The 72,089-nt window shown below is 34.5% G+C and overlaps 1 protein-coding gene across 1 annotated transcript; it reads right to left on the bottom strand.

Moving 5' to 3' along the window:
* Positions 1 to 30,199: 30,199 nt before the first annotated feature.
* Positions 30,200 to 50,730, bottom strand: ple (tyrosine hydroxylase ple). Its single transcript, XM_067788097.1, has 7 exons — positions 50,148 to 50,730; positions 40,591 to 40,702; positions 39,278 to 39,406; positions 39,003 to 39,080; positions 37,100 to 37,919; positions 33,674 to 33,800; positions 30,200 to 31,832 (listed from the first exon to the last, which is right to left on the bottom strand). Exons 1-7 carry the CDS (start codon positions 50,214 to 50,216, stop codon positions 31,434 to 31,436), a joined length of 1,734 nt encoding a protein of 577 aa, XP_067644198.1. The 5' UTR covers positions 50,217 to 50,730; the 3' UTR covers positions 30,200 to 31,433.
* Between the last annotated feature and the right edge of the window lie 21,359 nt (positions 50,731 to 72,089).

The following is a 72,089-nucleotide window of genomic DNA, read 5'->3' as shown; positions in this document are numbered from 1 at the left end:
TATGCAAATATACATAGAATCTTCCCAAGTTTCGCGAACTCATAACACCCTTCCACGCTTTCTTCGAAGCTTGCTCTGGAATGCCTTTTGGTTCTCCCAAACTTAAATTTGAATATAACCACCTCACATTGTAGGGCTCCCCTTCGGGGGTAGGCATCCGATTTTGATTGATGCGCCATAATTCCGTTTAACGTCCTTTAGTTTTTTTCCAACATTTTCTAGTGGGATCACAGAAGGTTGGTTAATATATGTAGGTTGGAACACCCAAAAAGCTGCCACATTGAAATACCCTTTTAAAAAAAGAGTATCTTTCTTTCTACTAAATAAATAAAATCTGTTAAGCGACACCAAGCCCTGACATTATTAGAACACCTGTTGAGAAATTAGCAACTACTTTTACAGTCCCAGAACATTAACCTACCAACTATCCAGTTTTCTTGAACTAAAGCTGCAACTGCACGTTTTTCTCATATAATTTTTCAAAAGCAGTTAAAACACAACAGGTGTGCTAGAATAAAAGCTCCGTTACTACTGTCACCCTCAACGCCCAGTCTCAGCCAAAGCTACACATGTGCATTTTTATTTTTTCTTGTTATGCCTTTGGCTCCATACATTTCTAAGTATGATCGTACCACTATTTTTATACCTTTCAGGAAAACGAAATGGTATATTAATTTCGTCACGAAACCGAAAATTGTAAGTCCTTAAAGGAAAATAGATAGACCCACCATTAAGTATACCAAAATAATCAGGTTGAAGAGCTGAGTTGATTTAGCCATGTCCGTCTGTCCGTCTGTCTGTTTGTATGCAAACTAGTCCCTCAATTTTTGAGATATCTTGATAAAATTTGGTGAGCGGGTGTATTTGGTTGTCCGATTAGACATTTGTCGGAACCGACCGGATCGGACCACTATAGCATATATCCTCCATACAACCGATTTTTCAGAAAAAGAGGATTTTTGTAATATCTTACCCAATTTAACAGATTGAAGCTTCAAACTTCACCATATACTTTCGTATATTGCACATATTCTTACCTGAAAAAATTTATGAGATCGGTCGTATATATAGTATATATCCCCCACAACCGATTGTTCAGATAAGGAACTTTTCGTAATTACTGCCCTATTTTAAGAACTATAGGCTTCAAATTTCAACGAATGCTTACGTATATAGCATATATTGTTGTCTGAAAAAATCATAAAGATCGGTGGTATATATAGTATATATATGGTGGTATATATAGTATATATATATAGTATATATATATATATTTTCGCAAACTTTAGCCCCATTTTAACAGCTAGAAGCTTAAAATTTCACCGAATACTTACGCATATAGCATATATTGTTGTCTGAAAAAATCACAGAGATCGGTTGTATATATAGTATATATCTCATACAACCGATTGTTCAGATAAGAAACTTTTCGCAATTTCTATCCCATTTTAACAGCTATAAGCTTCAAATTTCACCGATTGCTTACGTATATAGCATATATTGTTGTCTGAAAAAATCATAGAGATCGGTGGTATATATATTATATACCCCATATAAATTGTATTTTTTTGCCCCTTTTTTACGGCTAGAAGCTTCAAAATTCATCAAATTTCATCAAATAGTTACGTTTACGTCATATATTGTTGAAATACGTGATCCGTAGTCATAGTTTTCACACGCAGACCACAAGAAACCTGAAACTTTGCATCCTCACATAAAGTACCTACCTATTTTTTATTTTATATTTATCTTAAAAATCGTTTAGGTATGTAGATCTGTTCATTATATATTTCTTATCTTATACATCCGATTATTGGAGATTACGAACGGCATAAAATTATTGTTCAGTCCCATTCATGAAATGTATGAAGTCTTCGGCACAGCCGAAGACAGTCCCGTCCTTACTTGTTTAAATTGCCATCTGTTGTTTGTTGTTCTTGTTTCCCCTCCATAGATTAACTAGTATTTTTGTTAAATGTAATGAATAGTATTGCATATATTAATATCAAATTGAAACATTTATTTGTTGTTGTTGTGGGCATGCATATATAGATAGTACATATGTACATTAGAATGCCTCACTTTTGATATAATAAAAATTGTCCTAACTTTCCATGGGATCATTGCTTTGCAAGTGGCTTTCAAGTGATTTTCAGACATATGAAGCTTTTCTAAATTAATTCTACAGAAGAGCAGATGAACTGGCCAAAGAGGAAGCTGGGAATTCAAGTGGTTGGCAAATGTAATACATATTTGCATAAATTCACCGCTTCTCCAACCTTGTTATCTACCTCACCTACGCGATGCGAAACCTATTACAAACAATGTATAGACCCACATATTTTGCAGGTGACTCACCTACGGAAGGAGTTTGTACACCGAGAAGTGGTACTACCAAAAATTTTTGAAGACGGTATATCAATTCGTTTCGATATCTTACAGCTCTGCCGCTCCTAGTAGCTGGATCTTTGACCTCGTGAACGGAGGACATGACCATAGAACGTGCTCAACTGTTTCTTCTTGCGGTTAGCAAATCCTATATATGATGTTACGGGAGAGGCCTAACTTATAGGCATGTGACACTAGAAGGCAATGTCCACTAAGTTTGTCTATCGTGCGCCCTAAGGCTCTCTCTTTAAAAATAGAAGCAGCTTTGTGAGTGTAATGTTGTAGGATTTGCACATGGTCTCAGAAATTTTGCAGCGTTCGCTGCTACTCACGCCTTTCCTGATAAGATCATATCCAACTCCTGTCCCCTTTTGATTCCTTCCAAACAATTTGAGACGTTTACCGTCGACTGATCGAGTACTGCACCCTCCTTTGCGAACTAATCAGCCTTTTCGTTACCTTCTATCCATTTAGCGCAGAGAACCCAGTGTAAATGTATGGTCCGGTCTGAGCGAGGTCTCTTCAATGCATATTTGCATCTCCGGACACTTCTTGATAAAGTACTGTGTGAGATTGTTGCCTTGATCGCCGCATCATCATCATATATATTGACGCGACTGGATATTAAGTACACTTCCTCAAGAATTTCTGCTGTTTTTTTCTCATGGCAGTTATCTACCAGACTGTATTATCTACTTGTTTCTAGATCTACGTAGTAAAGAGCAGACCCGACTTCTGCCGTTAATTTAAAGCCATCGGTATACACGTGTATAATACGAGTATGTTCTGCCCGCCAAACAACAATTATCAGAAATCGCCAATCTGCGTACGCATGGCTCTGAAAAGGGCGAAAAAATTAATAGTTGCCAAAAACCTCTCAAGGCTTTCATTAGATAAATTAATTTCGTATGGGGGAAAGCGTTTCGAGAAGAATTAGATATATGTCCTTGGTTATAAGGTTACATAGCAATATTTTTGATATACATAGTATGAGCGCGTTATTCGAACAGACCACAACGAGAAACCATTCAATAAATCAGAGCTTGGAACAGCCTTGCGTAGCATGAATATGATGAAGACCCCAGTTCCTGATAGAATACTTGCGGAGGCAGTTAGGATCATTGTAACATTTACAGCAAATGCGTTGTAATCTCCCGCCCACGTGGTAAACAGAATGTGGTAGACCGAACGGTTATCATTCCGAATAGCAAAAAGGGCCCGAGCTCTCTCTACCTTAAAGTGAACTGAACATGCTGGAAAACGGGAACAATGATTAGGAACCTTCTGAAATATTCCACGATAGCATTAAAAGACAAGAAAAAAAAAAGGCTGCTCTACAAAATATATTGAGGTATTGCTACAGAGAAAACTCTCCTTCTCAGAGCACTTGCGAGGGTGTCACGCAGAGGATGTCACGTCTAGGTTATCCCACTGTTTTCGTTAAAGCTGCCTAGTGGTTTAGACAAATGATCATATAAAACACGTATTCCACATTTCTTGTGAATATGATCACTTTACTGAACCAGGGGGTAAAAGACATATTTGATGACGCATAGCCGGGCAATATCATCCTTTAGACCAGTTGAGGAAGTCACATATGAAATACGATTGAGGGGTACTTGAAAAACGAACTTCCCACCAATGAAGAATATGAACCTTTGGGTCTGTGGATTGTAGTGGCCCCTTAAGACATACTTGTCTTATAGTGTATATATTCTCAGGCTCTTAGCCCTCTCTTGGTATATGCTTATTTTCCCGAATAGGAGGTAAGGTTTTAGTGGGTAGCCTTTCAAAAGAAATAGGAATCCTACAAGCAGATTCTTAAAATAGCAGTTAGTATTGATCCGATCCGATCAATTCCGAAAAAGATTCGAGTCAAACATAAAATATACTCGCTCACCAAATTTCTTCATTAAATCTCAAAAATTGCTGACTTAATTTGCGTTTAAACAGGCAAACGGACAGGCAGACATAGATAAGTCAAATCAGTTCGTCAATACCTATTGGTGGGTTTATATCCTCTCTTTTGAGGACTTATAATTGAAGAGATTCGTACCAAAATATAATACACCATTTCACTTTCAACAAAGGTATATAAACAGGGAAATTTTTAATGAGACACCTTAATGTATATACATACATACATATATCTAACAATTTATGACAGATGGCAGTTCGTAGCACATCCACCAAATGGCCAAAGTTCGTGGGCAGTTAGGATATAAAAACTTCAATAAAAGCCCGTACAAGACTCGAAAAATGTTTCTTGCTATTTCTTACCTCAAAACATCATCAATGAACTGGGAAGTTTTGTTGTACTGAAAATATAGTAAAGTTGTGAAATTGTAATGGAAATTGACGTTATTTATCATATAGTATACGTATATCATATATATGTGTATATAAAAATGTACATATCTCTGCTCGATTACGTGCAATGATGAAATGAAATATACTATCTAGTTCTTAATGGTTTCTACACATTTCAATTGATTGAAACAAAATCTGAATTTACAACTGCAAATGATTTTTGTTGCTAGAAAGAGTAGTCACACTAATTGCAGGAGTAATTTTCAACGGTGAATTAATTTTATCTGTTACTAAGGTGAGTGAAATTTACATACTTGAAAAGTATATGTATGTAACTAAGTGTATAAAGTTTTATTTTACATCTGTTGCTTGAATGAAGTGTTGGTTATTGCCTGGAATATTTTTATGGTCAATTAAGCTAAGCACACATGGCTAATAAGTAACGATTTAAACCGAGTAATATACATATGTAGATATTGAATACGATTATTAAAGATGTATAGATTAAGTGGAAGAAGAGAAGGTATATATTGTTATTGTAGAAGGGCATGTATATCGCTTTATCCTTTTCCGCCCAGTTATTGAAATTCGACTAACATTGGTCACTAAATATAATACATACAACAATAATACATCATAAAGTAAAGGGTTTTATCCTTTCTTCCTTTTTCTTTCATTGTTTATTCCTTTCCTTTTCGTTCCATTCCATTCCTTTCCGTTCCTTTTCTTTCCTTTCCTATACTATCATTTCCTTTCATCTCCTTTCTTTTTTCCCTTCCTTTCGTTTCTTTCCCTTCTCTTTCCTTTCCATTGATTTCCTTTTATTTCCTTTCCCCTAGTCTCCGTTAATTTCCTTTTCTTTTCTTCTCTTTTCTATCCTTTCCTTTCCTATCTTATCGCCGCTAGGTGGCGCACGGATCGAGATATTCACAAAAATCGTAATTGTGGCCCGATTTGGCTCATATTTGGAACACATAATACATGCAAAAATAGAAATCGACCTGTGAAAAAAAATCGCCGCTAGGTGGCGCATGGATCGAGATATTCACAAAAATCGTATTTGTGGCCCGATTTGGCTCATATTTGGAACACATAATACATGCAAGAATAGAAATCGACCTGTGAAAAAAAATCGCCGCTAGGTGGCACACGGATCGAGATATTCACAAAAATCGTATTTGTGGTCCGATTTGGCTCACATTTGGAACACATTATACATGCAAGAACAGAAATCGACCAGTGAAAAAAAATCGCCGCTAGGTGCCGCATGGATCGAGATATTCACAAAAATCTTATTTGTGGCCCGATTTGGCTCATATTTGGAACACATTATACATGCAAGAATAGAAATCGACCTGTGAAAAAAATCGCCGCTAGGTGCCGCATGGATCGAGATATTCACAAAAATCGTATTTGTGGCCCGATTTGGCTCATATTTGGAACGCATTATACATGCAAAAATAGAAATCGACGTGTGAAAAAAATCGCCGCTAGGTGGCGCATGGATCGAGATATTCACAAAAATCGTATTTGTGGCCCGATTTGGCTCATATTTGGAACACATAATACATGCAAGAATAAAAAGCGACTTATGAAAAAAATCGCCGCTAGGTGGCGCAAGAATCGATATATTCACAAAAATCGTATTTGTGGCCCGATTTGGCTCGTATTTGGAACACATTATACATGCAAGAATAGAAATCGACCTGTAAAAAAAAATCGCCGCTAGGTGCCGCATGGATCGAGATATTCACAAAAATCTTATTTGTGGCCCGATTTGGCTCATATTTGGAACACATTATACATGCAAGAATAGAAATCGACCTGTGAAAAAAATCGCCGCTAGGTGCCGCATGGATCGAGATATTCACAAAAATCGTATTTGTGGCCCGATTTGGCTCATATTTGGAACGCATTATACATGCAAAAATAGAAATCGACGTGTGAAAAAAATCGCCGCTAGGTGGCGCATGGATCGAGATATTCACAAAAATCGTATTTGTGACCCGATTTGGCTTATATTTGGAACACATTATACATGCAAGAATAGAAATGGACCTGTGAAAAAAATCGCCGCTAGGTGGCGCTTGGATCGATATATTCACAAAAATCATATTTGTGGTCCGATTTGGCTCACATTTGGAACACATTATACATGCAAGAACAGAAATCGACCAGTGAAAAAAATCGCCGCTAGGTGGCGCATGGATCGAGATATTCACAAAAATCGTATTTGTGGCCCGATTTGGCTTATATTTGGAACACATTATACATGCAAGAATAGAAATGGACCTGTGAAAAAATCGCCGCTAGGTGGCGCTTGGATCGATATATTCACAAAAATCATATTTGTGGTCCGATTTGGCTCACATTTCGAACACATTATACATGCAAGAACAGAAATCGACCTGTGAAAAAAATCGCCGCTACGTGGCGCATGGATCGAGATATTCACAAAAATCGTAATTGTGGCCCGATTTGGCTCATATTTGGAACACATAATACATGCAAGAATAAAAGCGACTTATGAAAAAAATCGCAGCTAGGTGGCGCAAGGATCGATATATTCACAAAAATCGTATTTGTGGTCCGATTTGGCTCATGCTTGGAACACATAATACATACAAGAATAGAAAGCGACCGATCAAAAAAATCGCCGCTAGGTGGCGCAAGGATCAAGATATTCACAAAAATCATATTTGTGGTCCGATTTGATTTGGTCCATTTTTGGAACACATAATACATACATGAATAGAAAGCGACCTATGGCGCCTGATTTGGCTCATATTTGGAACAAATATTGCATACAGTCCGGTAGAAGTGACATCAAAATATTTTGGAGTTGGGGGAGGGACAAGCATACGTGGCGCAGGGTCGAGTAAAGTCTTTGGAAGGATTATGTATTGAGGACTTAGATTGTAACAAATTGTCAGGAAAGAGTCCTTGTAATAATGAGTAACTAAATGGAGTAAATAGAATGAGAAATAATAGGCAATTAAATAAAGACTAAAAACTTGAAAATAAAATAATTAAAAAATAAATTTTAAGTTAAACGGTTTTATTGAAAACAATACATACATGAAGTAATAATAATACGAAAAGCTAGAAAATAATTAGGTAGGTCCTAGGTACTAGTCATCACACTCTTTATCAATCTATGGCGTTGATCAGGCAATTAAATAAAAGCGTTGGAGTATTGTTTTCGAAACCGTTTAACTTAAAAATTTTTTTTTAATTATGTTGTTCTACTTTATCTTATTTTATTTTTATTTTACTCTATTTCGTTAAATTTTGTTTATTTGATTCTATTTTACTTTGTTTTATTTTATTTTTTATTATTTTATTTTAACTTAATTTGTATTTATTGTCATACATTTTTTTAAATTTTACTTAATTTAATTTAAATCTATTTAATTTTGCTATTTTATTTTGTTTTATATTATTTTATTTCATTTTATATATTATTTTAATTTAATTTTTTTATTCCATTTTATTTTAGTTTACTTTATTTTATTTTATTTTCATATAGTTTTTTTTATTTGGTTTATTTAATTTAATTTTATTTTATTTGATTTTATTTTATTTATATATACATATATATCATATATACATATGTATATCACCATAAAGTATAATAATTTATATTCGTATCTATTATTTTTGTATCTTATCACAATTCACCATAACAGACCATAGTTTATCTTATCCCATCGCAAGACATCGCGCCTCACCTCCCTCATCACGTCTGACAAGTTTCGGTGATGTGAGATGAACATTTCTTAACCTTACCACACCACACCTCAGTACACCTGATCGCATCTGATCACACCTTCTTCCACCTTCCACCTTATTATACTCAGTTGAGCAGAGCTCACTGAGTATATTAAGTTTGATTGGATAACGGTTGGTTGTACATATATAAAGGAATCGAGATAGATATAGACTTCCATATATCAAAATAATCAGGATCGAAAAAAATTTGATTGAGCCATGTCCGTCCGTCCGTCCGTCCGTTAACACGATAACTTGAGTAAATTTTGAGGTATCTTGATGAAATTTGGTATGTAGGTTCCTGAGCACTCATCTCATATCGCTATTTAAAATGAACGATATCGGACTATAACCACGCCCACTTTTTCGATATCGAAAATTTCGAAAAAACGAAAAAGTGCGATAATTCATTACAAAAGACAGCTAAAGTGACGAAACTTGGTAGATGAGTTGAACTTATGACGCAGAATAGAAAATTAGTAAAATTTTAGACAATGGGCGTGGCAGCGCCCACTTTTAAAAGAAGGTAATTTAAAAGTTTTGCAAGCTGTAATTTGGCAGTCGTTGAAGATATCATGATGAAATTTGGCAGGAACGTTACTCCTATTACTATATGTACATTTAAGAAAAATTAGCAAAATCGGAGAAGGATCACGCCCACTTTTAAAAAAAAATTTTTTTTTAAGTAAAATTTTAACAAAAAATTTAATATCTTTACAGTATATAAGTAAATTATGTCAACATTCAACTCCAGTAAAGATATGGTGCAACAAAATACAAAAATAAAAGAAAATTTTAAAATGGGCGTGGTTCCGCCCTTTTTCATTTAATTTGTCTAGGATACTTTTAACGCCATAAGTCGAACAAAAATTAACCAATCCTTTTGAAATTTGGTAGGGGCATAGATTTTATGACGTTAACTGCTTTCTGTGAAAATGGGCGAAATCGGTTGATGCCACGCCCATTTTTTATACACAGTCTTTCGTCTGTCCTTCCGTATGGCCGTTAACACGATAACTTGAGCAAAAATCGACATATCTTTAATGAACTTAGTTCACGTGCTTACTTGAACTCACTTTATCTTGGTATGAAAAATGAACGAAATCCGACTATGACCACGCCCACTTTTTTGATATCGAAAATTACGAAAAATGAAAAAAATGCCATAATTCTATACCAAATACGAAAAAAGGGATGAAACATGGTAAGGTAATTAGATTGTTTTATTGACGCGAAATATAACTTTAGAAAAAACTTTATAAAATGGTTGTGACACCTACCATATTAAGTAGAAGAAAATGAAAAAGTTCTGCAGGGCGAAATAAAAAACCCTTAAAACCTTGGCAGGTATTACATATATAAATAAATTGGCGGTATTCAACAGATGATGTTCTGGGTCACCCTGGTCCACATTTTGGTCGATATCTGGAAAACGCCTTCACACCACTCCCTTTTAAAACTCTCATTAATACCTTTAATTGGATACCCATATCGTACAAACTCATTCTAGAGTCACCCCTGGTCCACCTTTATGGCGATATCTCGAAAAGGCGTCCGCCTGTAGAACTAAGCCCCACGCCCTTTTAAAATACTCATTAGCACCTTTCATTTGATACCCATATCGTACAAACATATTCTAAAGTCACCCCTGGTCCACCTTTATGGCGATATCTCGAAAATGCGAACACCTATAGAACGAAGGCCCACTCCCTTTTAAAAATACTCATTAGCACCTTTCATTTGATACCCATATCGTACAAACAAAGTCTAGAGTCACCCCTGGTCCACCTTTATTGCGATACCTCGAAAAGGCATCCACCTATAGAACTAAGGCCCACTCCCTTTTAAAATACTCATTAACTCCTTTCGTTTGATACCCATATTGCACGAACGAATTCTAGAGTCACCCCTGGTCCACCTTTATGGCGATATTTCGAAACGGCGTCCACCTATAGAACTAAGGCCCACTCTCTTTTAAAATACTAATTAACACCTTTCGTTTGATGCCCATATTATACAAACAAATTCTAGGGCCACCCCTGCTCCACCTTTATGGCGATATCTCGAAACGGCGTCCACCTATGGAACTAAGGATTTCTCTTGTTTCTTATCCATCAATCTGCTACCATTTGCTCGCGAAATCAATCGTGAATACTCAGTTTGTGTACAAGGGACCCGCTGGTCCTGCTGGTTTTCTCAGCACAACAAAATGAGAGTAAGCAAGGCAAACACAGGTAGCGTTGGTAGTGTTCGTGACAATAGTCTCATAGAGTAAACACGTGTTTGGCATCTGTGTTAGTAGAATTTTTAAGTTGATAGTCAATCACTTATTTAACTTATTTATTTTATTGAATGGCCGGTACTGATCCTTTAGAAAACCTATCGAAAATTATACCTTTTATACCTGGTGTGTCCAATTGGCGCCGGTTGGCAGAGCGAAGAAGCGACTGGCGCGCCTTGTTGGACGGCCATAACCGTTTAGACGGTTAAGCGCCAATTAAGTAAGTAAGTAAGTAATTACACCTTTTTATGTCACAACATTAGCACGTTTTTTCCCACTCATTTTAATTTTTTGTGCTTCACCAAAGTACATAACTTCAAATGTTTTCCAAACGACGATAGTTTAGAGTCCAATGCTGATTAGGCAACTAAACTTTTAGGGTAGCTTCTAAGGATGTTGTAAAATTGCTTTGAGGTAGTTTTTTTTTTTGCCTAAAGTGTTATATGTGCAGTAATGATTACGATTCTGTGAAAGTTGCATGATTCTGTGGTGCACCCATTTTCACCAATTAATACATTTTAAGTTACGTTGTTTTATTGTGCCTTTATAAGATACATAAAAAAAACCTAACAAAACCGGATTAAAGTCCCTAATAGATTTTTTTCCTCGAGACTCCGAAAATCGAAAGCAAAATAAAAGCGTGTATTACGAGTTACGTGCTTCTTTTCTACCATGGGACAAAAAGGCGTTTTATTTTCTGGAAAAAATTTTACACTTGGCGGTTTAGCAAAATGCATACATTTGTTGGTATTTGAGTTCTTTAGCTTATGCAGAGGAAAATACTTTGTGTAATAAACACAAAACCTTCTGGTATGCTGTATGGAGGACTAAAAAATTTAAATGTAGCGTAATTGTAGACGTAATGTGTGGCAGTGATATACTGTACGGGGAAAATCATAATGCAATTGAGGCGTAACGTGTGACAATGGTGGTGTGGAAGGAACAATAGTTATCGGGATGCATTGGAATGATAAGTGCAATACTAAGCTTAATAGCTTCACAGCTTCTGCAGCCTGTAACTGTTAACATCACCTACTCTAGGAAAATCCTATTACAAGTATGAAGGCATCGTTATGGTTATGGGTTGGATGACATAGAATATTCAAAGTCATCATATTAAATGGTTCCCGAGATGGAAGAGCTAAAACTTTAATGGTGGTTGTTACCGGAACGTGCGGATCTCTATGCAGCAAAGGATGGATAGCAGGCCCCAAAGTCTTTGTAGGATGTCTTTAATGCTACATAGACGAAGAAGAAGAATTATCGGTTTTTATCCATTTATACGCAGTTTTTATTGGCATATTTTTGACGAAGTAAAGACGAGTATTCTATTTGAACGTTTTATTAATTTAAATAGAAAAACACATTTTTGAAGTCTACGTTAGGTTGTCATACTATTTATTGTGTGATAACCATCCTAAATTGTAGGCTGAAGGTAGGGAAGGCAACGATTAATCATATGATTAAAATAATCGATTAGTTTACATCAAATAGCATTTTAAACACATCGTTGTTTTTTATTTCGTTAATGCAATTTGTCAAAGAAAATTTAAAAAATAGTTTTTCATTATAATTTTTTTTCTTTTTTTTTATGTTCATCAAAGAACCATGTATCGATGTTCATGGATGTTCATCGATATTGATGAACGATACATCGACATTTTGGTTGTATCTTTTGCGTCCCTATTTTTATCATAAAATAACCAGAGAAAAAATTCCAAAATCTTAAAGCCGCGAATACATTTTCATGTTTGACAAAACACGGATTGGCACATCACTAATTCAAAAGTTATACATGACTCCTTGCAAAAACCCTGTATATACACATGTATATTTCATTTATCTAATAAAATGAACGAAATCGGACTTCAACCACGCCCACTTTTTCAGTATCGAAAATTTCGAAAAACAGAAAAAGTGCGATAATTCATTACCAAAGCCGGACAAAGCGATGAAATTTTGTAGATGGGTTGACCTTATGACGCAGAATAGAAAATTAGTAAAATTTTGCACAATGGGCGTGGCACCCCCACTTTTAAAATAAGGAAATTTACGTTACTCATATTACTATTTGTGTGCTAAATAAAAATTAGCAAAATTGGATGGCGAACACGCCCACCTTAATAAAATTTTTTTAAATCAAATTTTAACAAAAAATTTGATATCTTTACAGTATATAAGTAAATTATGCCAACATTCAACTCCAGTAATGTTATGGTGAAACAAAATACGAAAATAAAAGAAAATTTCAAAATGGGCGTGGCTCCGCCCATTTTCATTTAATTCGTCTAGAATACTTTTAATGCCATAAGTCGAAGAAAAATTTACCAATCCTTGTGAAATTTTGTAGGGGTATAGATTCTATGACAATAACTGTTTTATGTGAAAATGGGCGAAATCGGTTGAAGCCACGCACAGTTTTTATACACGCCTGTCCTTCCGATCGGCCGTTAACATGATAACTTGAGCAAAAATCGATATATCTCTACTAACTTTTTATTGGTAAAAAAATGGCCGAAATCGGACTATAACCACGCCCACTTTTTCGATATCGAAAATTACGAAAAATGAAAAAAATGCTATAATTCTGTACCAAATATGAAAAAAGAGATGAAACATGGTAATTGTATTGGTTTATTGACGCAAAATATAACTTCAGCAAAAACTTTGTAAAATGGGTGTGACACCTACCATATTAAGTAGAATATAATGAAAAAGTTATGCAGGGCGAAATCAAAGGCCCTTGGAATCTTGGCAGGAATACTGTTCGTGGTATTGCATATATAAATAAATTAGCGGTACGCGACATTTGATGTTCTGGGTCACCCTGGTCCACATTTTGGTCGATATCTCGAAAACGCCTTCACATATACAACTAAGGGCCACTCCCTTTTAGAATCCTCATTAGTACCTTTAATTTGATACCCATAACGTACAAACACATTCTATAGTCACCCCTGGTCCACCTTTATGGCGGTATCCAGAAATGGCGTCCACCTATAGAACTATGGCCCACTCCCTTTTAAAATGCTCTTTAATACCTTCCATTTGATACTCATGTCATACAAATACATTCCTGGGTTACCCTATGTTCATTTTCATAAATGGTGATTTTCCCTTATTTTGTCTCCAAAGTTCTCAGCTGAGTATGTAATGTTCTGTTACACCCGAACTTAGCATTCCTTACTTGTTTTATATTGTACCTGAGTATTTCATTTTATTTGAAAAGTATATTTTTATAAGTATAAGTTAATCAAATGCCTCAACACGTTTGAAAATTTGAAATGAAATGGTACATCACCCCTGAATTTTCTAAAACTCGTCAGGTCAGAGGAAAGTAAAACCAATTTTGATGAGCTTTGCGAAGATGAGCGTCTCCAAGATTTGTAAAGTTTGTGCATATATTTTTTTGATTGACATCATTGTAATCCAACTGTGATCGTGATTCATTCCAATGAATGGAATTGTTTTAAATTTCAGTGTTTTGCAGCCTTCCAATTTAAAAATTTTAAATGACACTGATCTACTGAAAAAAAAAACTCTAGAATTTGTTGAGATATTTAAAAAAAGACATATCTGAATCAATTGCACGATAAATTTTTAGTTTTAGGTCCAATTTCAGAGACGAAATAGATAAATTTTCGTGTATTAGAGAAGGTCTCTATTTATTAATAATAAAAAATTATTTTATGTATGGCCGCTTTCCTGAATTATGCCCTGCATTAATCTCATTTCTTACAATTGCTGTGACTTCAGCTAGTACTGAGCGATCATTTTCAAAACTAAAATTGATATAAAGCATATTTAAGAAACTCTATGAGACTTACGTAACTACTCTATTCTGTCTATTGAAACTTCTTTGGCCCGATATTTAACTTTGATGATGTTATAGACACTTTTGCGGAACAGAAAACTAAAAAAAAAAAGATTTTTCTTAATAAATATCTTTTTGAAGTAAAATTGTTATTTTTATTTCTTTGTTAATGCATGCTGGTTTCCTCACGATGTTTTTCCCTCAACGAAAAACTAGCGATTAATGCATTGAGATATTATGTTCTATGGATGAATGTGAAGTCTTCAAGACGCGATGGGCTATCATGGACTACAGGCCATTCTCTCTTGCCTTAGAGAGGAGGCCTATGGCCATTAGTCCAACATATGCAAAATTTAATTGAATACGCTGAAAATCTCGAAGTTTATTAAAATGAAACTGAAAACAACGTGACGACTTTAATTGAGGTGGTCCCATCAAAAGGATTTGCCACGGGCCCCAGATGGTATAGTTACGCCGCTGACCAGTTTATAGGAAAAATTAAAAGCAGCAGCAAACACATTGGAAGAGAAGCTCGCCCCAAATCTTCTCGGAGGTAAGTCGCAACAAGTATTTATTTATTTTAATTTTTATATTTCATAACAATCATAAATATTACATAAACTATGAATGATTAAATAAAATTAAGATTTCATATATTACATTTCAGCTTTAAACTGCTATCAACTTAAGTTTGTAATGTTATTGTCAATATCTATTCTTCTACATACATAGTTGAAAATTTTAATACATACTTAAACATTTGCAGTTCTCGTCATTTAAAATGAGCACAAAATAAATCATTAGAGCGACAAAAGCGCAAAAAGGAAAAAAAAATTGCTAAATCAAGTAAGTCAAGACGGATATGACACAGTATTTAATCTATTTATAAATTACTTGGGGAACTCCCTGGAAAGCGAATGTTTGTAACTAATTGCCAACAAAAAAAAGTTTATTTATATTGTTTTTAATAGAACATTTTATTTTATTGTTTAACACACCAAACACATTTACAAATACTTTTATTGATTATTTGACAGATACAACGTATTGTGTGATTAATTAGTTTTATTTTATATTGTTTTTGTAATATATGTACACACATATATGCACATTCATTTATATAATTACTTTTTTATAACTAGCAATTGTTACAATAATATAAAAATATTTATAAATAGAACAATTACGGTAAGTTTATGAATCGTTTATTCACACATATCTAAATTGAGCCAGACGGTAGTTGTGAGGCAAAGTTCATATTCTTTTCTTTTTTTTTATATTACTTAATTAATTGTCACAAAAAGCTTTAAAGCTGAAAACTGGAGCTGGTCTAGTCTTTAATGTAAGTTTTAAACGATGAACACAAAATAATGTACATACATATGTACATATGAATGGCTAAGAATATTGAGAAAGTTGTGAAAGATTACAGTGGCACAAAAAATAAAAAAGAGGTCCCTGTAACTGACTTTCCGAGTCGACCGAAACACCAACAAAAAAAATTTTCAATGACTTTTTAAAAACTGTTATGATTGCCAACAGTCTATTTTATTTTTTAGCGTTTTTGTTTACGGTATGGGGGAATTCAGGATGTAAGCGTAAGATAAGCGCAAGCATAAGCGTAATGTTTGGATATGGTATGCTACAAGGGTTAAACGGAATGTACGCGTAGGACAAGTGAGAGTGAACGCTACAAAATTTGTTATCGGCATATTATCGAAAAGTTATCGACTTTTTATCAAAAAGTTATCACTTTTATTTCTAAAAGTTATCGATATATTATCGATTTGTTTTTGAAAATGTATCGATTATTTATCGAAAATTTAGTGATTAGGTTTTGAAAAGTAATGGATATAGTATTGAAAAGTTATGGATATACTATCAAAAAATATCGATTTTTAATCGGGGTTTCACCTGTTTGTGACACGCGTGTTTTTCTTATCTCGACGTGTTATCGAAGTGTAATAAATTTGTTATCAACGTGCTATCGATTTTATTTAATAATTTAGGAAAAATTTAAACAACGTGACATCAGGACGGACAAAGCGACAGCTACGATTATACCTTGAAAATCTCTTCAAAGTACCGATAAAGCTACAAATTGTAAATTTAATGAGTTTGATAATTTCTCATATAAATTTATTATATTTTTATTATGATGGAAAAACTGAAAGGAATTAAACATACTGACCGATAATATAGATATTTCGTACCTTCCAAATACCTCTTCAGATGTCTTTGTATTTTTTTATATTAGAAATTATATCCTCCCCGGCACGGTGTTCTGGAAGGTGGATTAGGTTTCATTATTTATGGTCCGATTTTTAGATAATATTTCTTACCCTGATTATCACGTCGGTTAGCAGAATCGAGAATGTTAAATATATCTATAAAGGTGTAGACGTGTGAAAAATGCTGTGGAGGTACAAATATATGTTTTAGTACGCATAAATACATATGTCAAGTTGCTTGCTAAATACTGCGATTCATTAGGTATACAGTAAAAAAGGTGTAACAAAATTAATTTATATATATGTATACTTGAAATATGCAGGATTTGTTTTGTTTTCCAATATATTACATTGTGCAACAACCGGATTGGTATTGGACCAAACCCACTTTTTTGTAGTGATTGAGTCTTATGTAGACAAAGAATTATCTCCGTTTTTCGAAGTTAGCCTCCAAAAAATAGATATCAGCTTTCGAAGTTCAAAATTCTACATTTCCAAATTTTATTTTTTTTTTTGCTAACGCGTTCAGCAAATTGCAAAAGTAAAAATGTGGTCGTGGGCTGCCTTTTTCTTTTATTTGAATGGCTGAATTCTTACAGTACGAGCAATTCCAGTGCAGACATGAAAGTAATAGCCACTATCATGGGACTATCTGACTTTTCACCTCGTATAACAGCTGTTATACTGAATTTCTCAGAAAGAGAATTCAACCCTTCAAATAAGGGAAAAGAGCGGACCACGACCACATTTTTACTTTTTTAATTTGCTGAACGCGTTAACAAGAAAATAAATAAAATTTCGAAATGTAGAATTTCGAACTTCGGAAGTTGATATCTATTTTATGGATGCTAACTTCGAAAAATGGAGATAGTACTTTTTATACTTAAGCCTCAATCTCCTCAAAAAAGTTGGTTTGGGCCAACACCCAAAAAAAAGATGATTTTGTCGCATAGTGTTATTATTATATTTTGTTTTTTATATATTTTAAAAATAAGTACTAAATATGCTTCGAAGAAAAGTCAACCACAGCTGCTTGTAATCTTATGCGATAATTTGGATCCTGCAGATTATTAATTTTCCGTCTTTTCCAAAATTTTAAGAATTCGTGATGTATACTTTCGCCAGCTTGTATTATTATAGATATTCTCTATTTCCTTACAATCTCGCAAAACTTGCAGCAAATAAGGACAAGGAAAATTTGCTGTGGCTGTTTGTTGCCCGTTCGCGAGAAGAGTAACAGTTTGAAGTTGGACACAAATTTCATGGAAATATTATTGATTTTTATGAGAACAATTAATATTTTCAAAGTTTCGTAGGTATCTTTGATGCGCGGTACAATACCTAACATAATCAACTTGTGTACATTCGTACACTTGATATTCTTGCTCTTCTCCAGTGATGAACCTTCTTCATGTAGATTTTCAGAAACGCAATTTTCTAGAATAATGGATATACAAATTTTAAAGAACCCTTGTCTTTCAGGAATACTCTTTTTTGAGTTGGGCAAAGATTCATAGTTTTTGGAATTTTTACGACTGGATCTTGACTCTTCTGAACCCCCGTGATGCTTGAGTGCTGAGATCCGTACATTCCATTGTCGCGATTAATTTTTATCGATAACTCAAGTGTTTTACCAACAGTTAATTTTTTTGTTCATGTCTATTACTGCCTTATGAAACAGTTGCATATGAAATTGTTTTCTCTAGATGACCTGGTTTCCTTGGATAGACATATATCTCCATAGTTAGGCATGATCTTAAACGGTCTTCTATCATTATCCCGTGCATGGTCTTGAAGAATTTGACGACAGTTTACACAGATACTTGAAGGGAACTGGGGGTTGGATAGATCGAAACCCGCGTTTATAAATTTTTTAATAAGTAATTCATGATTCTCACTGATGCGAAAATCTTGCAATTTCTTCGAACCGAGATTTATTTTACAACCACAAGGAGCACAAAATGTCTTCCTGTTTTCATTATGTTCTCACATATGATCACAAGGGTCTGGCATTTTCGAAAAGATAATTCGCACAGTTTGAGGGGCAACTTGATGATCTGATCGGCTTCACAACTAGGGATGTACTAAACAAACAAAACATTCAAAACGAAAAACGTAAACAAAACAAAGTATCCTAAGTGAGCGTTTGTTGACGTTTCGGAGTGTTATCGAATGCTTTTCTTTCATACGCGTTGTCAATTTCATTATTATTAAGTATTTTCCATTAAAATATATGAGAAAATTACTCTAGATTATACTCTCGATTCTGCTAACCGACGTGATAATCAGGGTAAGAAATGTTATCTAAAAAAGCGGACCATAAATAATGAATATCTCAAGCACATGAACCGTTACGATTTTGGGATCAAATTTTTCTATTTTCTGGCCACCTACTGCATAGTTCTGCTATTTCAGTTTTTTTTCCTTTTGGCAAGGAAACCTAATCCACCTTCCAGAACACCGTGCCGAGTGAGTACATCCGTCTGTTTGCATGTAGCTTAACTGCAGTTTTGCCCGTTTGTTGTTTTAATTTTTTTTATTTTTTAATATGAGAAGGTATTGTGAATATATCTCAAACTCATAAAATTTAAGAATATAAAAAATGAAAAGACGATTAAATCAAATATGATAAAACTTCAATATGAAATCGATAGCATATCTCCTAATAAGTGTTGTAGGAGAAGCACGGTACCATCACATCACAAGCCGATTGCAAACCGCTATTTTCGCTGTGAATAATAAGCCAAATAGCCCAAAGTTATTTGTTTCTTGTCAAATTACCTCAATTGTGGTTTAACTTCAACCCCTGTATGAGCTCTGGTTAATCCTAAAACAATAGTTTTCTAGTAGGCCTGTATTGAACTCTTCATGAGTACGTGGTGCTCGCGCCTTTTTTTACTTTAAGGTATTCCGGCAAAAATTACTTCATATTATAGGTCAGCATTTCGGGTTTATGAGTCTTGGCCAAATTATTATTTTTTTATTTTAGTTATTTATTTATAATAAACAAAAAATGTTATTCATTGATTTGTAATGGTTTAAGTATTATTTTTTTGAAATTTTTGTTAATGGAAAACTATACATACATACATATATGTAAATGCATATCCTAATATGTTAATAGCTATTCCCTAAATTTTGGACGTTAATCATTATATGAGACAATTCATGACACTAGTTAGCTTTTGAGAAAATATTATATGCTACATACAATTCTTGTCTTTGTAGTGGTTCTGCTCAAATATTCAATTATATACGTATTTGAGTATATTGTTTATCTATATAAATTAATACATATGTGACATATTTATTTGCAAAAGATGCATCTTTAAATACTGGCTTAACCATGTTTATTTATAATTGTTAAAGCTTTATAATAATATTTATCCTATTAATATTGTTTACATAGATATGATATATATGATAAATTTTAGTATTAGTAATATACTTGGTGCTACAACTTAGAATTAATAAATTGTTATGCAAGAGTAAATTTATTCAAATTTTGTTTCAAAGGTGTCATCATTAATATCTGGCCGTTAATCAGCAGCACAATCGTTGTTTTCTTCATTACTTCATCAGGGAAGAATATTGTGTTATATATCTTGTCATATATAGTTCTTAAATATGTATTTTTTTTTTTTTTTTTTTTCTTTTTTTTTTAGTACCATCCTCTCTACTGAATTTTGTAGAAAATACTTTAAATATCATATATATTAAGTTTTGCACGTACAACTGTTTTTTTAAATACTTTTGCTTAATGATAAATATATTGTTACTTTCTTCATTGTATGACTAAATACAGTACTTTTGATGCATACATTCCAAAAAAATTTACGCAAATTTTAGAGTGCGAATGTTTACAGAAGGGGTATACTTGTTCTATGAAATGATGAAATGAAAAAAAAATTTGAATAAATGTATGTTTAAATTTTTTTTTTTTTTTGATTTCATGTTTTCACAGAACAAAAATCCTGCAAAAGTTTTCTGTTATTATCTAAGTTTGAATAAAGTTGAATTTGGTTAGTCTTTATAGAGCTAATATATTCAAGAAAATTATTTATAATGGAAGTTCACTATAGATATTTTCACGTAAGTAATACTATATTCCAGCATTTATGTTCATATATCGTCGCCCGCTAGCCAGAAGCATCAATGCGGAATTTTTCCGATTTTGTGTTAGATGCCTCTTTGGATTACCCTTTAGATTCTCTAAGTTCTACTGAAATCTAGAGCTTCCTACGTACATGGAAACCCCAATAATTTTCAATGCCATTTTCACGAATGTATAATTCAATCACACAAAGTTGAGCCAGAAAAATGAATGTGGCACATTGTATGACTCATTCGTTTATATGGCTAAACAATTTTTACAATTTTTGAAAAATATAAGAACAGCACATATTCATATGTTCGATCGTTCGGGTATACGCGCCTGGTATTCTTCAAAAAAAAATTATACCGATGAAGAATTTTTAATAGCTTAATATCCGAAAAAATAGTTGTTTAATTGAAGGGAAACCGGTTTATTCGAAGCCGTTTCCTCTTCCCGAATCAAAACTAAAATACTTGGAAAAATTGTGTAAAAAACTGGTTACACCAAAATAATATCATTCTTTTTATAAAAATCTTGAGGGCAACGCTTTTCCCGAACCCAACATTTCAGAAGATTTTGATTCTAATGATAATAAGGACTAATTCCATGTTTGCAATAATATCTTAAATAAAAACACATTATGTATATGAAATTGAATTGAATGTGTAACTTTTTTCATTTACATACATGTAAAGTTATGCAATTAATAACGTTTATTATTCAATTCAAAGTTGAGTATTCAAAAATAAGTACAATTAAAGTTATGGTTTAAAGTGGATTACAATTAAAGTAGGTTGGTACAGCGAATAATTATAGTAACGACGGCTGCTTTGGTCGACGGCTGATTACGACTGACTTGTCCGCTCGCTATTAGATTTTCTCCGAGCTAATTTACTCAGGCTGTGCGCTCGTTATTCGCCTTGAGTGTTTTACGTTTGCGCTTCCATATGTGTTGGTATATGCGTGCTGTCACAGTGCCTCCTCACCCGACTTACATTCGGCCACCCTGATTAGTCATCTGCCTCAGATGACAAAAGCTCTTCGTTGTTGACTGTATACTTCCAAAGTTTCATATTATCGCAACTCGTGGACGTATTACAGGGCCCCTCTACATCTGCCGCCTTTCTAACGTTGAACCGGCCATTTCGTTTAACTTGTGTGATTTCGTACGGGCCGAGATATTCGCTAGCCAGCTTTCGTCCGGCTACAAACTGCGTGCGTCGTATTGCTACTAAATCGCCGATCTTGTACCCGTATTCCTTCTTTCGTTTGCTATCAAACTGCTTTTTGTATTGGTTCTGAGCGCGCTCGATTTCGTGCCTCGCCTCTTGCCGCAAATTGTGCCGCCCTTCGTCGTATGCATCATATAGCTCCTGCTCGAGTAAAAGTTGTATCTGATCACTGCATGTGTGGTTCATTTTGACACCAAACATAAGTTCAAACGGCGGCCGCTTTGTAGACGCATGAGTATGTGAATTAATAGCTTGCTGTACTTTTGGAACTAACTTGAACCATTTTGCAGGTTCTTCTGCCGAGAGCTTTGCAATAATCGACATAACCGTTCGATTCACTCTTTCGATCTGTCCGTTTCCACGTGGGACCCCGGTAGTGCTCCAGATGTGATCAATACCCCTCTCCTTTACGTGCTCGGAAAACATATGTGCCGTGAACGCGGCTCCTCTATCGGTAACTATGCGTGCGGGGTTTCCAAAAACCGCAGACCATGACTCCAGCTTCTGAACCGCTTCTTCGCAACCTGTGCTCTTTGTGGGGTACAGCCACACAAATTTGGTAAACGCGTCGACGATTGCTAAGATATATTTATACTGCTTTGAGGTAGCGTCCATTGGTCCCAGATGGTCAATATGCAACGTATGCAATGGTTGGTCACCTTTATCAATTACGTGCAGATAACCCTCTTTTTTACCCAACTTCTTATTATAAATGATACATTTCACACAATTGTTGATTACCTGCGTAACTTTTTGTTCCAGGTGTGGTATCCAATAATTTTGTTGTATTGCATGCATAGTTTTTTGCACCGCAAAGTGACCAACATTATGAGCATCGACAATAATTTCTTTTTCCATCTGCTTTGGAACCACCAAAAGATCGTTACCCTCAATATTTTTATATAACAGCCCACCTTTTATTTTAAAAGCTCCGTATGGTCGGCTATCCATTAGATCTGCGATTGCTTTAGTCATTGTATCCTCTTGCTGTGCTTTTTTAATACGAGCCGCCAACTCCGACGCTACTATCATAACCTGCTGTGGGTATCGACTGAGGCAATCAACGTGCTTTAACCTTTCGCCTGCTCGGTGTTCTACACTAAAGTCGAAGTCTTGCAAATAAACCACCCACGAGGCAACTTCTCGGGGTACATCCTTTTTACTTAACGTTTGTTTGAACGCCGCGCAATCAGTCACTAGCTTAAAATGAATACCCAACAGGTAGTGACGAAACTTTTTAAAAGCGAGGTATACCGCCTTCGCTTCCAAAACATAACTGTGCTGTCGCGCTTCTGCCCCCGTCGACTTTTTGCTCCAGAAGTACACTGGGTATAGCTGGCCGCTATACCATTGCAATAGTGTTGCACCGAAACCATCCTTCGACGCATCTGTATGTACCTCAGTCTTTGCATTTCTGTTGTACAACCTTAGTACTGGCTCTTTAGTCAAACAATTTTTCAGCGTTTGTACAGCTTCGACTTCAGCTGGACCGATAGCAAACACAGAGTCTTTACGTAGTAGATTTGTTAATGGTCTGGCGATGTGTGAGTATCCTTTAATGAACTTTCGAAAAAATCCCGTTAGGCCTAAAAACGACTGCACGGCCTTAACATTTTTTGGGATTTCAAACTTACTAACCGCATCCGTTTTCTCTTTGCCTGGCCACACGCATCCATCTTTAACCAAGTGACCCAGGAAACTTACAGATGCCTGCATAAAATGGCATTTTGGCCATTTGATTTTCAAACCGTGTTCTGCTGCCGTTGCAAAAACCAGCTTTGTCTTACGAAGACAATCATCAGCTGTTTCTGCGTGAATGATAATATCGTCCATATATAAGTCTAATACGTTATTATTTATTAGATTCTGGAAGACGTAGTTAACGAAACGTATAAAAACGGCGGGAGAGTTGCAGAAGCCAAACGGAGCCCTATTAAATTCGTAAAGCCCCCTTGTTGTTGTGAAAGCGGTATATTTTTTGCTACTCTCTTCAATGGGGACGTGGAAAAACCCATTTTCCAACTCCAAAACCGTAAAAAATTTCGACTTCTGCAACTTTTCGAGTACGTCCTCAATTATAGGGACCGGAAAACAATCTTTTAGTACAGCCGAGTTTAGTTTTCGAAAATCCACACAAATGCGGCACGTACCGTCCTTTTTCTTCACGATAACCATGCGGCTGGCGAAGTTGGACGTAGACTGTCTTATGATTCCAGCTCTAAGCCACTCATCAATTTGCTTGTTGACTGCTTCAACTTCGTGGAATGGTATGCGACTTGGAGCGTGCCTGAACGGGGCAACGTTACCATCCGGAATGATCTTCAATACAACTGGACATTCCTCAACATAATCGATTGGCTTGTAGTTGGCAATCAAGGAGCGAATTTCGGCTTCGTACTGCGGAGGAACATCAACATGAGAATTTGTGTCGGTTACATTATAAATACTTATCTGATTAAGATCCTCATAAGTTTCCCCCACGTTTAGTGGAGAAAACTTATATCCATCTGCCGTCGCCGCCAAGTTGAACTTCGAAATAAAATCGTAACCCAGTAGCGCATCATACATAACGTCTTTGTCAGATACTACAATGAATTTTTGCTGCGTCAGTAAGTCGTCAACACCTACTTCAGCAACGAAACACCCAATTGGTTTTGTAGATTTAGTACCGAGGCCGCGAAGCTGTTGCATATATGTTTGCAGCACACCTCCACCAACTTTTTCGAATGTACTTTTTTTCATAATAGTTATATCTGCGCCCGTGTCTACTAACCCGCTTACTTCGACGTTGTTAATCTTTATGTTTTTACAGCGTTTCGAATTATGAACCAGGTTTACAGCAGCAGCTACAGTTGGACAGTCTTTCGACATATGCCCACTTTTATTGCAACGAAAACACTTTGTTTCTGCTTGGCAATTTTTCCGCATATGATCCGTAGCGCCACAGTTAAAGCAATGTGTTTTCTTTTCGCTTGAAATGTGCGAACGCTTCTCGTTTACGTGTACTTGCCCTTTATGCTCTTTGTTGCTTTTTTCCCGCAAAACTATTTTCTCGTAAACTTCGTATTGATCTTGCAATTCCTTATATGACTTACAGCTCCAAAGGTTGTATTTAAATTCGTCTTTTAATTGCAGTCCACCAACTATATAACGAATCACGGACTGCGTGTCTATATTACTACGTGTAGCCAATTTCTTCATCTGCAGCACATATTCGTGGAAACTCTCATTCTTTTGTTTTTCCGTTCTCGTAGCTCTGCGTGAACATCAGCACTACACATTTTTGACTTGTCAAATTCGTCTTCCAACATTGTGCGCATTGCACCATATTCGTAAACAGCTACCGATTCAAGAAAAAGTTTCGCAGTTTTCGTCATTTTCGCCCTTGCTTGCACGTACTTCTGTACATTGTTCAAACCGTATGCAGCTGCGTTTAATTCAAAGTTAGTAAACCAGTGTTTCACTGGCATATTTCCTCCATCAAATTCGGGTATAATTTTGCCAAAACTTTCTGCCGTAATTTTGGTTTCGGCCTGCTTTGTTTCGTCTGCTTGGATTTTCAATGTAAGCAATTGCACCAGCTGTTGTAGCAATTCATTATTCTTACCTTCCACTGTTTTGTTTTGTTCTGCCATTGCCGCTGCTTCTTTTACTGCTTTCTGCTGCTCTGCTTCGGCCATGACTTTCTTGGAAGCTGTCTGAGCGTATTCTCTCCACCTCGTTGCCTGCTTTGTTGAGCGTGTGTTGTAACGCCGTCTCACTTCCTCTACCTGCTTTGTCTGCTTTTTGACTTTGGTGGTGTTTTTTGAATCGCCTGCGCTTTGGCGACTAGCACGAGTCATATGCGTTGAACGGAATTTTTTTGACCGATCAACGACCCTTTTTTTTTTTTTTTTTTTTTTTTTTTTTTTTGCGACTGAACTGCAACTGTAGAAGTACTGTTTTGCCAACTTCACTTTATTGCACTGCTTGCCTATTGTTCTTCAATTCGGCTGCAACTTACAAAAGTTTGATTCAATTTGTATTAAGGTTCGGCAGGTTGAGCCCCCAAATGTAAAGTTATGCAATTAATAACGTTTATTATTCAATTCAAAGTTGAGTATTCAAAAATAAGTACAATTAAAGTTATGGTTTAAAGTGGATTACAATTAAAGTAGGTTGGTACAGCGAATAATTATAGTAACGACGGCTGCTTTGGTCGACGGCTGATTACGACTGACTTGTCCGCTCGCTATTAGATTTTCTCCGAGCTAATTTACCCAGGCTGTGCGCTCGTTATTCGCCTTGAGTGTTTTACGTTTGCGCTTCCATATGTGTTGGTATATGCGTGCTGTCACAGTGCCTCCTCACCCGACTTACATACATACTTTCAATAAGTCAAAGCCGCGCATGTTTTGCCAAGTACTTTGATGCTCCGAATCCCATACCGCCAACGGAATTGGCCTGTCTGGTCTTGGCTTGACCATAACGTTATTTGAAAATCAATCCGTAGTGATTTTTTAACTTGGTCCGACAACTTTTAATTTTTTTATATAGATATGTTAACATAAACTATATCAGCTTTTTAAATTTTTGTTTTGCCAGAAAAATAAATATGCTAAATTTCGGAGAATAGAAGGGATACGAGCAGAACAATTATCTCAGTTAAAACAGCATAGTGTGAGTATAATACATAAGTACATTTTTACACTACACACTAATTCTTCTAATATTGAGAGAGCAATACACTTTGAAACTCGATTTACCAATATTTCCATTTTGGCACATTCGTGCTTCTGGCAAGCGGGCGATATCTAATAAAAAAAAAATTATATGTAGCCCCTAAAAATATGGAAAGGCTTATTAATGAACGGATATAAAACATGCCTCATTTGGATCCATTTTGAAATTTGTTTCTTTAAAATGAATTATCTAATTCGGCTTAATGTTACGGTAAATACGTTTTTCTTTCAAGAGTGATAGTCTCGTTCATGGGAACTATGAAGCCTTTAATCTTCTAGGTATGCTTTATCTGAGCTAATATTCTTAAAACTATACTTAAAATACTTCGGTATAAACTTAGTTTTTAATTGTTCTTCCGTACCATTGACGATTCTTTTAGCAATTCTTCATGTTGGTGTTCAAGTCTTATATCGTTGTCTTAGTATTTTTTTCTTTTTTAATTTTTCGGAAGAGACATTACTTAATCGTTCTAATTTTTTTCTTTTTGCTTAAATAGGAAAGTGAAATTTTTCGCGTCAGTTTATATTGTTAAAGTATAAATTAACAGAATATCTTAAAATAAAGCTGTTTCAGACTATGCAGCTCTCTTTACTTTTCCCTATTATAATTTTATTTCTTTTAGTGAGGACTTGGCACATATTCTATCAAACAATTTTCATAAATTTAAACTAAGTATGTCTTATTTTTGGCCCGATGTTATTATTATTATTAGACCTCGTTGCATTGTGTTCTTCATTTAGATTTACTAGTCCGGTATTAATAGATATGAAAACACTAGAGCCCTCAATATTTACAATTTAGCCAAGTCTGACTGTTCAAAAACTTGTCTAGATTTTTTTTGGGTATAATATTGAAATTTTGTTTGTGTCATTTATTAAAAATTTTATTAATTTAATAAAAGATTATAAGTCCTTTTTTATTTGAAGCTATGCAAACCAATCTCAAAAATTTGTTCGACAATTTTACGAAAACTTCGAATTTTTTCTTTAGAGTTTTCTGAGCTTATTTGAGCTTGCAGTTTTGTAGCCGAAAGAAGAGTAGTCTAACAAAGTACAAGTTAAATTCGCATTGCTTATTTTACTAAATTTTTAATTTATTTTTTGACACATGTATCTATCATACATAAATCTACGCAGAGCACAAAACTATTGAACATCTCATCATTTGCACTACGCCTTCGACAGCCAGCCAGCTAGCCAGCCAAAAGATATAGACGTACCGCTCAGTATCAATGGTAAAGCAACGCTTATGACAGTGGCATTTTTGTATGATTTAGACGCGAAAAATTAATAACTCACTGAAAAATGAATATATTTCATTTAAACCATGTGTATATGCTTGTATGCCTTACCCCCCTTCAGTGTGGATAGGCGAAGGGGGTGTGGGTTTGGGGGGTTGGACTTTCAGGCGTATGCGAATTTCACCACGATTTTCAGCTGTGCAAATTAAGCAGCTGAAAAACGAGGAATTCTCTTGTTATGATGCGAGGTGGAATTCTGTTGTTTTCGCCAGTTTTTTCAGCGAAAATTCCACTAATTCTCTTAAATCTTGCTATTTTCAACAAATAAATAAAGATACGAATTTTCACTTAGGAATTACTTAAATTACTAATCAAAGTGGCAATTGCCTTTTTATAGGCAGTACTAAAAAATTGAAAATAAAAAGGTGATAAAAAAATTTTAAGGACTACCTTTATATAAATGGACCAAAAAATAGAAGGCAATTTTTTCTTTAATACAGACATAGTCTTGTTGAATTTTGTCTAAAAAACTTTAACAATAGCTTTTGTAAAAGAATTTTGGGATTTAAAACTATAAAGATAGAGTGCGTGTTTAAATTTTAAATAATCACTTAGTTAATTCCAAGTACATGGTTTGCTTTATATTGAAAGATTTCGCTCCACCTTTATAATTTTAAATCCTAAAATTCTTACAAGAGCTATTGTTAAAGTTTTTTAGTCAAAATTCAACAAGACTATATCTGTATTAAAGGAAAAATGTCCTTCTATTTTTTGGTTCATTTATATAAAGGTAGTCCATAAAATTTTTATATCATCTTTTTAGTAATCCTAAATTTTTGTTGATTCTTTGGAAAATCTTTTTGTTAATTTTTTAGTTCATCTTTAACCAATTTCCGTCACAGTTCTGTTACTAAGTTTTATATCGATAAGTAACTTTTGTCAGATTTATATAGATTAATTATATATTTCTGGTGCTTTTTTTATGATCTAGTCCTTCTCCTGTCACATTGCTTTTAGTTACTTTTGTCATACTGGTTTCTTCTATCGCAATTCTTTTACTTACTTCTTTCTCACTTTACTTACTTGTTTCCGTAACACTTCTTTCATGATGTATAGTGAAACGATTTTCCGTCATCCCTTGTCAAATTTGGTTTCGAGAAAAACCGGTTTCGGTGTTGTGCCATCGTCGGTTTCGGTTTTCATTCTGATCTGTTGTTGTCGATTTTCTTGCATTTATAGTTCGTAGGTACATGAGCAGGTATTGTCAAAATGGATGTTTGTGTATATTTATGTGTGCTCTGTACTCTGTGTTCATTCAGAACCGAGGGTGGTTCTTACTGATGGATTTGTGTGGCTAACTGAGGTAGGTAAAAGTCAGTAATTCTAGTCTTTTAAACTACTTTGTGGGTTTGTTGCTTTGGTGCGTTTATTGTTTCGTATTTATTTGTTATTGTGTGTTTGTCTGTTGTACCTGTGTTATTACTTTGTTTCTGGTAAACAAGTTTTAATGGCTCAAATATTGTGTCAGAAATTGTGTCCATTCATTGTTCTACCGTCGAACGTTTTCTCTTTGTAAATTTTCGAGTATGTTCAGACGTCAGCGTTTTGCTTGTATGTGAGGCCTTCACGGACTGTTTTATTGATGTTTACTGGGGAACATTCATTTTCGACCATGTAATTCGCGAAGTTGGACTCTGGTATAATGTTTGGATTCCGTGTTTTATTGTTATAATCAGAACACATTAGATCTCAGAACCTCGTTCTTATTTGCCGTCCTGTTTATCCTATGTAACTGTGTTGGCATCGGCAGATAAGCTTGTATACGCCGTGGCTGTTAAACGCATCCTCTTAGTTAGTGTTAGTTCTTAGTTTTCGCCCTGGATTGTTGGATGTTTTGAACTCCAATTTCAGTCGAATTTCTGTTTCAGTAACATTTCTGTTTCTAGCTACCGTCTACATTTCTCGTGTTAACATTTTTCACTTTTTGATCTTTTTCTTCACACTTCTTTTGTTCTCTTCCATTGCATTTATTTTACTAACTTCGTTCTCACTTCTATTAGCAAATTCTGTCACACTTCTAATACCACAGTCTCACAATAAACAACACATTAATATTTATGCTTTTATTCAATTATATATATATATATTTAAAATCTTTGCGCTCTTACAACATAGCAAAAAACTAAATTCTACATACCTACAAAATAGTTACATTTATATAATATAATAAAAAAATAATAAATTATTTAAAAAAGCTCTCACAATATTTTGCAAAAACAAATATTTTCACATACAATAACACAAAATTTACAAGCTTTTCACATCAAATTAGTTTTGTTCTTATTTTTTTTTAAGTACATAAACAAATAAAGTAAACTAAAAAAATTTCAAAATATAAAAATAGTAATAATACATTTAGAAAAATAATAAATTACATGTATATGTGTTTATTAAGATGTGTGTGTTTTGTGTTGTTGGTTATGTGAATATGTGATTTTGCACTTAAATACTAATATTTGCTTTTTGGTCCAATACACAGTTGCAGTGATACACATATACAAATAAAAAAATAAATAATAAATATATCGTATATAGGGTGAGGACGTGAAGGTGAGGACTATAGGGTAAATGGGTGTGAATTTCTAGAGTATTAAGTGCATATAAGCTATTCATAATTATATACGTGATGTTGAGATGTGTAATATAAAAACTATATTGTACATTCATATTACATAAATAGATATGCATTATTTTAATATTTTGTTTTTACTTTTTTTGTCAAATGTTTGAAAATTTGCTAAAATTTAAGAATTACTAAAAATTGGTTTAGTTTAAAAAATTGTGAATTTCGAAAAAATATTATTAAGCTAGTTGAGAGTATATCACAAACAAATTTTTGAATATGAGAATTAATTTTTTTATTTTTTAAAAAAATTTGTTTAGTTAAAAAAAAACATATATATTTTTTTAAGGAATAGTAACTTTAAAGCGGCATGTCAATTTAATTTAAGAGGCGCAGCGTTACTTATAACAACAAAAACAACAAATAAAAATGTTGATCATAGCTGCCTAGCGACTCAACCGCTTAGTTACAGATACCAACAAAAAGGAATAAACTACAGTAACTACAACAAAAAAAACATGCATACATAAATACGTGCTTTGAGTGAGTGTATTGAGTTGATTTCACATGCATAGCTCTAGCGCGCATCACACACACACATACACACACACGCGCGGCCCACCTCTCACAAACAAATCTCAATGTGTGTACATGCGCGCTTACTTATATTTACATACATACAAGTTTATATATGGTAAATATATTATTTAGATGCATGAATGTGCTTAGAAAGGACGCTTCAATTTTGCAATTGCATTCGTCAAATGCAGTATCTCTGTATTCATTTGTTGTACGAGCGTATCCAATTTATCGACAGAGTCTAAAATTTCAACGCGTTCTGTATGTGGATTGAAGCGCACTTCAAATGCACGTGACATAGTTGATACCCAACGACGGAATTTATCTTTGGCATCTTCGAAACTTTCGGCAACATAATAGATTGGCTGGTATTCTTGATCCTGATAAGGTTGTACGGCAGTGGAGGCGGGTTCGAATGCACGATGTTCGCACTTGTCGCTAATGGCATGTAAAAGTTCGCCATATGATGAGAGGAGACCGGCACCGTAAGCTTTCACTTGACCTTGTTCCTTGCAGAGACCGAATTCAACAGTGAACCAGTAGACCTGGAAGACAAGAAGAAAAATGAAAAGAAAAAAAACGTTAAAAATTGGCATATATATGAGTGTGTGTAGCGCGTTAAAGTGAGCGCATATAATTGAGGTTTGGTGCGCGAAAAAGGTGGGGGTAAGCGCTGGCGCACGATAGCGCACGATGAAAAAAGGCGTCGACTTAAATAACGGATAAAATTGTAGAAAGAATATAGCGTATAGTGATGCAGTATAACGCGCTACATGGCCAACTATAAAAAAAAATTGAATAAAGCGCACGCGCTGTAATAAAACGCCCTTGATTGTTAAGAAAATTTACAACACAGAACTTGACACTGACACTTCAAATTCGACATTCAATCAACACCAAAGTATTTTCAGCAGTATTGCACACTCAAGGCTAAGCGCCCTTGTATGGAAACAAAATTATGCAAATGCAGAACTTGACACTGACCATTGGCCTTTGGCGCGCACGCGCATACAACAACGGTGTATGTGGGCGCAACACTTAAGCGCATGCGTAAATAGCAAGTGCATGCGTCAAAGCCACAGCGTCATTCGCAACGCTCGAGTGTATAAGCGCGCACATTTTTCAATTTGGCAGCTAACAATGCCTTTGACCTCAATCGCCGCATAGCCTTAATTTTAAATTTAACATTGAATTAAATAAAAATGTAAATAAATAAATTTTAATGCTAATGTACTTGTTTGGTAATAAATGCTGTTTTGATCGCATGCACAAAATCTGCAAAGCGCACATTCCAGCGTTCTTTACTTCTTTTGTTAAGAATTTTTCGACTGTCAAAGTTGTTTTTAATTTGTGTGTGTATGTGTGTATATCGGTTGATTATATTCGGTTTTTGTCATTTACTGTGCACGCGCGCACACGCCTTTTATAACAAGGTAGCGCGCCGAAAAACAAACACGGCCACTACAGTTTAAGCAAACGCAGTGCCTCACTGCACCACAGCGCTGCATTACAATTGCACCATTGCACATTCTAATCAAGATTAAAGTAACAAAATAATTGCAGTAAAGCACTTGTCGCCGCGCGCGTAAACTTCTAGCTGATGTGTGAATAAAATGTCCATGAGTGGTGTGTGCGCGGTGCTGCCGTGCCAAGCACACGAACTTGAATCGAAGCAACAACTAGTTTTATAATATATATATATATATATATACATATATGTATACTGATAAGCACTTCAACTTGGCTGAGAAAACTTGCTTAAGGTAGTCGCAAAATTGTTGTACTAGTGCCAAATTGCGGCTTGTGGGGCAATGGCAGTCACTGACAATGGCAGTGCAAATGGTAGCGATGACGGTATGTGTTAAGGCCATTTAGCACGATAAGTGGCGCGCCGCGCATTATTCATGCTTTTAAATGGCAACCGGCAGCTGGCGCACTTAGATAAAGCGTGTTTTACTGTGCAGTGCGCCATAAAAGGCGCACTCACGCTTGTTTGTGTATTGATGTATTGGCGCAACTAAAGCGTTTAACACTGCAGGGGGCCCGCTGTGTGGTAGAGAATACGCGCGCCCACTAAAATTCTAAATTGACTATTGAAGCGAACGTTTAAACAAATTAAATAGTGAATATATTTTAATGTTTGTTTTTGTTAATTGCGCTAGTTAATTGCTGACTTTTATATTGTCAGATTTATTTAGCCGCTATTAGCTTACAATGCCACTTGACTTTTAAGAACAAATTTTTAATACACGATTTGTGTGCTATTGATTTGTTTGTGCGCAGTTGACAGATTTGCCCGTCAAGGCTAATAGAGACAGTGCTAACAAGCGCAGGCGACGCGCCATACAACAGATAAGCGTATTTCATATTATTGCGACATACTTACAGTGGACAATTTTTCGATTTCTTCATCGGAGGCACCCAATGAAGCTAAACCAATTTCCTGTGAGAACTGTGCGAAGCTGGGATCAGCCAAAAGTGGCATATGGCCGAGCAATTCGTGAATGCAATCGCTGTAAATAAGTAGATGGAAAAAAGTTGTTTTAGGTTTTTGATGTGAAAAGAAATAAAGCTGTTGGTAATGAGGCAGAGCTGCTGAAAAGGTAAGGGACCTACAGCTAAACCTTTCCGTTGCTCACAAAAAGCTCTATTATGTTGGTACGAAACACAGTTTTTTACCACATATAGTGAAAATGATATCAATAGGAAAGATATATTGTAATTTCACTATTAAGTTGACTCTAGAAATTTCACAAAGTTTTCAGAACTAATAAAAAGCTCCTTTTTGAAAACATATCACACATATCCTTGAAATCATATAAGTAGATCTATTATTAGTTAGTTTTAAAAATCTCAAAAGTTATCAGAACAACTAAAAAGCTACCTTAGCTTAATATAATAGTATTTCAAGACGCTTAGCGTAAAGCTCTCTCCTTTTACTCGTTCTTAAATTGCTTTCTCAAAGTTTTTTGAAAAATGGAACTACTATCACTGATTGAAGAATGAAAAACTTTAAGCTCTCAAGCTTTATTTTCTAACCGTGGTGTACTAATTTTCAAACCTTTCTGAAGATTATGTCACTCTTGATAATAAAATAATTGAATTACATGCTTTCCGAAAAATATTGAGAAACAAGTGTTGCTGATTTGAAAGCTTTTGTAGAAAATTTCGAGAAAAAGCCTTGCTTTTGAGGTAAAGCAATTTATTTATTTGGTTACAACTTAGTTATGTTCATTTCTCTTCTCAAAGCATGCTAATTACTAAATCAAAAGCTTTAAGAAGTTTAGAAATTCAAATTAATCCAAAAATTTTAGTAAAGCTCTGGAAAGTAAAGCTTATGGAAAAGCTTTACTTTAACGTATGTTTTAATACCTGTAATTTAATTTGTTCCATGCCAAGCTGCTATATAGAGTTTTCATGCTTACATATTTATGAAAGTTTTTTTAGTGGTTATACCTGCTTAATAAAAGGAGGATAATTTGGAAAAGTTCACAGTCATTGAAACCTTAAATTCGATTTAGAAATTGTTTGTTTGCTTTTTCAGTATTCATGAAGAATAAAGGAAAGATAATTTGGAAAAGCTCATTAAAGCTTTTAGTGCGCTCGGTATTAGTTTACGCCTTACGCAGTAAGTGAAACCTTTAATTTGAATTAGAAATGTTTTGTTTTTGTCTAATCATATTCATGGACATTAAAATTAAGTTAATTTGAAAAAGCTCATAAAAGCTCTTAATGTGTTTCTTACTTCTTTTTGCGTAATTCACCACCTAACAATTTTTTTTGGCTACAAAGTTTTGTAAGTCTATTGGTTTCAAGTTGTTTTTATCAAAAAATATTATGTCAGAAGTATATGAATTAAAAGCAAAAGTCTTGCATTAAAGCTCCAGCCCTCTCTGGCTATATAATTGTTTTAGCTAGCTTGGACGCTGAGATTTTGATGCTATCGCTTGGTATATATGCTAGTTTTTAATAATTTTTTTTTTTGTCATAACAGACATAAAAACAACAACTCATACTCATAAAAAAGTTAGCTCCTGTGCTTTCCCCTAAATACTTTCCTAACCCCCATGCTTCATTAAAGCTCTAGCATGTTATCGTTCATAATTCAATATAATTATTTAAAATAGCTATCAGAACAATCTGTTGTTACACTTGATAGAGAAATTAGAACTCATAAATGTGTGCTGTTGGTCACTAAAAAGCTCGTACTAACCCACAGCTGCTTTCACATAAATAGTTACATTTATAACCTAATTATCAGCTAGTAATGGAGCTATGCTCTACAATGTAAAGTGTGCTAAAGTGCAGTCAATTACTAAGAAATTTATGATTTTCAGACAGAAACAATCAATTTTGGGCTACCACCTTTAGGGCAGAGCAATTGTTTCACCCTTAAAAGTTACCAAGCAATTACGCACTTCCGACAAGTCAGCGCTGAGTTTTACCCTGGCAGTTACCCAACTATGCTTCATTCCAGCTTCTAATATAACAACACTGGACGAGGTGGAGCGTTAAGCGACAGTGATGTCACCCCTGTCACATGAAAGCATATTTCCTGTTAAATGAAATTAGTGCTTTTTGCTTTGAACTCTTTGTGCTGATGCTTCAGTTAATTTGTCACAGAGGAACAATGCAAAAAGGAAAATTGCGAGGACATCAACAGTAGAAGCTCATAGCATGTCTCAAGTTTTTATAGAACTAGCGCCCGAAAACTTTTAGCACAAATAGACTACACCAATTGTTAGTAAGTTTCTTTGCTGTCTTTGTGTACAGTTACTAAAAAAATTTTTTAAATTTATTTAATAATTTGGGAAATATTTAAACAACGTGACATCAGGACGGACAAGGCGACAGCTGTTTCGATTATACATTGTAAATCTCTTCAAAGCATTTTCTCCCGGGAGTGGGATTTGAACCCGCACTCTTACGATGGTTGAAGTGTTACAAACGCATTCAGCCACGTCATGCCTTAGTTGTTGTAAAGTTTTTCCCAATTGCCTTCTTTGCATATTTTATGAATTTGTTTATTTATAAATTATAAAATTAAATATTGCTTCAAATAAATGTATTCATACATTTAAAGCAATAAGGGCAATCCCCGCTTAGCTCATACAATTTTTTTTATTTTTTTTAAATTATAAAACTTGGACTTGAAATTTACATAATTTTAAAAAATATATATGTATATTAGAAATTTTACTGAAAATTGAAAAAAAACTTTCAAAAAGTGTTGATTCAAACTACAATACTTAATTTAAAGAGCTATCAAATACTCTTTATAAATTACAAAAAAATAGAACTGAAACAAAAAATGTCAAATGCAAGAAAAAAAACAAAACTATTGAAATAATTGATTTAAAAAATAATAATTAAATTTTAAAAAATAATTCAAATCAACGATTAGATATAAATTACAAAAACAAACAAAATTAAAAAATATATGTGTTCCCACAGCTAAATACTTTTGTTTTTGTAAAACTTAAAAGAAAATTATTGAGAAAAAAAATTTTCCAATTTATGGAATATTTTAAAAAGGAATATTTAAAAAAACTTAAAAAGAAGCATTTTTAAATAAATTTCCTTTCTTAGAACACATTCTTTTAACTTTTCTATTTTGTAGTTTTTCTAGATGCGTAAAATCGATGTTTAAAAAATTACTACATGTCCTTAATCACAAAGCAAGTTTTTTTAATACACAAATTTCAAAAAAAAAAACTTTGGTGTGTAAAAAAAATATCGTACCATTTTCATTTTCAGCCACTGTACACATACATATAACTTATATCAATACTTTCACATCTCAAATACTTACGGTTCGGGTGTGTGGAATGGTGAGTTCACATGACGTACATATTGTGTACTCTGGAAAATGCGGAATGCCAACGAAGCGAGAAAATCACGAGCTGTCAGCAAACCAGCGGCGGGACGTAGCGTAAAACCTGTATTACGACGTAAAAAGTCTGACATCTCTTGCAATTGTGGTAAACGATGTTCAACGAAGATCTCTTCATCGCGCAACTTTTGGAAAGCAGCACGATATTCTTGGCACGCATGTTTGCGCGATAAATCGACAACAGTTAAGAAAACTGAACGCCAAGTCTTAATCTCAACTTCGGTATATTCAATGTATGGAATTGGATCACCATATTTGTAAGCAAAAGCAATCTCAGCTATCTCCTTACGACGCTGACGATAGACTTTATCCGCAAAACCAGGATGATTCATATCCAAATCAGGTTCACATTTAGTCATTAAATGATTGCAATTATCTAACTCGGAAGCATGTTTTGGGAACCATGGTGATTTCACACTAATATTATTTTCGGCAAGCAAGCTAATGCTGTTGAATGAACCCGATTGACGTAGTGAACGTATGAGTTGCAATAAATTGCCACGTGTCATGTCAACCTTAATGAGTACATCATGATCGACGCCCGCTTCACGTGAAGCACGCGATTCAACATGTTGTACAGTGCCTTTGAAAGTTTCAATAGCTTTGAGTATGCGCCCGAGTGAAGAGATGCCCTCCTTGAGACGTACAATGATTGCGGCACTTTGTACGACATTCTCAGCATCTGGTGATTCCGAAGCAGCATTGGCGAGTAAAACTTCTTCTTCGGTGAGACCGGCATCTAGTTGTTGGAATAAAGAGAGAGAGAAGGAAAGTGGAAGAGAGAATTAAAGTTATGATTAGATTTTTGGTTTTAACAAATCCTTAAGCTTTAACCCTATCAAACCCATTAACCTAGAACTAAGATGCATTACTTAAATTAACTTTTAGATAGCAGGTCAAATGCATGTTGTACTTTTTGTAAAGGAAAGGAGGCAAATTTTTGAAGTTTTATCCCTGATGAAGCCGAAAAGCTTAGCAAAACGTTGGGTCTTAGTAAAGTAATTGCAATTAAGCAACCCGTTGGTAAAACATGAGCTTAATTTTTATGACAAAAATAAAAATTAATTTTTTTTCCAAGTTAAAGTATGCAACTATTTTTGGTTTCATGCCAGTTTGGGTGGATTTCGATTGCGTGCACCCACGCAACAAATTTCCCACTGAAGTGTTAAGTGCTAAACCCGTAAGTCAATTGCGCTTGCAACAAAGACACAATTGGAATAATGGAGAAAGAAGAAAACGGATGGAATATTAAGTATACTAAGCAGGCCGTGCATTATTGGGGCGTTGAAAACCAACTTAAATAAAAAGAGTAATTCATGCCCATTGTCATAAGTGCCTTTTTACATCCCATACGAAGAATCATGAATGAATGAAAGTTCGTGAAGAATTGAAAAGTGAATTTCGTCACAATTCCACAGCACGCACAGCGTGTGTCTGTGTGAAGTCAAGCGCGATAGATTTTCTTGTTATCACAGCAACCCTCAAAACCCACCGCTAGCGCCACCTCCGAAACAACCGCATAATAAAATCTTTGCAACAACCTCAGCGTGCGCCAAGCCAAAGAAAGGAAAAATGTAAATGTTAAAAGGAAATGTGCGATTTTCACATCTGAAATAACGCGCGTACGTGCACAATCCTTCTGTCGCATGAATAAGTGTGTGTGTTTGAGGGGCTATCCTTGAGCCATAAGCGTATTACCCATACTTAGATGAAAAATGCTTTATCATAATCATAATGCATTTGTGAAGGCGCTTTTCAAGCCGCAGCTACTTAACCTTAACCCTTGAAAGATTATGTTAACTTAAAGTCAACTGTTGCTTACCATTTGAATTGTTGCTATTGTTGTTGCCACCCTGAGCTGTGGCGCCCTGAGTAAAATTATGAGTTTCATTGTCGGATTCTGTGTTGAAAAAAAAGCGTGAAAAAAAGAAAAACGAATTAAAAATAAAGAAAAAATAAAGTTTGTCAAGAAAAACTTAACATTATAATAAGGAAAATATTACAAATAAATTTTGAAATAAAATTACTAAAAATCAAAGAATAATTTTTTTTTTAATTTTAAATAACACAATCAAAAAAGTTAAAAGAAAACTCTACCTTCTACAATGTTGTGCACTTCTGCTTGCATTTCAACACCTTCAACTGATTGGTCAGCTTGTAAGTCAATTTCTTGTTCAAGCGGTGCACCCTTTGCTTGTTGGATGCATTCTTCCAATGTTGCTTCATCTATTTTTTAATAAATTAAACGAAAAAATAATAAATAAAAGCATAAAATAATGATTATTTATAAAAATTATTAACAATTTTAACGTTTAACCAAGCAAACTAACTCAAACTAAAATTTTTGTATTCTTCTACGCGTTTTGTTGTTTTTTTCACACCTTCATCAGGGACCCTACTTTCGATAAAATTGTAAAGTTTAGTTTTGTGTGAAAATACTCCCACTCATTTTTTTCTTTTATATTTAAACTTGTTTACTAGACCCAGTTTTTCTTTATCACCTTACGTGTTTGGGTGCATTTTGTACCTTTCTCAGGGATACTTGGTATTTAATTATATATTTTTGTTATAACTGCCATTAAGTGGACAAGTTACGGCAAGAGACTTTTAGTTTTCCTTCATCGTTTCTGGGACACGCTACTTTATCAACTCGCATAACATAACCCGGCTAGCGACGACCTTTAGTTTCTGAGTTTTAAATCTTCGCCCTCTGTTAATATATCAAAACAGTTCATTATTTCGGTACCTACGAAGCATGCCGTTGGCTTTAAGAGCAGCGGGTAGATTCAGTAATTGTTAGTTTTAAATTTGTATGAACGCAAAATGTACATTTCAAATCTCACACTTACTGAATACAGCCCCAGGACTACATTTTCAAGGGAATTTTTCTTTCAAATAATGATTCCGAGCCATACACTGATGCAAACTTTTTTTTTACTGTCTTACTCGGTTCAGAATACTGAATACTGAGTGTTTGGAAGTGACGAAGTACTTCACAGTCTCGAATTTATATTTTTTAACAGAGACGTGACTGTTAAGACAGATTATTTCTTTGATGCCAGTCGATACTTCATCTGGCTCTCGCTCATCGCAAGTTAATTTTTTCTACTCTTTGTTAATGTGGTGTGAAATTTTCCGTTCTCAGCTCACTTTATAGTTGTTATTTTCTGGTTGAATTTTGAACATGAAAATTTTGTTCATTTATCTGTTCATATTTATTAGGTTTTTTGTTTTTAATTTTTTAAAATTGTGTTTTTTTTCTTCTTTGCATGCGTAGCTTTCTTCACCAAGTTAAGATACATTTTTTTCAAATTTTTTTTGATTTTTATTTTATTTATTAAGGTTTGATTTTTCTTTTACTTCTTTCTTCAACATCAAAATTTTTTCTTTCCATTTCTTTTTAAACTCACCATTGCTTTTTTGGCGCGCTTCCTCTAGCACAGTTTGTTTATTTTGCTTAACAACCAGACTTTCAAAGCGCGCATCGTCTACCAAAGAACGGCGTCGTGACGGGTAACCATTCTGAAAGAGAAGAGTAAAAATTAAATTAATATAAATAAAACTAAAAAAAATTAAAACAATGCGAAAAGAAAGAAATTAAAAGCTATTTCAATTAATCTACCTAACCTGAAGAGATAAAAAAAATTTAATTTTGGCCTTAAAGACGTCACAAGCTGCTTTGTTATCAACCCTAATGAACTACTACAAATACCGAACCACCACAAACCTAATGCGTTGCCATTGGTTAAAAAGCTTTTAAGCGCCTTTATTACGCAAATTATAGAGCGTTAACATTTGAATGAGTGGGTGGTTTTGAGTGGCAGCGTGTTGATAGACGACTACTGTAATCACATTTTATATAGTCATAAGTATGTATTGAGAGTGTGAATGTGCTTTTATGTTTAAGCGTTGAAGTAGAACACTTGACGCATGTAAAAACGGATATGAGCGGGAAATTGGCGCATCAGCTGCAGTTAAGAGTTTTATAATGGAGGCAAAATTATAGGTTTGAATTGGAAGAAAAAAATGTGTGCGATAGGGATAGCTAAATATGAAGTTCATTTAATTGTTAAGCTTTTCTCATATCAGATCTAGAACATGAAATCATTGTAAACTAAAAAAAATGTTTCCATTGTATAGATAAAAAATTTATGATTTTTTTATTTTATATTTTTTTTAACAGAATTATATCTTTTTTCAACTTGGAAACTGAGGTTCGATATGATTTTGTTAAAAGAATTTTTATCACTTTGCAATTTTTTTCACATTCATATATAGTTTTCTAAAACCAAGCCTGTAAAATGTTAAAAAAAACCGAATTTGATTCTAAAGACAAAAAATAATGTAAACAAATTTTTTCTATTTCAAAACAATTTTTGCGATTTATAATTTTTTTTTTTTTTTTCGATAAAATTTTGTTAGAAGCATTTCCTTGGCTTTCAATTTTATTATGCATGTATGCATGAACTCATTAAATTTTTGATTTTATTATTATTATTTATTTATTTATTTGCATAATAAATTATATAATAAACGACTAAGGTCTTTAGCCTGCAATTAAAAAATATTAATACTTCTTAATAAATCAAGTATGCTTTTCAAAAGTATCAAAAATTCAATTCATCCATTATTTTTTTTTTTTGTATTTAAAACATTAAATATTTCATAATTATTTATTCGAAAATCAATTTTATAATTTTTTTTATTTAAAATATGTATTGAATAACTTTAAATATTTAATAATTTTTAATTCGAAATGCATTTTTTTTATTTAAAATATGTATTTAATAATTTAAAATATTTAATAATTTTTATTCGAAATTCCTAAATACAAAAATTTTATGAGCTTTTTTGGTGGGCAAACAATTTTTTTTTTAACATTTTTAAGAATAGTTCTATTTAATACAACCCTCAGTAAGTTAGTATTAGGAAGAATTCTTTTTTGGTTAGACTTTTATAAAAAAAAATATTTTTTTGTTTATTAATAAACAATTTTTACTCTTTTTAATTTAAAGTTATGCTAAAAAGTTTTTTCATTAATTTTTTTTATTTTATAGTTTTTTTATGTTATTTTTAATAGCACTGTTTTTAAGGAGATGCTTTCGGCTAATTTTTATTTAATTTGTAAGTATCTTAATGTTCCTAAATATATAAAAAAAATTTGTGTTCTGAATATTATTTTAATTTTATATTTTTTTACTCCAAATTGTTCCACTATTTATGATATATTGAGAGTTGGCGTTCAAAACTCAGTATAATTGTTGACATTGCGTACGAATAGCGATATGAATGGAATTTATCACGCCGCTGCTTACCCATCACAAATGACACTTATGCAACTTCAGCTGTTTTTTCTTTTTTTTTTTTGTTTGTATGGCGCTCTTCACAGCTGCCTTTCGTGCTACATACTTCTCAGCAAGTATTTATTAGCAAAACCAAATACATACAAACATATCTTTTGTTTATATGACACCATTTAAACAAATTAATATGTTAACTGAAGATATTACGGTATACAAAAACAACAAGCATTAATTTCATCACATGTCAACAACAGTGAGATATCTCTGACCAGTTTGTCAAGTAAGTAGTCAAGCCGTTAAAACATCCACATTGTCATGGATGCTCTGTTGGCCCAATGATCCACTGAAATGTGATGCTATATATGTTTGTTGTTATGTTTGTTGTTTTTACACATTTATGAAGGTATAATTTTTATTGTATATCTGGGTATGTAAAAGTGTTTGGAGAAGCCGGTTACAAAATCTGGAGGCTTTGGAAAGCGAAAGTATATAATGTTGTGGTTCTCTTTTTGTACTTTTGTTGATTTATTAGACTTTTTTATTTATTCTTTTATTTTAAGCTTAAATTTTGTAAAGATAAATAATAAACGTGAAATATGAATAATTTTTTTAATCCAACATTCATATCTCGCAAATTTTTTCTAAACGCATGCGTACTCATTAAATGTTTTCTTTATATCTCAAACACTATACAAATTTATCTCTCAGATCTGCGTAAAAAGCTACGAAATCAAAACATCAAAGCATATTTATTGTTATTACATTCCGTTATGGGTCTCTTTTTGCTCTAAGCTGAGTCTCATGTCTGCGCTTTTGTAGGAAATATTGTAAGAAAAAACTTACCTCGCCTTGGACCTAATTAAGTCGTAAACTCTGCACAATATTATTACGTATATGATTTAAAATTCAATAAAAATAAATATTTTGACAGCTTAAGGTGTTGAGTTTGTATTAATTTGTTTACAAATGAGCTGAAAAATCTTTAGCTGTAATTAATTTTAAATTATTGGCGCGCTTACTGAAACTAACAAAACAAAATATGGGTTTGATGGCGAGCGAATCCACATATTTGTTCATATATTTTTTATTTAACTATTTTGTTTATTTTTTTTTTTAATGCAGAAATGAAAAAAGGATTTTAGATCTTAACTTTCAACAAAAAAAAATGTAAGATGTAGACAGAAAATATTAATATTATAAATTTTTTGATTATTATTTCGAAAATTTATTTAAAAACGAGATCGAAAATAATCGATAAAACCAATATTGCAATTGAAAAACTGTACGAATGGAAAAGACAACACTAACAGATTAATATCGATATACAAATGACATACATGAAACTGGTTAAGACCTGGCCATTAGATATTGAAGAGACGGTTGAATTAAAAAAAACGATAACAATCGATAAAAGGAATTTTCGAGAGAATAGATAAAAAGTTGCACAACAAAGTAAAATCTAAGAAAAAAAATAATTAGCAAGCGGAGCTGAAAAAAAATCAAATTTTGAACGAGGAAAACGAAAACAAAATCAACATTAATATATAAATTCAATACAAATATGTATTTATTAATACGATTAAGAGCGATCGATAAAAATTTGTTGGAAATAAACAAAGTGTATACAAATTTGGAATTCTAGTTTTATATTTTGTTATAATTAATTTGCTTTTATTGCTCCGTTCTTCTTCTTATTTTTGCTTATTCACTTTTTACTTACTCTATTTCGGTTTAATTTTCTTTATTTACATTTCATTTATTTAATTTTTGTTCTTGAATATTTTTAATTACATTTTTTTTAATATCCTTTATTTAACATTATTCAGCTTTATTTAATTTAAAAAAAATTTTTATATAATTTATTTAATTTTTTGTTCTTGTTTATTTTTTTTTTTTTATTCAATATTTTTTTGTATCATTTTTTAATTTAGATTTATTTTATCTGATTTAATTTAATTTAAATTTTTTTTGGTTTACTTTATTTATTTATTTATTTTTTTTATTATTATTATTATTTTTTTTTTTGTTTCTTTTGTTTTATTTTGCTTTATTTTTTTAATTTTTTTTTTATATGTTTTCGTTATTACTTTATTTAAGTTTACTTAATTTAAACTTTCTATGTTTAATTTAAGTTTTTTTTAATTAATTTTAGTTTATTTTAGTTTACTTAATTGAAAGTTTCTATATTTTATTTTATTTAAATTTTTTTTATGGGTTTTATTATTATTTTATTTTAGTTTACTTAATTTAAACTTTCTATATTTTATTTTTTTTATTTTAGTCTAGTTCAGTTATTATTTTCATGTTTTTTTTTTTTTTTTTTTTTTTTTGTATTTGGTGTAATATTTTTTTATTTTGTTTCATTTTATTATATGCAAATCCTTTTTAATGTTTTTTTTTTTTGTTTGCTTAAAGTGACCTTCTTATACTCCACGTACAACTGTATACTTATTTCGGTCGCACGCTCAAATGAAAAAGCTGATGAAAGAGCATCAGCATTTTAAGTCATGCTTTTTGAGATTTTGTGGTAAAAGAAACTGAAAAAAAGTATGTAGGTATGTATATAAATATTTACATTTTTATCACAGTATTTATACAGCCTAAAAAAATTAACGATTTTGTTGTTTAACACTTATTTGCTGTCTACAACAACTCAGCTCTTAACTGGCATGTGATCAATTGTGCCGGCAAAAAATACCTGTTATTTTAATTAAATTTTTTTTTTTTTTTACTTTTGTGTAATTCTACTTTTATTTACCCTTTTAACTAATAATTTAATAATTTGTTTGTTGTTTTTAGTCAATCTACGATCCCTCCACTTCTTTCCATTAGCACACGCCCACTTTCACTGTCAACAACTCTTTGTTTATATATTTTATTAACTAACTTTACTGTTATGAACAAATACAAATAAATATGTTGTCATTGTCAAGTTTTCCTACAACTGCTTACACCACCTGTCATGTCAGTCAACCAGACAGCCGGTCGCCGCAACGTTGGCAATGAATGGTTGGGGACTAAGCCTCTTGAATTATGAATTCTTATAAAACGTTCATAAATGATTGAGGCCGTGTTACAAGTTCTGCGCAAATCTAAGTGGTTGGCTTTGTATTAAATTAATTGCTCATGATATTTATTATATCAAAATTTGTTTATAAAAAAAATGTATTGGTATATGTATGTATGTGCGTAAAACTTGAACTTTGCTTTGTATTACGTATGTGGTATGTTGAGTATTTGTCACGTAGACCAAGTTTATAATTTGCATTATCTACTTGTGATGACAATATAATCTCTTAGCCATTGACTGGGAATTAGTTTGATTAATTTGTTAAGAAATAATGTTCATAGCTTTCTATTTTTGTATATATACATTTTTAAATGAATACAATAAATTGAGCTGTATACGTGTTTAAATGAAGAACACTTGACTAATAGCTTGATTAACTTTCTGTGGGAAATTGTAATAGTTATTTTTTATAAATTATTTTAAAAAGCTAAATACTAATCAATTTATATGCAAATTCTTGTAATATGTAAATTTAATTATAATATATTCGCGTTTTTAATTTTTGAAAAAAATTTTAAATTTTTCTTTAAACCTGAGCTTTTTCACACAATAAAAACTTCGCACACAAATTTTTTTAATTATGAGGAAAGTTCTCGTGTATATAAGGCAGGTTTCATTGTTTTCGGGATAAATTTTCATTGTTTTGAAGAAGAAGTACATACCTATGGCGAAAAATTATTCCCAATTTAAAAAAAAAAAGTGTGTGGAAAATGTAAAACAAAAGTGTAGCCGGAAGGAAGAAGCTCTATTTTTACTGTTTGCAGTTATTTTTATGGCGGCCACCGTGGTGTGATGGTAGCGCGCTCCGCCTACAACACCGTATGCCCTGGGTTCACACCCCGGGGAAAGCAACACCAAATTTTAGAAATAAGTGTTTTCAATTAGAAGAAAATTTTTCTAAGCAAGGTCGCCTCTCGGCAGTGTTTGGCAAGCGCTCCGGGTGTATTTCGGCCATGAAAAGCTCTCAGCGAAAACTCTTCTGCCTTGCAGATGCCGTTCGAAGTCGGTATAAAACATTAGGTCCCGTCCGGCCAATTTGTAGGGAAAATCAAGAGGGGCAGGACGCAAATTGGAAGAGAAGCTCGGACCTAGATCTCTTCGGAGGTAATCGCGCCTTACATTTATTAGATATCGTTATTTTTAAGAAGTTTTTTTTTTTTTCTTGGGGTGGAAAAAGTGACGTAAAACCAAAAATAAATAAAAAATTAAAATTTTTTATTATTCAGTAAATATGACAAATTTTACAATTTTTTTTTTTATTTGGGCCAATAATAGTAGCAAAGGGCATTTTAAAATTTAGTTGACTAATTTTTTTAATTTTTGATAGTTTAAAAAAATACTTAAATGAAAACTATAACAAAAATTATATGAACCGATTTCTAGAAATTTTTGGAAAAAAAACTTTAAAAAAACAAGTAAGGAAGGCTAAGTTCGGTTGTAACCGAACATTTCATACTCAGCTGAGAGTTTTGGAGACAAAATAAGGGAAAACCACCATTTAGCAAAATGAACCTAGGGTAACCCTGGAATGTGTTTGTACGATATGGGTAACAATTTAAAAGTATTAATGAGGGTTTTAAAAGGGAGTATCCCTTAGTTATATATGTGAAGGCGTTTTCGAGATATCGACCAAAATGTGGACCAGGGTGATCCAGAACATCTTCTGTCGGGTACCGCTAATTTATTTATATATGTCATACCACGAACAGTATTCCTGCCAAGATTCCAAGGGCTTTTGATTTCGCCCTGCAGAACTTTTTCATTTTCTTCTACTTAATATAGTAGGTGTCACACCCATTTTACAAAGTTTTTTCTAAAGTTATATTTTGCGTCAATAAACCAATCCAATTACCATGTTTTATTCCTTTTTTCATATTTGGTACAGAATTATGGCATTTTTTTCTTTTTCGTAAGTTTCGATATAGGAAAAGTGGGCGTGGTCATATTCGGATTTCGGCCATATTTTATACCAAGATAAAGTGACTTCAGATAAATACGTGAACTAATTTTAGTAAAGATAGATCGTTTTTTGCGCAAGTTATCATGTTAACGGCCGAGCGGAAGGACAGACAGTCGACTGTGTATAAAAACTGGGCGTGGCTTCAACCGATTTCGCCCATTTTCACAGAAAACAGTTACCGTCATAGAATCTATGTCCCCACCAAATTCACAAGGATTGGTAAATTTTTGTTCGACTTATGGCATTAAAAGTATTCTAGACGAATTAAATGAAAATAGGCGGAGCCACGCCAATTTTGAAATTTTCTTGTATCTTTGTATTTTGTTGCACCATATCATTACTGGAGTCGAATGTTGACATAATTTACTTTTATACTGTAAAGATATTAAATTTTTTGTTAAAATTTGACTTAAAAAAATTTTTTTTTAAAAGTGGGCGTGTTCGTCATCCGATTTCGCTAATTTTTATTTAGCACACATATAGTAGTAGGAGTAACGTGCCTGCCAAATTTCATCATGTTATCTTCAACGACTGCCAAATTACAGCTTCCAAACCTTTTAATTACCTTCTTTTAAAAGTGGGCGGTGCCACGCCCATTGTCCAAAATTTTTCTAATTTTCTATTTTGCATTATATGGTCAACGCACCTACCAAGTTTCATCGCTTTATCCGTCTTTGGTAATGAATTATCGCACTTTTCCGGTTTTTCGAAATTTTCGATATCGAAAAAGTGGGCGTGGTTGTAGTCCGATTTCGGTCATTTTAAATAGCGATCTGAGACATACAAAATTTCATCAATATACCACAAAATTTACTAAAGTTATCGTGTTTACCGACGGACGTACGGACGGACATGGCTAAATGAATTTCAATTTGATATATAGAAGTCTATATCTATCTCGATAAGTTTATGCCGTTACGGATTACCGTTATGCGAACAAAGTTAATATATTCTATGAGCTCTGCTCAGCTGAGTATAAATATAGAATTGCAAAGTTGTTACTTGGAAATTTACTTTGGTAGTAAATATGACAGAAGCAAATGACGAAAAAATGTTCAATATAATTTCTTTAGGTTTCTTCATAAGAAAACTGAGTCCCCTAGAAACAAGTTCTGTTTTTAAATTTTGTATGAAATTACCGTTCATCCGGATTTTTTTATTTTTTTATATAACAGTAGATGGCGAAGAATTTTGTTCTATAATTTCTTTTATTAGTTATTGTTTGTTTTAGAAAGAAACTTGAATGAGTGTTAAAACAAAACTTAGTAAACAGATTTCAAAAATGTTTCAGAAAAAAAATATAAATATTTAAACTTTTTATTTGAAAATTTCAGAAATATGTATATGAAAGCAGAGGGCGAAAAATGTTCTTCAATTATTTATCTTTTTAATATTTTTTAGTTTTAGAATGAGTTTTATAACAAAACTTATGTGAACAGATTTCAATAAAGTTTTGGAAAAAATATAAAAATAAAATATATTAAAATTTAAACTTTTAATTTGAAAATTTTAGAAATGTGCATGTTTTTTTATTTGAATAAATTTTTAAATTTTTTTTTTTCGGAGGATGTTTAAAATATGCCTATACATGTATATAAAAAAATACAGTTCAACAGTTTTTTTTTTTTTTCAAATATTTTCACACAATTTTTAATAAGCGTTTTTAATATCAAATGAGAGTCTTTTTATTATTCAAACCTTCAAACTATTCAATTTGGTTTTTTAGAACACATTACTGTTTTTGAGGTTTTTTGAAACTTCAAAACTCGCAACAAATTCTTAGCGAAATTTCTAACAAAAAAAATGTTGGAAATAAGTTTTAAAAGATTTGAAGCTGAACAGAAAATTTAATTAATGAAAAAGTTTGATCTAAGAAAAAAATTTGTATAAAAAGTAAAAAATTTTTCTTTATTAAGACAAATTTGAAATGTAAAAAAAAAAAAAAAAAAATTTATTAAATTTCAAAAAAAATAATTCACAAATTTAATCAACTCTTAAATAATAAAAAAAACTCTTATAGAAAATAAAAATAAGTATGTTTTAGGCCAACTGATGACATTGCAATCTTGGTGTTTGTTAAAAAAAAATTTTAAAATTCAAAAATCTAAAAAAAAAATATTAATAAAAACAATATCTAAAAATAAATATTTTAAAAGGTTGCCACAATTTTATTCAATCCATAATTGGTGGTAAAAAAAAACTTTTAAAACAATTCCGAGTAAGTTTGTTTAAGTTTTAGCGCAGCAGACTTTGTGACAATTAAGTTAATTGAAATAAAACTTTTAATGTTAAACAAAAAATTATAAAAAATTTTACTTTATTCTTAAAAATCATGCAACAAGTTTTCACAAATTCTTACGTAAAAATAAAAAAAACAGTTTATAAAAATAACACTGTTGTAGTTAAAGGGCAACTGATCATTGAATTTAGTAAAACGAAGTTTAAATGTTAAAAAATCAAAAAAAAATAAATCGATTTTTTTTTTAATTTATGTAGCTCTTAAAAATTGCCAATATTTTCTCTTGTAACTTAAACACTTTTTTGTTTTTTATAATTTTTCACACTTTTCTATTAATATACGCAAACTTAAATTTAATTTTTTACAAATAACTTCATCCTGTTTTCCAAACTCACCTCAATACTGTAAGATTTTTTGATAGCGAACATTTCACGGTTCTTTTGTGCAGCAGCTACGGCCATCATTTTGTTAAAGTTTGTTTGTTTTTATTAAATTTACGCGAATGAGGAAAATTTAAATTATTTTTTGGCAAAGTGCAGTATGTCACACTTTTTGCTTTGCTAACTTATTATTTTATAATAAGCCTACGATATGCACTTTCACTGCTTATTTCACAACAAACAAAAAATTGGCTTGCCAAAATTTTCTGTTAAAAAACTTTAAAGTAGTTTGGCTTTAACGTGTGTTTGCGTCTACCTAAAAATCACACTATTTTTTGTGCTCAATTTATTCACAGGATCAGCGACTTTATTATTCTTTAATCGTCTTGATACGTTTTTGTGTTATTTATTTGTGATTTTGTTAGAATTTTCAATTATCGAAACTTGTTAATAAACTTTTCGATTTTTGTATCCTTCGTATATTACAACAAACACAACGTTATTTTTGTTTATTAAATATTTATTAACAAACTACTTAACTTCTTAACCAAAGTGGCAAGTCTTAAGAGCGAATGATAGCGAATCAATGCATGCTTGGTGTCCGGCGGCATGCGCTTAAATACCCTCAACGAGTTACATACGAAATACACATACGTTGAAAGCGAAGCTGAGCGCCGAAGCTGCGGTGGTGGCGGTACCAATTTGTTGTTGTGCGTTGTGGCTCATGGGGTGGCAAAACGATTACGAACAGGTGTATGTTTGTATATGTATAAGGCGCTCCATTTACCGGTGCGCATGTGTGTGTGTATGTTTGTGTAACGCGTTGGGGCGGTGATTGAAGAGTATGCAGGCGGTGTGTGAGTTCAAGCGTTGACCGTCGCTCATAAATCCGCTACAGGTTTTTTGTTTTTTGTTTCTGCTTTGCCCTCAGCAAAACAGGTGATAAAGACGTCATCAACGCACAACAACAAGTCAACGCGCAGCATTAGTGTATAACTTCACAATCTCTCACTGGCGTTCTCTAGTTAAAGCTGCTCCCTTTTACTCATAGTAGCACACTTGACTCTCTAAAAATCGTTTGAGGGTTACAGCCAAAGCAAAAACAATTTATGAATAATAAATGTAAAAACATATGATTTGAGCGCTGGTCGTGGGGTTCCCTCACGTTTTGCGCACCACGATAAGCACAAGTTTAAGAGTAAACTCTGTTGCGCACCGCTCAGCCACGCAAACGTCTGACGTGAACCAAGTGTTGGAATCAGCCGGCGGCTTGGCCGTATTATTCTTTTTACCGCTCTTGCTGCTGTTTTGTGATCTTATTTGTGATTTTTTTTTTTTTTACCTTTTCTTTTTTGTAGTCCAGTATTGATTTTAACCGCGTCTCTGCGGTGAGCGGCAATTAAAATGAGTTTGTTTAGCACGCGTCATCACACAAGCGTTAAGCGTTGAGGCCCGTCATTAGCACGCAGTCGCGTTTGAGAACTTGGCTTTGTTTGCTTATTTATTTTAAGTTCGTTTAATGTGATTTTTTTGAACCCATGCAAGATTTGTCATATCATTTAGGTGTAAAATTTGCTTATTGTGCGTCAATATCGGAAGTTTTCCAAGAAAGTTTAATGGAATTTTCTACTTCGAAAGGGGAATTCCTACTCAATTAACTTAGCGCTTACTTTTGTTAAATTGTATGTACGCAAAGGCACGTTAGACGACTACTTTCTAAATATTCATTCTTCAAATTAGAGTGGCATATTATTTGATGAGTCATTTGCAATCAAATGTCCTTTCGACTTACCAACAACTCTTGTAATATATTCTGCCAACTTAATTTTCGAGGAGTTATATCAACTTCAGCCGCACGGAAAAGAAAAGCAAAAGATGTAGACATTGTGTTGGTTTTGCGGTTAGAAAATGACTCATTACTGCCGTCTTTGTTGTAACAAAACTTCGTTCTGTTGAATCCTTACATCCAATCATTAAAAATGATTCCTGATGGACTAAACAGGGTTGTACCTAAAAACAGTGATTTGTCCGATAACACCTGAGCCATTCTAGTACATAGATCTGGTTGTCTTTACCATAGGATGGTTTTCCGGTAAAACAAACTAACAGTTGGTGCTATCAACTGGGACAAAGACTTACTTTGTAATAAACTAATAAATACATAGATTTTTTCGCCGTTAAAAAATACCTACTTTGCGCGATTTGTCTCGGAAAAAAGCCAAAGTTAACTGATGCTAAAATGTACTCAAAACATCCGTAGGTAGATCAATCGTATCGACTTCCTGACTAATGCAGTACCCTCCATGCATTGGTTTATGCCATAGTGAGACCAGCCATACTGTTCCAGGATAGTACAGTCCCAGATATCAATTCAACTATTTATGTCGACAGTCAGAACACAATAAAGGCGATATAATCCAATGTGATAAACTCGGATATCGTGTGGAGATGTCGAGTTTCGCTGGCGTCCATAATGCACCTAAATCTCTGCCTTTTCTGTGTCCCGGGGCACGTCGATATTGAAGAGAATGAATTTGCAGAGGAGATGGCCTCAGAAATGGACACAAGAGAAGCAGACAGCATCGTGCGAGCACAGCTGTTTTATCTGCCTGAGAAAAATCGATTTTCTGTACACAAACCGTCATGATTGCGAAGGTTCAACGTCTTAATGACCATGTTGGGAAATAAAAGGCTTCCTTCTCCAGCTAAGTAAACTTTCAGTGCGAATACTTACGAGAGTCATCACAGGTCATTGCGCTATTGCACAAATGCTCCAACGCTGGCACATGCTAAAAAGCTTCCTCAGCAAAAGATGCCGACTCTGGAGGGCAGCTTCAAGGCAAATTAATTTTCCCTGAGAAGCTTTTTATGGCATAAATACTTTCGGCCAAACCACTGCTGATCGGCAACCCTTCTTAGAGAAACTGGTTTCTAATTGAAACACTTTTTTTTTTAATTTTTCATGCACGCCGCAGGGAGGGATGCTATCACCTCTGCTGTGGACGCTGGTCATCAACCAACTGCTCAGGCAATTCGATGAGGGACCCGTAAAACTTACGGCTTACGCAGATGACGTTGCAATTGTCATAAGTGGAAAGTGCCTTCCAACGATTAGTTCTTTGATGGATCGGGCGCTTCGCGATATTCATACCTGGGCATCTAATGTCGGGTTGAAAGTCAATGCGGAGAAGACGGATATGGTCTTGTTTACAAAGAGGTACAAGGTCCCAAATTGGACCAGGCCTAAGTTAGGAGGGGTGACCTCACAGGAAAAACCTTGCACAAAATATTTAGGAATCATCCTAGACAGTAAGCTGTCATGGAAGCTCATCGTGGGGGAGACGGTCAAGAAGGCCTCAACGGCACTCAATGCATGTAAAAGAATGCTGGGGTGTACGTGGGGCCTATCGCCCTCTCTTTCTCATTGGGTTTTTACAGCGATTGTTAGCCCTATTCTATACTATGGAGTTATTGTTTGGTGGAAAGCCACACATAAAACAACATACCTCAAAAAATTAGAGGGGGTAATCAGACTATCGATGTTTAGCATTACGGGAGCCCTGAAAACAACCCCGACGGCTGCACTGTATGCCATTTTGCACATCCCACCTGTAGACCTGGTAGCAAAGAACAAAGCGTTAACGACCGCAACCAGGCTCGGTGCTTCGGGGCAGCTTGAGCGCCGACCATATGGCCATAGTAGTATAGCGTCATCAATCACAAGACGAACAGACTACATGATTCCCTATCTGCGCTTCGAGGGAGATCTTAAGGCCAAATAGAGGTGGACGGTTGGCGCAAGGGTGCACAAATGGCGAGGCGATACATGTGTACACCGATGGTTCCAAAGTAGTGGAAGGAGTAGGGTCTGCGGTATACTGCGCTGATCCGGAAATAAGCAGATCCTACAGGCTGCCGAATTACTGTAGCGTTTTCCAAGCGGAAATATTAGCCGTAACCAAAGCAGTAGAAACCCTCGAAGAGAATAGCTTAAGCTGCAACCGTGTTAACTTTCATATTGACAGTCAAGCAGCAATTAAGGCAATAATCTCGCATAGCACAGCATCTAAATGCGTGTTAGAGTGTAAGCAGTCTCTGGAGAGAATTGGGACAGGGAGAAGCATACATCTATATTGGGTCCCAGGGCATATGGGAATAGATCTGAATGAAAAAGCGGACGAACTAGCTAAAAAGGGCGCATCCCTTGAAGCTTGCTCCGTAAATGTCCCAATTAGATTGGGCAAGATTAAGCGAAGGCGAGAGGTGCATATGATCGACCAAGCGGGAAAGGCGTGGGTTCAAGCGCGGGGCTGTAAAGTGTCGAAGATTATGTGTAGGTCTTACAACCTTAGACTAACACAGTTGGTCCTCTCATTAAAAAGAGAGGACTGTAGACTCATGACGGGTATTCTGACTGGACACTGCCTTCTGGCGTCACATGCCTTTAAACTAGGCTTGGTCAGTGATAGCAGATGTAGGAGGTGCGGGTTGGAGGAGGAAACGATCGAGCACGTTCTGTGCTCGTGCCCTGCACTTGCCAGGCTAAGACTCCAGCTATTAGGAGTGATACAGCTGTCAGATCTAGAAGCAGAAAGTGGCTTAAGTCCTAGTATTTGCCAAGAGGACGGAGTTATTTTATAACATCGGTCCTGGTTTTTGATAGGGTTTTTCAGTTTGGTCGTTAAAACAAACTTCTGGTAACACTACGGACTCAATCAGTCTATGTGAGGTCCTCATGGACCGGCCAGTTCAACCTACCTACCTACCTTGTCCGGGATTTGAACTCAGGGCCGTCGGCGTGGTAGGCAGAGAACGTTACCACCACACCACGTGGGCCGCCATTTTCACGTTATTGCTTCAAAGTCATGCATTTTGGTCCTACTTAAGATTGATCGACTTCACCGTGGCTAGAGGGAAACAAAATGTGCCAAGCTTCTTGGTTAGGTGCTGCCCATTAAACATAAAATGAGGCAACCATAATACTCGCGTGTCTGTGTTCAGCGCAGTGAGCAAGCACATATTACTCACTGTACACCGCCTGGGCAACATAATAGTCTTCAGCCACATCGGAACAATACCAACTGCCTAAAGGGTTAAGTTGCCAACGGGTGAAGCAACGCACATTGTATGTGTGCGCTATCGGCGCTCAAACAGGAAATAGTTAGCAGAAAGAATTGCGTGCTGATTGATATGCAAAGACCCAAAAATTCTACCAGAATATCTTAGGAATGGCATACGGTTTGAAGGTCGGTTTGAAGATGACGAAGCAGATATTCCAAGACATGACGCATCGCTGGGTAAAGACCGACTTCTGCTGTACTGTTTCGACACGGAGGCTCAGAATTAATAAGGGGCATGCATTAACTCCTGTGCAAAATAATATCGGTGGAGTGCATACCTCCAGACTGGAGTTCAAATGTGCTTTATGCAACGCAGAATAAAAGCGATCCTGCTAGGCGCGCTAATTACTGTGGAATCAGCCCCCTTAATATAGCGTTCTATCTGGCATACTGTGCGGAACACTTAACGCCAAAGTCAACTTACTGATTGAAACTTGTCTTTCCGGCTTCAGAGCTGGTAAATCTACTATCAATCGGATCTTCACGATATGCCAGATTGCCTAGAAGGCTAACGAAAAGAGCGTCGATCAACACCATATTTTTTCGACTCCAAATCAGCCTTTCACAACGCAAAGTAGAGTTCCTTGTATGCTGCTAAGCCTGGATTAAAGTTCCCTGCAAAATTAATACAATTTTACCGAATGGCATGAAGCAACCTCAACCCTTCCGTAAGGATGGGGAAGGACCTCTGCAAGCCATTCAAAACCGATTCGACTTCAGACAAGGTAACCCCCTTTCGTGTGGGACTAAACGGATTCTTACGCGCAAAACTAACCAATATAGCTTCACGACTTCCTCAAACCAATGATCAACTTCAACCCCATGATCAACCTCAACTACCCAAAGGGGAATATTGTTACAAATGTGAAGCTCCTGATGGAACTAGGGAGTGGAGGACAGCATCGCCTAAAAGGCTGAATGTGGTCATACTAGATCTTCAAAACCATCCGGGAGTGTCTCTTTCAAAGAAACAGATAACTCTAGCAGCAGATGATATTAATATCATTGCCCTTAACAAATACGCCGTAAGTTTAGACTTCTCTGTATTGAAGAAAGACGCAAAAACAATGTCTTATGGTAAATGAGGAAAAGACAAAGTCACATCCAAAAAAGAATCGGCGCATTCAAGCCTTGACAGCCGTGTTACTATTGACGAATATAAATTTGATAATATGATGTACTTTAACCAGAAGTTCACCGCAAACAATGTCCGCTTAGAAACGAAGCGGCATACAACTCTTGCCAAAAAGTGCTTATGCGAAAAGTAGAGTATTCTTTCGACGAACATGCTCTAAAAGTCGCTCATCAAAATTGTCCTGATGTGTGGATCTGAATTTGGCGGTGTCAAGAGAAAATGAGCAAACTTTGAAGAGTTGGAAAGAAACGTTCTGGGAACAATAATGTATTTCAGTGGACAACGGCAATTTGAAGTAGAGGGAGGAAGAGACCCCACTGTGTGGGCAGAGGCAGTTGGAGGAGGACTTGACCACCCTCAGTGCTCTCAATTAACGTCGGTTATCGCGAAATTGTGATTTTGGCGTGACTTGTTACGGAACGACTAATTAGCTTAGTTGAGGATGAGTTTAGTGAGTTATTCATTTTACAACAAGTAAATCATAACTCGTTTACCTATAAACATATCTAAACGTATAGTATTCACATGAAACAAGTTACTCTAAGCAAATCAATCCCATTTGTGGGGTTGCCTTTGAGCTTTTTTTTTTCTATTAACTCAATGCTTTTCAGTTTCATTATTATTACTCCAATTGGCATTGCATTGACATTTTTTTTTTTTTTTTGCTTACATTAAGGTTAAAGCTTTCGTTTTGTTTCTACGTTCAACTTCAATAATTACAGCATAAGTTACTAATATAGATAACTACGTATAATGATATACATAGCTATATAGAAAAGTGCGTTTTTATTGAAGAATGTGCAATAAGAAAAAAATGTTGCTTGTCACACTGAAACTAGAATTGTTGAACTTATTGAACTCCAGTGAAAGGGAATGCGATTAACTCGGATCCCAAATGAAACTTCCTTAACGCAATGCATACAAATCACTTAGCCATAAACTACAACTTGCATATGTTCCAGTAGCTAGAGTCTAAATCATTTATGAGTCAATATCTTATTTATGTTTGGACGTTTGTAAAAGAAACTTAAAACCCGCTAAGTTAACACTACGTTTCAGCTATGAGTTTACTCATTTATGCATAAATATTTACCGGATATTCTCGTTGATGCCGGCTGTGCTGTCAACAGGTGAATGTTGCTTGTAAATCAAAGTTAAATCATCGATATACAAGAAGGAAAAGTAACTTTTATAAATCATATACATATACATATATGTACATATTTATATACTAAATATACAAAGTTAATAAGGTTATTTGCTAATTTTGGTAAATTTAAAGGTAGAAGAAAAAAATTATTTAATTCGCAATTTTCTTTGTTTTAAATGATTAAGTGATTATTCATGCTCAATTTGCACAAAATCTAAAAATATCCAATCGCAAATTAGCCGGTTTGTTCGATCTGCTTGTAAATATGTATATTTAAGTACTATATGAACAGATAAAGTGAGTTCCCAAAAAAAAAAAATACTTTTGGCGTAAAAGTTAAATGTTTATGCCACCTGCGGAGTTTCTTTTGTTTCATTACTACCTTTTTTACTTAATTTTTTTTTTTTTTTTTTTCATGAATACAAATAGATTGATGTTTATGGAAGTAACTACGTACAATGGCCAACATAATCATATAAGCCAAGCTGTAGATAAGTGATGGGATTTCGCCTTATTCCCGAAAAAACCCGAGCAAACTCTAAGTTTTTAAGTACTTAGTTTTTAATTATGGCAATCGCTTTGTTTTTATACTCAGTTGAGCAGAGCTCACAGAGTATATTAAGTTTGATTGGATAACGGTTGGTTGTACATACATAAAGGAATCGAGATAGATATAGACTTCCATATATCAAAATAATCAGGATCGAAAAAAAATTTGATTGAGCCATGTCCGTCCGTCCGTCCGTCCGTTAACACGATAACTTGAGTAAATTTTGAGGTATCTTGATGAAATTTGGTATGTAGGTTCCTGAGCACTCATCTCAGATCGCTATTTAAAATGAACGATATCGGACTATAACCACGCCCACTTTTTCGATATCGAAAATTTCGAAAAACCGAAAAAGTGCGACAATTCATTACAAAAGACAGATAAAGCGACGAAACTTGGTAGATGAGTTGAACTTATGACGCAAAATAGAAAATTAGTAAAATCTTGGACAATGGGCGTGGCACCGCCCACTTTTAAAAGAAGGTAATTTAAAACTTTTGCAAGCTGTAATTTGGCAGTCGTTGAAGATATCATGATGAAATTTGGCAGAAACGTTACTCTTATTACTATGTGTACGCTTAAAAAAAATTAGCAAAATCGGAGAAGGACCACGCCCACTTTTAAAAAAAATTTTTTTTTAAAGTAAAATTTTAACAAAAAATTTAATATCTTTACAGTATATAAGTAAATTATGTCAAGATTCAACTCCAGTATTGATATGGTGCAACAAAATACAAAAATAAAAGAAAATTTAAAAATGGGCGTGGCTCCGCCCTTTTTCATTTAATTTTTCTAGGATACTTTTAACGCCATAAGTCGAACAAAAATTAACCAATCCTTTTGAAATTTGGTAGGGGCATAGATTTTATGGCGTTAACTGTTTTCTGTGAAAATGGGTGAAATCGGTTGATGTCACGCCCAGTTTTTATACACAGTCCACCGTCTGTCCTTCCGCTCGGCCGTTAACACAATAACTTGAGCAAAAACCGATATATCTTTACTAAACTTAGCCCACGTACTTATCTGTACTCACTTAATCTTGGTGTAAAAATGGCCGAAATCCGACTATGACCACGCCCACTTTTTCGATATCGAAAATTACGAAAAATGAAAAAAATGCCATAATTCTATACCAAATACGAAAAAAGGGATGAAATATGGTAAGGTAATTGGATTGCTTTATTGACGCGAAATATAACTTTAGAAAAAACTTTATAAAATGGTTTTGACACCTACCATATTAAGTAGAAGAAAATGAAAAAGTTCTGCAGGGCGAAATAAAAAACCCTTAAAATCTTGGCAGGTATTACATATATAAATAAATTAGCGGTATCCAACAGATGATGTTCTGGGTCACCCTGGTCCACATTTTGGTCGATATCTGGAAAACGCCTTCACATATACAACTACCACCACTCCCTTTTAAAACTCTCATTAATACCTTTAATTTGATACCCATATCGTACAAACTCATTCTAGAGTCACCCCTGGTCCACCTTTATGGCGATATTTCGAAAAGGGGTCCACCTATAGAACTAAGCCCCACGCCCTTTTAAAATAATCATTAACACCTTTCATTTGATACCCATATCATACAATCAAATTCTAAAGTCACCCCTGGCCCACCTTTATGGCGATATCTCGAAAAGGCGAACACCTATAAAACGAAGGCCCACTCCCTTTTAAAAATACTCATTAACACCTTTCATTTGATACCCATATCGTACAAACAAAGTCTAGAGTCACCCCTGGTCCACCTTTATTGCGATACCTCGAAAATGCGTCCACCTATAGAACTAAGGCCCACTCCCTCTTAAAATACTCATTAACACCTTTCATTTGATACCCATATCGTACAAACGCATTCTAGAGTCAACCCTGATCCACCTTTATGGCTATATCCCTAAATGGCGTCCACCTATAGAGCTATGGCCCACTCCCTCATAAAATACTCTTTAATGCCTTTCATTTGATACACATGTCATACAAACACATTCCAGGGTTTCCCTCGGTTCATTTTCCTACATGGTTATTTTCCCTTATGTTGTCACCATAGCTCTCAACTGAGTATGTAATGTTCAGTTACACCCGAACTTAACCTTCCCTACTTGTTTTATTTTCGTTTTTATATTGCCCTGGATCATAGGCATAGATAGAAATTTACCCTTCAAATATAAAAAAAATTCAAAGCACTCCCATATTCCCTCAATTTATATGAAAGTTTACGATTTTCATATGTACATATGTAAGTGCAAAGGAAAAGCACTTGCACAGAGGTTTGTTCTCCAATGATGACAGAGCTTTGGCACTCCCAAATTGGAAAACCTGGACGGGTTGCTTTTACGAAGTAAACAAAACGGGGAATAATTCAATCCCCTTCAGCGAAAATTGTAGTAGAAAAGTATCTTTGGTAGTATATTAGTAGTGATAGTAAATTTGTAAGTGACAACAGAATTTGGGGGAAATAATTAATTTTCTACAAAATATTTCGCGAATTGATAAAGAGTTATATTAGTTTGCTCATTATTTCGCAATTTGTTTGAAGAATGTCGTACGTCAGAATTTTATTCAATAATACACTATCTCGAAATTTGTTTCAAAAATTCCCTATCTGAGCATAAGTTCAATGCATTTGGACATAAGAGGAAGTTAATGAAAAGCATTCTGAGATAAGAAATTTTCCAACCTAATTCTGAAATAGGAAATATTTGAAAAATATTTTGAGATAGAACGATATCAAACTGGCAGCCGATATGCGGCGATACTCTATTCAGCAGCCGCAATGAACTGACAAAAAAAAATAAAAGAAAATGGCTTATTGTTTTAGAACTTTATATTCCAGCCTTTACTTCGACAGAAGAGTTAGGCAATTTCTAACTATCAAATTTCTTCAGTTAAAGTCCTATAATTTTTATTTTCTATAGTTTATGAAAATAAATTGTGTGCCCTAAAATATGCAAAGCAATCGCAAAATCGTTCTCAATACGAGAAAAAAATGTGTCTCTAGTATCAATAAAAGAATATCTTTAAAGCGCAAATAGGTCTCACAGGCTCAGAGGTTATTACCTCCATCACAGCGAATATTCTTAAACGAGTTTCCTAAACGTCACCAGTCACTTGAATTTCCAATACTATGACGTTGTTCAGGCGGCTGCCGTGGTGTGTTGGTAGAGTGATCCGCCTGTCGCAGGTTCTGCGTTCAAGTCCCGGGCAAAGCAACATGGACCGGGCAAAGCAACATGGAAAATTTAAAACATCAAGGTGGGTATCAAAATACGTATTTTGGATACAGGATCGCGAATCTGAAAGCGGAGGTCAAACATTTTGGCTCTGTCAAGGGATATTTGCAAAAGAATTTAAAAATGTTAATGTGGTTGTTGTAATTTTGATGATTTTGGTGGGCCCACAAAAAAATTGTGAACATAAGAGTTTTGCGCGGATATAGTTTTGGTCCCCAAACCGGTGTTGGCCTACCCAGGGTAATTTCTTATAAGCTCGACCGAGGGCCGCCAATGCAGAAAGGTGTTCTGCGCAAAGTATTATTGATTCCACCCCCGGTTTCGGAGCACTCCGGGTCATTTTTATTTTCCGCCTTCGGATTATTATTGTCGAGGTGAATACGCGTCTTTTGATACCTCTCCCTATATTTTTGGACGCGTATTAGCAGTGTCGTGCTATCGTATAAAATTACCACTTCAAGTTTTCTAGGACCTGGCTTAATTGCTGCCTCGAGATCTGGCAACTCTTCCGCACCTAATAGCTGGTGCCTTGACCTGGGGCTCTATTCGCTAACTCTGAGTTTTAAAGTGTACACAAGAATTGGTAAACTTTTTCAATAAGAATGGATTTTTTTTAGCGGCCACCCCTCGGCAGCGGTTTGGTCAACACTTCGAGTGTACTTCTGCCATGAAAAGCTTTTGAGTGAAAATTCATCTGGCTTGCAGCTGCCGTTCAGTGCCGGCATTAAATATGTAAGTCCCGTCCAGACGATTGGCAGAGAGCTCGGCCTGAACCTCTAAAATCGGCCTAAGTGACGTCAAATATTTATTTTTCCAATACAGTGTGGGCCTAGCGTTCAATCGCCCGTGATTTTTTTCTATAAAAGCTCCCGTTTATCTATCTTTAAACTCAAAGTAATTCATTAGCCCAGTGCCAACATTTGGTGAAAGGCTTTTTTTCTAAGTGTGTAGCAATGATTCGGTAATTTAAATATTTCAAAAGAATTTTATTCCATCACCTAGAAATATTAAGTATTTCCCATAGGGGGGACGTTATTACTACCTCAAATGGCCATAAGATCAATTGGCCTAATGAATTTTTCAAACTAATGGCAGTTTAAAACATTTTCGTTTGATCTTTTGACTTTATGAAGAAGACCATTACCATATGTGTATTAATTGAATGAATTAGACGTTCAGTTAAAATAGCTCTTTTTATTTTGAAGATATCTTCACTGGACTGGAGAAGCGCCGCAATTTGAAACAAAAGATGTGGATTCATTGAGAACTTTTATTGGGCTCTTAGTGGAAAAAGTTCGTCTTTTTTTAAAGAATCTGGTTTTAATCCGTTTTTAATCTGAATGGTCCGAGAATAGAGAAAAAGAAGCCCCCTGGGAAAACTTGGAATAAAAAATCGCAGAAAACGAAAAAGTTAACCTAAAATCCAATTGAGACAATATAAATTGACGATTCGGCAATTTCCGAAAAGCAAAGTCAATTTCTTTGGCATTGTAACCATTTCACAGTTGGCGTTGGGACCATTTCGTATGGTCATAGCTACATTAGACCTTATATCCGTATAAAATGGTCAAATGTCAATTGACGTTATGAAAAAATTTAAACAACGTGACATCAGGACGGACAAGGCGACAACTGTTTCGATTATACCTTGTAAATCGCTGGCGCCTTGTCCGTCCTGATGTCACGTTGATTAAATTTTTCCAAAATTATTAAATAAATTATAAATTAAAAATTGCTTCAAATAAATGTTTCCAAACATTTAAAAGCAATAAGGGAACCCCCGCTTAATGCATACGTTATGGTTGTTGACCTTATGTCAATCTTCCGTGTATCTCATCAACCAGACTACAATGACATGAGAAGAAAATAGTGATATAAACAGGTCCAGAGACGACATAATCATATAACAGGGTCCGCATGGTAACCACTGTATTGCCTAAAAGAGTTTTGAGTTTTTCTGTGTTAGTGAACAGCTCTAGTTAGAACATATCAAAACCCCTTTTTGTCTATTTTTTTGACAGGGTAGGGCAAAACAACATGGCCAACAAATGGCAAACGCCGATACAAGTTTGCCTTCAAACCAATAATGAAAAGGGATGACTGCAAATCTTTCCAAAATAATTATACACCAAAACCCCTTTGAGACTATATTCTTGGACAGTTATCTGAAACAGAGGTTCCAAAATTTCCCAACTTAAGCAACAACTGTGCCTGGTTGCAGCAAACATCCGTTTCACCTTCACTAAGTTTAGACAAGTTAATGGCATCAATACGGTGTCTTATTAGCCACTTGGGCAACCTGGCTTGCAGTCATTTTATCTATCTACTTATAGCTACGTATTTGCTGAGTCACCATCTACTTATGAAAATGTATGAATGTAAATATGAACAAACAGAAACCAACAGCCACCGATGACGATTTGTATGTAATCTGTTTTACTCTTAATATGGGTACTTCCCAGGCAAATTTATTGAGCTAGCTTCAATGCGTAGCACAGTTTTCTGATGAATTCATTTTACTGCTGGTTTTTCCAAAATACACTTTTCCTATTCGAGTGAAAAAAAGTAAACAAATTTCGAACAACAAACTTGGCGACAATTTGCCATATGGATCAAAAATCCCAATGTTATAAATATTTGTTTGCTTAGTGAAAATAGTCATGCTTCTTAATGCGAGAGTTAAAGAATTTTGAAAATTCTATTAAAAAATATCACAAAAATATTTTCAAACCATTTAATTTATTGTCACATGATTTATTTTATTAAATTTCAATACCGCAACATTTTTCGAATTGCGTATGATCGTGTAAGTGAATTTTTGTTGCATATTTTGTTGCAACATATGTATGTATTAGGCCGGGTCGATTTGTGGGGAGGCAAAAATATCGCCCATTGCTCTGTGAAAATCATATTCTAGGGATCAAAATAAGGAACATTGCCCAAGAAACCATACCTCTAAAACGAATTCTGATGTACCCCCTTTGGGTCGTAGGGGCAAATTTTGAAAAATCCCACTTTGAAATGCCTATGTTTTTTCTTTTTGGAGTTTATTTTTCTCTTTAGAAATTTATTTAGTCAGAACATATGTAAATGAAAAAATGAATTTAACTTAGTAATAGAAAAGAAATTAAAAAAAATTATTAGAAATTAGCGTTTTTACAACCCACTTTTAAAACCAAGGCATCACTGTGATGCATTTGCATGTCGTAAACATAGTTGTGTGGGTTTTTTATTCAACCGTTTTAAAAAATGAAGGTATCACTGTGACACAATTGCAGATCGTAAAATTGCTTGTGTTGTTTTTTTAAGCCACCACAAGACACAGCAGGTAGAATTGAAATTGCCCCTACCCAAAAGTTCGACCCAAAGGGGGGACATCAGAATTCGTTTTAGAGGTATGGTTCCTTCGGCAAAGTTTCTTATTTTGATCCCTAGAATACGATTTTCACAGAGCATTGAGCAATTTTTAAATCGAACCGCCCTATTATGTATGCATGTGGGTATGTGTCTATACATACATACATATATTACCATAACAAATATCATATAAATGCCAACATGAACGAAATATCCCATTTTACTTTTTTTATACAAGGATAACTTCATATTTGTTTTCCACACTAAATTTTAAATATATTTTTATACTCAGCTGAGCAGAGCTCACAGAATATACATATTAATTTTGTTCGCATAACGGTAATCCGAAATCGAGATAGATGTAGACTTCTATATATAAAAATTATCTGGGCGAAAAAAGAAATACATTTAGCCATGTCCGTCCGTCCGTTCGCCTGTAAACACGATAACTTTAGTAAATTTTGAGGTATCTTGACGAAATTCGGTGGGTAGGTTCCTGGGCGCTCATCTCAGACCCCTATTTAAAATGAAGGAAATCGGACTATAACCACGCCCACTTTTTCTATATCGAAAATTTCGAAAAACCGAAAAAGTGCGATAATTCATTACCAAAGACAGGTAAAGCGATAAAACTTGGTAGCTGGGTTGAACTTATGACGCAGAATCGAAAATTAGTAAAATTTTGGACAATGGGCGTGGCACCGCCCACTTTTAAAAGAAGGTAATTTCAATGTTTTGAAAGCTGTAGTTTGGCAGCCGTTGAAGATATCATGATGGAATTTGGCAGGAACGTTACTCCTACTATTATATGTGCGCTGAATAAAAATTAGCAAAATCGGATTACGAACACGCCCACTTTAAAAAAAAAAATTTTTTAAAGTCAAATTTTAACAAAAAATTTAATATCTTTACAATATATAAGTAAATTATGTCAACATTCAAGTCCGGTAATGATATGGTGCAACAAAATACAAAAATAAAAGAAAATTTCAAAATGGGTGTGGCTCCGCCCTTTTTCATTTAATTTGTCTAGAATAGTTTTAATGCCATAAGTCGAACAAAAATTTACCAATCCGTGTGAAAGTTGGTAGGCGCGTAGATTCTATGACGGTAACTGTTTTCTGTGAAAATAGGCGAAATCGGTGAAGCTACGCCCAGTTTGTATACACAGTAGACCGTCTGTCCTTCCGCTCGGCCGTTAAGACGATAACTTGAGCAAAAATCGATATATCTTTACTAAACTCAGTTCACGTACTTATCTGAACTCACTTTGTATTGGTATAAAAATGGTTGAAATCCGACTATGACCACGCCCATAATTCTATACCAAATATGAAAAAAGGGATGAAATATGGTAATTGTTAAAAGGTCTGCAGGGCGAAATCAAAAGCCCTTGGAATCTTGGCAGGAACAGAATCGTGGTACTACATATATAAATATATTAGCGGTACCCGGCAGATGATGTTCTGGGTCACCCTGGTCCACATTTGGTCGATATCTCGAAAACGCGGTCACATATACATCTAAAGGCCACTCCCTTTTAAAACCCTCATTAGTACCTTTAATTTGATACCCATATCGTACAAACAAATTCTAGAGTCACCCCTGGTCCACCTTTATGGCGATATCTCTAAAAGACGTCCACCTATAGAACTAAGGCCCACTTCCTTTTAACATACTCATTACCACCTTTCATTTGATACCCATGTCATACAAACACATTTCAGGGTTACCATATGTTCATTTTCCTACATGGTGATTTTACCTTATTTTGTCTCCAAAGCTCTCAGCTGAATATATAATGTTAGGTTACACCCGAAATTAGCCTTCCTTACTTGTTTTTTTTTTTTTTTGAATGAACTTCGTTTGTTATTTACATTTAAGTCGCATATACGCAGATGCATACATATGTATATATGCGTATATAGTGTATATGCGTAAGAATATTTGTATTTAGATCAATGGCAAACCATTAACGGACAACTCACGCATTTTTATGTTTCGTCATTTGTTGGTGCGTCGCGCATGCGCATTCACTTAACTTTATATCGGCTAATACTAGTTCGATGAAGCAAGCATAGCAAATATTGCAATTAACAACTTTTTAATTTCAAATCTATATTTAGTCATATGCTATACACTTTTTAACTTCTACAAAATAATTAGTGCAATTCGCGTAAAGATTGACAGTAATGAGCGTCAGCGTAACAATGAGAATTTTAATTGTTGGCAATGATAACCGTTGTTAGATACATGTATGTATGTACTTAGGTAAATAATTGCTGTTTTAGTAATCGATATCACGCCTACTTAAGCGCTACTACTAAAATGCATGGGCGTAGACTAGGCTAGGTTGCTTTGCGCGGTCGGCGAGGACCCCACATAGACTGAATGATTACATAGTGTTACCATAAGTTTGTTTAATGACAAAACTGAAAACCCCTAACCTTTGTTATAAAATTTCAAAGCCCCTCTCCCATGTTTTCCAGGATATAAAAATAGGAGCCAAATCATTTTTGCAAATACTAGACACTTTCTAAGAGACATAGGCTAATTGCTGCTTCCATATCTGACAGTATGACTCATAACAGCTGGAGTCTTAGGTTGGTAAGCACAAGTAGCAGTTGCTAACGGTATGTTGTTCGCCACCAAGTCTACAGGGGAATGTGAAGGCTCCTGTAATGCTAAGCATTGATAGCGTGCATATCTCTTCTAAATTTGTCAGGTATGTTCTTTTTTAAGTAGCCATCTACCAAACTAGAACTCTATAGTTTAGGATGAGCCTTACAATCGCTGTAAATATCCAATTAGGGATAGAAGTCTATAGACCCTACGTAAACCCCAGCATTATTATTGATGCATAAAGTGCCGTCGAGGCCTTCTTCAATCCCTCCTCCACGTTGGGCTTCCACAACAACTTACTGTCTAGATTGATTCCAAGATATTTGGTACTAGGTTTATCCAATAGGGTTACACCTCCTAGCTAAGGCCGAGACAGATTCGAGTCCTTATACCTGCTAGTAAACAAGACCATATCCGTTTTCTCCGTGTTGGTGGTCAACCCGACATTAGGTGCCCAGGTATATATAAAACGAAGCGCCTGATTCATCAAAGAGCAAATAGTTGGAAGTCAGTTTACACATCTGACAACTTCAACGTCATTTGCGTACGTTGTAAGCTTGACAGATCCCTCGTCGCACCGCCTGAAGCAATTGGCTGATAAACAACGGCCTCAGCAGATGTGATAATACCTCGCCTTGCTGTGGGCTCCTGTTCGCTGGTTTCGTGGCTTCATCCCCCCTCCTGATTGCGAAGTAATTTTCCTGCAATTAAACATGCACCCGATACATCTCGTAATAGCTACATGTACTTCAAAGTAATTAAGACCATCCATGATGGTCCGTTTAGAGACATCGTTGAAAGCCCCGCCAATGTCTTACAAAGACTCCTAAGGCACACTTCTTATATTCCAGGACATTCCCTATGCATGCCTCCAGATTGGAAGGTTTGCCCAACTCACAAAATAGGCGATTAGAAAAACCGTGCAAATTACCGCGGAATTACTGCTTAATATCACATATAAGGTTCTATCTAGCGTACTGTGCGAAAGACTGAAGGCCATAGTCAATAAGTTGATTGTTATCAGTGCGGCTTCGTACCTGTAAATGTACTATCGACCAGATCGTCTAAGAATGGACGAAGACGCTTCCACCAAGAAAGTATGTCGACACCGGCATTTGGAAGCAGAGGAAGAGGAGTGAGACCTCCGCTGTGTTGGGAGAGGTAGGTGGAGAAAAACTTGATTCCCTTGGTGTTCCGATTTGGTGTCCGTTATCGCGAAACAGTGATATCCGATAACGAGACTTGTTACGAAACGGCCAAATCGTTGAGGCGGTTAAGCTCCTATTAATGATGATGAAGGATGATTTTCTATGTTTATAACCACCCTATGAAAAGCCGAGAACAGTTTTTCATCCGTGCATGTGCGATAGGTCTTTGAGATTAAGCTAGAGGGAAGCTCTCTATTGTAGCCAGTAAAACCTTTTTTGTTATTGGGGTTAGGCTCCAAAGCACTCTCCACAAACATTGAGATGTGCAACTGGATCGGCAGATCCTCGCTCCGGTATTTCCCTATTGTTGGATTTTATTTACTGTTCCTGTATATATGTATGTATGTATATGGAAACCAGTTCAATTGTAATAATTATATCATATTTGTGTTTTTGTATTTTAGTTTAGCACATAAATTAAATAGTATTATTGATTAAATTGTTTTCTTTTTCAATTTGATTACTAACAAAAAATTTGCGCTATTCTTAACAAATATTTATGGTATTGATTTGTGATTGTTTAATTGTTTGTCATTTTATATAATTTATAACAATATTAAATTAATTATAAGTGTCAAAGCATATTTAATTTCTATGTCTTGCGTTAAACAAAAACAGATGCTCAATGTTATTGTTAGGGGTATGACACAAAGTCAAAGTAAATTTACGAAACCCCAGAGATGTATATATATAAGGGTAGTTAAAAACAATTCTTTTATTCGAAATCAGACTGAAATATGTATGTTTGTTAAAGTTTGAAGAATTTTGCAAATATAGATTTTGATTAGTGTTGATGGTCCTTTGCCGATTATAAATCCGGTACGTTCCGGTAACAAACAACATTGTTATTTTGGCGAATATTAGCTTTTCGGCTCGTCACTATGCTGCTACTACCCTGCAAAAATCGTTGGACCATGTGGTCCACTGGAGTACTTACCATTATACTCCACTGTAATGCAGCAATGGTCCAACTCATGTTTCTACACGAACATATTGTAAGCCGATCATTGCTCGTTTTTAACGATTGTAATCACTACACGATGTTTATTGAACTGTGGGTACTCCATGGATTACTCTGATGTAATGCGGAGCTGGAGTATATGGTCCCGTCCTAGGACATCGCAATGTTAATTGGACCATATTTTGTTGTATAAATTGTGGTTAATTTTGGAGCACTCCGTTGGTCCATAGCGAGTACTCCATACATGCATGCATGGAGTACTCGCGATTTTTGCAGGGTAAATAAATGCACGACAGCAATAAAGCAGGCAGCCAAACTTATGTACATGTAAACATCAAATCAAGCAGCCACACATATGTACATGTAAACAGCGAAGCTACCCTGCAAAAATCCTTGGATCATGTGGTCCACTGGAGTAGTTACCATTATACTCCACCGTAATGCAGCAATGGACCAACTCATGTTTCTACACGAACATCCCTGCAAAAATCGTTGGACCATGTGGTCCACTGGAGTACCTACCATTCTACTCCACTGTAATGCAGCGATGGACCAACTCATGTTTCTACACCAACATGTTGTAAGCCGATTATTGCACGTTTCTAACGATTGTAATCACTACACGATGTTTATTGGACTGTGGGTACTCCATGGATTACTCTGATGTAATGCGGAGCTGGAGTATATGGTCCGGTCCTAGGACATCGCAATGTTAATTGGACCATATGTTTTGTATGAATTGTGGTTAATTTTGGAGCACTCGCTTGGTCCATAGCGAGTACTCCATACATGCATGCATGGAGTACTTGCGATTTTTGCAGGGTAACAGCAAAGGGAATATTTCCCATACATACATGTAGGCAAAAGCTGTTTTGGCACATACACACGCATATAGCTAGAAGTAAAAAATAAAGTACAGATAAACATGTATATAGCTAAATAACCAATTATGAGATACAACTGATCCAGAAGGCATGTTCGTGAGAAGGCTAGACCTTATGATAATTAGGAAAACGAGGCTCACTGGTAGTATAAAAGCAGCTTGGTGTTAGCGATAATGTATCTTACTTACTTACTTAATTGGCGCTTAACCGTCTAAACGGTTATGGCCGTAGCGATATTGAATCAGTTTGATTTAACCACGCTATTAGTGAGGTACACGATAATTGTAATTGTGAAGTACTACTACCAAAGTAGTCTAAATAAAGAATGTTTTGCTATACTAAATATTTGAGTTATTTATTCGACAGTTCAGAGATTCGAACGTTAACAGAAGCTGCAAAATAGTAAGAGACTCCCCAAAATTCGCCACAATATGGCCACGGCTAGGCTTAGTTGCTTAGTTGTTTCCTTTATCTGCCTTCACCTGCCCTTTGAAAATTGTTTCGTAGTTCAGTCACCAGCAGAGCTACTAACACCAATGCAACTTTTGTTGTAGTAGTATATGTATACAAAGAGAATGTTTGAGCATAGAATTCACGTATTAGATAGTCCATTTAAAAAGGGCTCTATTACTATGTTTACCACAGTACGATTTCATTGGAAATGGCTACTAAAGTATTGTAAGTTATTGATACCAGATAAACTCCTGCTTTAATCCGCACAACTTAATAAACTGATACAACAAACCTCGTTGAACCCTTAAGCCGAGTATGTCAGTATATCCCAAAAAGTCTCGCGCATCTTGCACCAAGGTTTGTTTCGTTATCCAGGATGCACACCGGGGATGTTGGAGTTAGGATGGAGCATGGCCGCGCTGTACTGCTCAATCGCTATAACCACATACCATTACATTCAAAATATCATTAACACGTTAAAAAAGACGTTATTACCAAGTACTGATAAAGTTCTATGCGTAAATATAGAGACGTAAATGTATAGACGTTTAAGAGCTCGACCGAGGATTGAATGTAAACCACAACAAAGGTAACTTTAGTAAAAACGAATAGCTTTGATATTTTTCAGAAGGGCTTCGTGATAGCACCCCGATGAAAAATTGACAACTTTCGGATAGAAAATCGATAAATTTTTGATAACAAAATCGATAACACTTCGATAACATATCGATAGCGTGCCGATAATAAGTTTTTAACTTGCCGATAACAAATCTATAAGTTTCCGAAAACAAAGTAATATCATTTTGATAACATTAGGATAGCTTTTTCGTAATAAGCTATGACCTTTTGAAATTAAATCGGGAACTTTGCGATAATATTCCCATAAGAAATTGGTAAGAGTGCAATAAGAAAACGATAACATTTTAGTAGCACATCGATAACTTTTGTTAATATATATATTTTTTTTTTCATTTTGTTTTATTGTTTTATTAATTTATATTGATTTTCTTTTATTTCATTGTATGTTATTTAGTTTCGTTGTTTTAATTTTATTTAGTTATTTTCTTTTTGTTATCGTTAACAAAGTATAATAAAAAACAAAGTATAATAATTTCATATAAAGTCAGTAACCCGTCTAAGCCTCGTTGATAACGAACCGATAAAATATTGATAACAAACCAATAGCTCGTCAAAAAAAATTAATAAGACGCCAGTAACCCGTCGATAATGATCCGATAACAGCTGTTATCGATAAAACACCTTTAATCGAGAACGCGT

The sequence above is a fragment of the Eurosta solidaginis genome, chromosome 5 (genome assembly GCF_040869045.1).
Source record: "Eurosta solidaginis isolate ZX-2024a chromosome 5, ASM4086904v1, whole genome shotgun sequence".
NCBI lineage: Eukaryota > Metazoa > Arthropoda > Insecta > Diptera > Tephritidae > Eurosta > Eurosta solidaginis.
The sequence above is the reverse complement of the archived record's forward strand: the minus strand, read 5'-3'. Positions and strand labels throughout refer to the sequence as shown.

Bases quoted from the DNA above. Each gene is read 5' to 3' on its own strand.
- ple (XM_067788097.1), bottom strand. From the start codon at position 50,216: ATGATGGCCGTAGCTGCTGCACAAAAGAACCGTGAAATGTTCGCTATC. The intron at 40,703-50,147 runs GTGAGTTTGGAA...CTTCTCTTTCAG, and splicing joins AAAAATCTTACAGTATTGAG to AATGGTTACCCGTCACGACG. The intron at 33,801-37,099 runs GTAAGTATTTGA...ACTTATTTACAG, and splicing joins CCATTCCACACACCCGAACC to CGATTGCATTCACGAATTGC.